We start from the raw sequence: 55,059 nt of genomic DNA on the forward strand, positions 1-55,059 counted from the left end.
TTTTTAAATTGTTCATAATAGGAAATCCTAATTTTTTTTTTCTCTTTAAATCTTTTGGATTTCACATGGTATCATGACAAAATTGATTTTTTAATAAGACTTTTGATTTATAATTTCATAGAAAAGAGTTTAATTAATCTCATACACTTGCAAACAAAGTTTATTCATATTCGTTTGATCGTGAAATTCTCTTTTGTCGTATTTAATCATGGGATATCATAATGGATGATCGCATCATTTTTTTTTCTTATTTGATCTATAATTGAAATAGCTTTTCTAGTTATATTTTCAACTACTCTGCCCATTTCATAAAATATTCTTCCTGCTTTAACTACGACTATCCACTATTTAGGAGATCCTTTCCTCGAACTCATACATCTTTCCATAGGTTGGATGGTGATTGTTGACTGATATATTATGATAAAATTCATTCATTCATTCATTCATTTTCTTTTAATTTCTATGAGGGGATGAAATATATTTAAACTCAAACTTATGTTTCATATATTATGCTTAATTTTTTTCCTTTTTCTTTATTTCTCATCTTTTCATTTTTTTTCATGTCTTTCAAGATCCCAAAAGCAACTGTGTATTAATCGTAAATCAGTGGATATATAGTAATATAATGGTTATAATATATTTACATTAATTATGAGAAACTTCAATGATGTTTGTTTTTTATTGAACAGGAAAAGTTAAAATATTTTATTTTTTTATTTAGTTAAAAGTAATTTGCTGATATCAATTAATATAATTAAAATGAACTTGTTATTCATAGGTCCAATCTAATTATATTGGACGATATCAATAGATTACTATTAACGAAAAAACCAAATACTTTGACTTTTTTTATTCAATCAAAAAACAAATATCACTTTCTAAATTATATTTGGGTTAGAAAGGTATTAAGAAAAGAAAAAATATTAAGAAAAATAATTTCTTCATGAATGGTTGTAAATGAAAAAAAAATCAAATATAATTAAAATTAATAAGAAATTTATATATTTTAAAATTATTTAATTTTATATAAAAATTTAAAATAACATATAAAAATAATTTATTGACTTTAAATTTATTTTTTATTTCCTTCACTTTTTCTTTTCCTCTATTTTTTCTACCTCTTTATTTATTTATTTATTTATTTGATATTTTCTCTCAATTTTTTCCAAAATAAAAAATAGTCATAATTTTTTGTTATCCCAAATTTGGTCAATTATGATCCAATACTGTGAAACCAAAATTTGCATATGGTGGGAGGATGACATATAAGCTTCACTAGTTACTTCATCCACATATAAAAATTATTAAAAAAATTAATTGAATATAACTTATCAATTTTTGTGGAAATGAATAGCTAAACCGACGATCCAACAAGGGTTTTAGAAGGATATGGAAATTTCTAATAAACATCCTTCATTTTTCATAATATTACGAGCATGCCACTAAAATTGTCAAGAAGTAAATTCAACATTAAATTCCAAAAAAAAAAAAAAAAAGAAGGTCAATCAGTATTGGAACTACAAGACCCAATGTTGATGGGATAAATACAAACAATACACAGCCAGGTTTTATCCCCTCTTATGAGAACCTAATAAGAATCAATCCAATAGAGAAGCAAGAATTCACTCAATCAACAAGCATATGAACACCAATAATTTTAGCATGGAAAACCTTCTCCAATATGAGAAGTAAAAACCACGGGACCCTTAGGCCACTTAAAAACTCCACTAATATAATTAATGGGTTACACAATTCTCTCTAGATAAAACTAGAGATATACATCAACCATATCTTAAGACAAATTGATCTTGACAATTTCAACAACTTTGCATAAAAACAATGGAGAGATCTCACCAAACACACCACTGTTCTTGAATTGAAAGATAACTTTTTCGAACTCCAAATCCAATCTCCACCATTAGAATGAAGATCAATGAGTCACGAATGTGTTCTTCAAAAATCGGCTCAATCGAACTACATATTAACCTTGATCGGAGTTCATGATCAAAACTGTTCGGATAGAAAACGCATCAAAATGGAGGCTCTGTTCTCGGACTGAAAGACGACTGGCCGAATCTCCAAATCCAATCTCCATCGTTCAGAATGAAAATCAATGAGTCATGAACCTCTCCTCCAAATTTCAAGTCGATCGGCCCACAGACAAAGCGGGATCGGACCTTTGATGAAATCTTGGCAGTGAAGAAAAAGCCTGAATTTTTCTCTCTAACTTCAAAAATGGTGGTTATCTCTTTCTCTCTCTTTTCTCCTACCTCTGGTGGCTGCAAAAAATTAGAAGACGAAGAAGAAGAGGGATTCTTTTTCTAGCCCTTTTATATAAAGGCCTAAGAGGCCTTAAATTTTGGGCTCTTAATTTGGGCCTTCCACATGAGGAAAAAAACCCAGCAAATCTCCCTCTTTCTGATTATGTGGAGGGACTCGCCATCCTGGCGATTGAACAACAAACTTCAAGCTTCTCCCTTGGTAAGGACTTCGTTAACATATCTGAGCCATTGTGATCGGTATGTATCTTCTCAAGTTCAAACAAGTTGTCATTGAGAGCATCTCTCATCCAATGATACCTCACATCAATGTGCTTCGATCTTGCATGAAAAGTAGAATTCTTACTAAGGTGAATGGCGCTCTGGTTATCATAGTATACGACATAACGCTGTTGCTTAAACTCGAGCTCATGTATGAAACGCTTCATCCACAACAACTCTTTACATGCTTCTGCTGCTGCAATGTACTCTGCCTCTCTTGTAGAAAGTGCAACACATTTCTGTAGTCTTGATTGCCAAGATATAGCACCTCCTAAGAATGTCATCAAATAGCCTGAAGTAGACCTTCTATTATCTACATCCATTGCCATATGTGAATTAGTGTAGCCAACAAGTACTAGTTTCCCACTTCCAAAAGTGAGTTTCAACTTGGAAGTGCCTCGCAAATATCTCATAATCCACTTGACTGCCTCCCACTGTAGTCTTCCTGGATTAGATAGAAAGCGGCTAACAACACCAATTGCATAAGCTATGTCTGGTCTAGTACATACCATGACATACATCAAACTTCCTATTGCTGAGGCATACAGAACTCTTCTCATGTCTTTCTTCTCATGTCTTCCTTCTCTTTATCTGTAGAAGGGTTATGTCTGTTGCTTAGCTTAAAGTGACTAGCTAGAGGAGAACTAACCACTTTAGCTTTGCTCATGTTAAATCTTCCAAGCACTTTTTCAATATATTGCTCCTGTGACATATACAGCTTCTTGAATGCTCTATCTCGCTCAATTCTAATATCAAGAATTTTCTTTACTGGCCCCAAATCCTTCATGGAAAAGGATTTGCTTAACTGCTTCTTCAGCTTATCAATTCTTAAAACATTTCTGCCAACAATCAAGATATCATCAACATAGAGCAACAATATAACAAAATCATCATTAGAGAATTTCTGCACAAATACACAATGGTCAGAAGTAGTTTTTCTGTAGGCTTGCTCTCCCATAACTGATTCAAACTTCTTATACCACTGCTTTGGTGCCTACTTTAAGCCATAAATACTTTTCTTTAATTTACACACATAATCCTCTTTTTCTTTTATTATGAAACTGTAGACCCCCATTTTGGGAGTCATTCTTGCAGCTGATGCTTGACAAGTGTCACCATCTTGCATAGCCATGTGTCACTACCCCCAGCGAGCCACGTGTCGCACCCTCAGTGGCCACAGGTGAATCAGCCTTGCTTTTTGAAGTGCCAATGGAAGGATGACACGTGGAGGGATATTCTAAAAGGTTCCTGCAGGCTGTTAGCAGGAGCGGATGAGAGAGAAAGGGATGCTACAGAGTGGGGTTGCTTTTGAAGGCAGGCAGCTGCAGGGGGAGGAAAAAGGTGCTGTCGTTAGAGATATTTTGAGAACCAGAGGGAGAAAAGGATGAGGGTTGAGAGCTGTTATTGGGATAGAGAGAAGGGGATTCACAGGAAGCTATAGGCTGGCAGCTAGAGAAAAGGAGGAGCGTATGAGAGAGAAAGAGGGGGTTGCTTTTTGGAGGTGGCTGCAGAAATCTTTAGTGAGGGAGAGCTTTTGTTTGTTGGTTTTAAGAGAGGGGGGGACGAGAAAAAGAAGAGGAAGAGGAAAGGAGCAGAGAGCTTGAGGGAGAAGGCTTAGAGGAGATTAGCTAGAGAAGGTCTGGCAGCTGGAGGGTCTCTAGGCTGGTGACAGGGAGAGGGAGTTGCTAGAGGTGAAATATTTTTCTGGGCAAGGTGCCAAGAAGTGCGTAAGGAATCAACTGGTTTTTCTTGGTGAAGGGAGCTCGGTAGTCGTCAGAGCAGGACAGATATTTTCAGGTTATTGTCATTTATAGTTCTCCATATATTCTCTCATATTCGATATTTCTCTAGTTCTTATTCTCTGTGAGTTCAACTTTGCTTGTTGGGGTTACTGTGTTTTGATGATTTTCAGTTTAATATTTGAAGAACTTGTATTTTAATGTTTTACCCCAGTAAGCATCTTCCATTTTAACCCACTGAGTGCTAGATCCATGGAGGAAATAGTGAAATGGGTTTAGCATACTTGTTAAATGTTCCTTGCTCTGTTCCCCTTTCTATTTTCTTGCTCCTCTGTCTTCCTTTGAAAGAGGCCGTCAGGCTTTAAGGCTGGGAATCTGGAGAGGTTGATTGACGGGGGATGATGGTGGTATGAAGAGGATATTGGCAGCTATGGAGTCTGAGTCAGAAAATGTCCGCATGAGGCTGATCATAGCTTCTGCATGAGCCCGAGGCAGTGACAATGTCAATGTTCTTCTTGGACGCAGAGCTGGTTCTTATTATTCTGGAGGGTATGAGCTACATTTGAATCCTACTCATATAGTGATGTAGTTCCGACTGTCAATGGAATACTTCAGCACTAGTGATGACAACCCACGCTCGGAAAATGTCGTTAAGGACAAGACATGACTCATCTACAAGCAGGTTTGGATGGCCAAAACGAAGAGGGAGAGCAATTCTGTATTGAGTCTGGTATCATGTGAAGCTGTTATACATCAGTGATGGTAAAGAGGACTCAATGTAGTTTTGGTATATTGGAAATCGATGTTTCTTCAGCAAACTGCGTCTTCTGCTGAGGGGGAAGCTTGAGAGTGAGGGGCTTGAGGGAGAGGATAACGGCTCTCACTCTTCATTAGGTGATTTAGTGCTGGACATCGCAGGTATAGAGATTGAAAAGACAGATAAGGAAGCTCCAAAAGAGAAAGCTGGAGCTTCGGAGGACCCTGAGTCCAAGAAGGTGGAGATGGATGATTGGCTCTTTGGGTTTACGCAACTGTTGAGGACCCATGTTGGTATTGATCCAGATGCTCACATTGACCTACATGAGCTTGGGATGGAGCTCTGTTCTGCACTTTTGAGGAGGCACGACCAAAGAGATAGCTGACTGGCGGGGAGTGGGAGTGTCCTCAGTGTGATTTCTTAAATTATGGGAAGAATGCAATCAGGCGAAGGTGAAAACTGAATGTAGCAAATGCAAATCTTATAAGAAAGCCAAAAAGAAGTTGTCCTCAAACGACGCCGCCGGCAGCGAAACGCCTCCGCCATCACCACCTCACTGCCAACTCAGTCCAGTTGGGTATCATACTCGGCTGCGGCATCCACTTCATTGCCGACTCAGTCCAGCTGGGTATAAAACTCAGCTACGACATCCACTACTGCCAACGCAGTCCAGATGGGTACCAAATTCAGCCGCAATGTCTATCTCTCAATGCCTTGCATAGCGTCATCGATGGGCATCATCACCGAATCTGCCATGGTCGTGGCCTTGGCCACTGTTGACGCCAAGGGAAGCTTTTACCTGAAGGTGATCGACACGAATGCAGGGGTTTACTGTCAACCTAAGGGATCATCCTCTGGTTTGAAAATGCAAAGTCATGATACCTTTGATCCAGCCTCACTAGATGGACAAATCAGACTTCTAGAAAATGGTTTTCCACGCAATTCACCACAGAAGCAAACTGGATGTAGTTAATCTTGTATTACTTGGGATGAAAAGACAGAAAAATTGGAACCTAAGGGTCAGGAGCCTGATGGGGATGATGTTTCAGAGATGCTCTCAACAACCTATAATTTTGAAACACATGAGAGGGTCTCTATTAGCGTCAGAAACATTGACAAAGAGAGGATGATTGCCAGATGTGAACCCCTAGTCAACATGAGGCAGATTAGTAGAGTTAGTGCCCCCACGAATCTTGCCTTTGTTGTGGTTGCTGAACTTGATGATCTTATTGGTGGCCTCATCAATGGCTATGGATTTGAAGGAAGTTCTCATATTTATGGCCTATTCTCTGACACTGCTGTGGCTTATGAAATCATTTTGGCTGATGGGCAGCTAGTTAGAGCTACCAAAGACAATGAGTACGCTGATCTTTTTTATGCTATTCCATGGTCTCAGGGAACACTGGGGCTTCTTGTTGCCGCTGAGATCAAGCCTATACCCATTAAGGAATACATGAAGTTGACTTACAAACCAGTAATGGGAAATCTGAAAGGCCTTGCACAGGTTTATTTGGATTCTTTTGCTCCCAGAGACGGAGATCAGGATAATCCTGAGAATGTTTCAGACTTTGTAGGAACCATGATTTACAATCCTACTGAAGCTGTGTGTATGGCAGGGACCCTCCTTGAAGCTGCAGATCACCAACTTTCATAGCAGGGTACCATTTGCACCTCAAGTCCACGTGCATGGCCACCTTTAGCATGGCCACCTTTTTAGCCATGTGCCACCCCCCTTATACTCTTTCCCTTTGATTTCAAAATAATAATCTCCAACCCGTTTTGAAATGATTTTCCAATTTCTGTTTTTTTTTTAAATGATTTCAAGTCATCAAATTTTCCATCCTTAGGGTTTTCAGATACCAACATCTCATTTTTAATAAAATTTGGTCGCCATTTTCTTTTTGGCGAGCCACTTTCGAATTTTCTTTGATTTTCAAAATGTTTTAAAATAAGTGTGAATTTATTTTTCGTAATTCTTGGTGATAGAATTTACGAAATTAATTCATACAAAAATAAACGGGCTTTGGTGGGGGCCCCACATCAAATAAATTTTTATCAAAATAAAAGTGAATTTGAAATAATACCATGTATGATATTGGTGTTTCTTTATCTGATTGGGTGATATGGGTGATACACTTTATGTTCATTACTATGCACTAACCCCATTTTGTGATAGTGCATTGCCGTTTGCTGATCAGGTACGCGTCCACTTCCACTTTGATTATTCTCTATGCATATCCTGATTCTTATATGTGCGTGATCATTCAAGATATTCATTCATTTACTCATCAATTGCCATGTCAGCTTCATTTTATTAGTAGAGACCCGACTTTAGGGACTTAGAGGGGTGCTACGGTCTTTACCGTACCTTCCCGATAAGTAACCTGACCCTCGAACCCGATCCGGATTTTCGTAGATCACCTTTTCCAAAATAAGGAGTCACACTTAGGGTTTTTCTTTCTTATTTTGTTTACCCTTTAAAAATAAAACAAAAATAAGTGGCGACTCCAAGTCATTTTTTTTAATCAATAAAATCATTTTTTCAAATAAAAATCGAGCTCGCCATCGAGTGGGGAAACGCATGAGCCGAAATGCGGGGTCCACAGAAACCCTCTGCCTGTTCCATATAAATTTCTTTGTCTAAATCACCATGGAGAAATGCATTCTTAACATCCATCTGCTCAATCTCCAAATCAAGACTATCTGCCAAGCCCAAAACTACACGAATAGACAACATCTTAACAACAGGAGAAAAAATCTCATCAAGCTTACCTGTGGAGATTAAATTCATGCGGATATCTGGAATGTGTTTGACATTCTTCAAAATCAACATAGTACCATTTCTAGTCTCCAAACACACATCTCCCATACCAATGGCTTTAGCTGAGCCATCATTACCCATCATAACACTTCCAAAGTCACTAGATGTGTAGGATGTAAAGAAATCTTTCCGAGGTGTAGCATGGATTGAGGCACCTCTATCAATCACCCAACTAGTCTCCTGGCAAGCAAAATTAACAACATCACTATCATAAACAATAAGGAAATCTGAAGTGGTAGTGACAACTCGATCATCTTCATCATCATTGTCATTCTTCTTGTCCTTCACTTTCCCTTGTTTCATATCTCTCTTCAATTGGCAACGATACTTTCTTATATGCCCTTTCAAATGGCAATAATGACACTCAACATTGGCAAACTTGTTAGTCTTGCTTTTGCTACTGTTTCTATTCTTCAAACCTCTACTTTTACTCCTCCCCCTTTTTCAGTAACTAGGACATCTGACTGTGAAGAAGAACCCTATGACTTTCTTCTCATCTCTTCATTCAGAACACAACTCTTAACCAAATCCATATTCGTAGTACCATCTGGGGCTGAGTTAGATAAGGAAGTTCTAAATGTCTCCCACAAGTCCGACAATGTACCAAGAAGCCACAACCCTTGCACTTCTTCCTCAAACTTGATATTCATTCCAGCCAACTGATTAATAATACCTTGAAATGTATTCAAGTGATCTGTCATAGGAGTTCCATCTTGATACTTCAAGCTAATCATCTTCTTGATAAAAAACAACTTATTATTACTAGTCTTTCGAGCATATAACTGTTCGAGCTTGTTCCATAAACTCTGTGCATTTTTCTCTTCACTAACATGATTGAGAACATTATCATCTATCTATTGTTTGATATAACCACAAACTTGCCGATGAAGTAAATTCCATTCTGCATCAGTTTTATTTTCTGGCTTTTCAGAAGCAAACACAGGCAAATAATAATCCTTCACATACAATAAGTCTTCCATCTTTCCTTTCCAAACATGATAATTAGAGCCATTCAGGGTAATCATTCTACTTATATTGCTTTCCATTGTTCTACACAAGGCACAAATTATATTGAACTTGGCTTTGATACCACTTTGATGGGATAAATACAAACAATACACAACTAGGTTTTATCCCCTCTTGTGAGAACCTAATAGGAATTAATCAAGTAGAGAAGCAAAAATTCACTCAATCAACAAGCATATGAACACTAATAATTTTAGCGTGGAAAACCTTCTCCAATATGAGAAGTAAAAACCACGAGACCCTTAAGCCACTTAAAAACTCCACTAATATAATTAATGGGTTACACAATTCTCTCTAGATAAAACTAGAGGCATACATAACCATATCTCAAGACAAATTGATCTTGGCAATTTCAACAACTTTGCATAAAAACAATGGAGAGATCTCACCAAACATACCACTGTTCTTGGACTGAAAGATAACTTTTTCGAACTCCAAATCCAATCTTCACCGTTTAGAATGAAGATTAATGAGTTACAAATGTGTTCTCCAAAAATCGACTCAATCGAACCACAGATTAACCTTAATCGGAGTTCATGATCAAAACTGTCCGGATAGAAAACGCATCAAAATGGAGGCTCTGTTCTTGGACTGAAAGACGACTGTCTGGATCTCCAAATCCGATCTCCACCGTTCAGAATGAAGATCAATGAGTCACGAACCTCTCCTCCAAATTTCAGGTCGATCGGCCCACAGATGAAGCAGGATCAGGCCTTTGATGAAATATGGGCAGTGAAGAAAAAAACTGAATTTTTCTCTCTAACTTAAAAAATGGTGGTTCTCTCTTTCTCTCTCTTTTCTCCTACCTCTAGTGGCTGCAAAAAATTAGAAGAAGAAGAAGAAGAGGGATTTTTTTTTTCTAGCCCTTTTATATAAAGGCCTAAGAGGCCTTAAATTTTGGGCTCTTAATTTGGGCCTTCCACATGAGGAAAAAAAACCCAACAAATGCCTGTCCCAAAATTAAGAACAACTAAGCCTAACCTTGGACTGAAGGTAGCAATGCTCTTTCTTTTACTTTGAATTGCTCCCATCAAGTGCTGGAAGAGACCCGGAAAGAACCTCAGCTGCCAACTCCAACTCCTCCTCTGTTATGATCAATGGAGGCACTAGCCTCACAACATTCCCCTTTCCAGTGGTGAGCACCAGGAAGCCGGCTTCTCGACAGGCATCCACTAGCGGCGAGGCCTGGACGTCAAGCTCAATCCCAACAATGAGCCCAAGCCCACGTACTTCTTTCACATGTGGGTTATGTCCCAACTTCTGGGTTAAAATTTGCTTCAAGTGTTGGCCCTTCTTGGCGGCGCTAGCCAAGAAGTTGGGTTCTAAGAATTTTTCAAAGACAGCAAGAGCAGCGTTGCAGACAAGGGGGCTGCCGAAAAAAGTGCTTCCATGGTCATCGAAGCTTATGGCAGAAGCAACTCGTTCGGTGACCAGAACAACACCGATAGGTAAGCCTCCAGCAAGAGGCTTGGCAGGTGTCATTATGTCAGGAATACACCATAGGACTCATGAGCCCAGAGGTGCCTAGTTCGGCCTAGACCACATTGAACCTATAGAACAGGATCATAACATGATCAAGATAGGAAAATTGAACAAATAATTAGAGGACAAGAAGTATGAATTGATGGGATAAACACAAACAATGCACAACCAAGTTTTATCCCCTATTGTGATAACCTAATAGGAATTAATCAAATAGAGTAACAAGAATTCACCAAATCAACAAGTATATGAACACCAACAATTTTTAGTGTGGACAACCTTCTCCAATGTGAGAAGTAAAAACCATAGGATCCTTAGGCCACTTAAAAACTCCACTAATATAATCGATGAGTGACACAATTCTCTCTAGATAAAACTAGAGGCATACATAAACCATATTTCAAGACAAATTAATCTTGGCAATTTCAACAACTTGACATAAAGACAATGGAGAAATCTCACCAAACATAGTCATTGTTCTTGGACTGAAATATAATTGTTCCGAACTCCAAATCCAATCTCTACCGTTCAGAATGAAGATCAATGAGTTTTGAACGTGCTCACCAAAAATCAACTCAATCGAACCATGAATTAACCTTGATCGGAGCTCATGATAAAAAACATCCGGATAGAAAACTCACCAAAATAGAGGCTCTATTCTCGAATTGAAAGAAGACTGTTCGGAACTCCAAATCCGATCTCCACTATTCAAATTGAAGATCAATGAGTCACGAACCTCTCCAAATTTCAAGTTGATCAGCCCTCAGACAAAGTGGGATTGGACCTTTGATGAAATTTGGACAATGAAGAAAAACTGAGTTTTTCTCTCTAACTTCAAAAATGATGGTTCTCCCCTTCTCTCTCTTTTCTCCTTCTACTTTTTTTTTTCTTTTTACCTCCGATGGCTGCAAAAAATTGGAAGAAGAAGAAGAAGAAGAAGAAGAGGGATTCTTCTTCTAACCCTTTTATATAAAGGCCGAAGAGGCCTTAAATTTTAGGTTCTTAATTTGGGCCTTCCACATGAGGAAAAACCCAACATGAATTTGGTTTAAAACTGAAGGCTGTTGGAGCGACAAACAAAATGAAATAGATTATTCACACAGAATAAATCTCAAATGCAGTCTCATCACCTTTGGACACTTCTGCTTTTCAGAGACAGAATCCTCTACCGTTTTTCATTCTAGTTGGGATTCAGCAAACAATGCAGTGTGCTTTTATGTATTAATTCCCTAACTGCATAACAAATGGAAACTGGATTCTGACATCAACTTGTTTTTTTATTTCAATTCATATTTGGTTTGGGAATTGGAGTTAGGAAGAAAAAAACACCTTCACCTCACTCATTTAAACATAAAAGCAATAATGGCGATTTAGGGATCCATCTATAGAATTCCTATCTTTTTTGTATCTTTTCATGCAGCAAGGATTTTAATTTTTCTGTTTTCCTTTTTAATTTCTTATGGGGTTGGGAGTGCAAACAATTCTTCCTAGTCTAGACATCATCCCAATATCTTCTGGAAAACATTATTCATTAACGAAGTAGTGAAGCAGAAAGTTTCTACCTGAAATGAGTTGAGGCGGACATCTAAAGAAGGTAAACCAAGAGACACCAGATTGAGGCAAATACCCAATATGCGCACCAAACGTAAAAGCTATGAAATCAAATATAAGGGGATTGAAAAATGACTTTCACAGATATTATTTTCTGATATAATACAGTAGGTTTTAGGAAAATCCGACCATAGAATAAAATCCTTGCATACATGTACTGAAAAAATTATCTGCAATTTGGCTGTTTCCTATCAAGCAATATAGGCAACATGAAATATGACTCGCTACACTCACTCGATGCCAGAAAGGTCTTAGTATGAGGGAAATATGGTGGTTCCTTAAGTTTCTTCAATGCTGGTATCCCACAATGGTATCCTCTGCGTCTCTTTCCATTCTTCAACTTCATGAGCTGTGTGTATCAGGGAAATATGTGAAATCATTCTCCATCTTCAACTGCTGCATCAACGGCAGAAGGAAATGTAGAAGGAAGAAGTTGATTCCAATTATTCTCCTTTGTTTTGTGGTTTTGCATTAAAGAAACACATCCCAACAGCCTGGCAGACAATGCTTATGAAAAATAAAATAAAGAGACATGATGAAGTGAAAAGAGGATTATCCCAATGAATGAAGCAAAGGTATTCTCTTGATTTTCAGTTGATGCTTTGTTTGCCCTGTTTTAGCTCCTTAAAACTCTTTCTTTCAGCTGCACTCTAAAATCCTCTGAATTTTCACCTTCTTTCCCCCAGTGCTCCCTAGGATTTACAGTAGGCAACCTGCCAATATTTGATTTTGGGTATCGATTTCATAGTTCTGAGATTTAAAATTCCAATTTATTTTCTTTTTCTTTACATTAATTTTCTCAACAAATAAGCAGTTTATCATCTTCTAATTTTATGAAATCAACCAAATCTCAAACAGAGCACCCACAAAACCACAAAAAAAAAAGGATCGAAAAAGTGAAAAATTGCCAATTCAACCTTCCTTTCAATACAAAAGCGTTGAATCTATATTTATCATCATCTTCAAGTTTTATGGCATAGGCTGACGGGAGAATAATGAAAGTAAAACAGAAGCTCTGACAAGATAATCAGAACTTGGAGCTCAAGTTTGTAGACATGGAAGCTCATGTGCAGTGGAAAAGATGAAAATGCCTGGTGATGATCCAACAATGCACTAATCGAGGCTTGTGGGAATTGGAGAAGATTGCCGTGTCTTCCTTTGAACTTTTGCATTTTGATTTTGAATTTCATGGAGATTAAGGGATTGTTTCCTGGAGAAGGAGGTGGGAGAAAAATAAATGATGATGTTGCCAAACAATCTTTACAAATAACATCTATTTTTGCATTTTTCTACAAGAATTTTACCTGATAGTTGTGCATTATCTAATGGCTCCACCACTCCCAAGTGCCAAACAATCTAATGAAGTGTGTAGAGTGAGAAACTAGAGATAAATTAAATATAATCAAAATACATGAAAAGTTAACATAATATTTCAAATAGAAAATAAAATAATATCTTGAGAGGCAGACTCAAACAATCACAATGCACATTTGGACTTGGCCATTTTTATATTATGAAAATTTTTAAATGCAATTATATATATATATATATATATATAAAGGGAAGAAAAAGGGATTTTACCTGTAATAAGACGAATGCAATGGGTGCTCAAATCTTGCCTCAAATTTTTGAGGGTTGAAAATATGGAGTGAGGTTGTGCATAATGGTTTGATCCTCCCAATCCAAACCATCCCACCATTCTTGGTCTCCCATGATTTTCTCTAATTTCTTGCTCACTCCAGTATTGGAATCAAATGGCAACTTCCTCAAACTTGAACATCCAAGCATAAGAATGTGTCTTAAAGATGGAAAAGGTAGGGCACGTCCATGTATACTTCTTAGCTTTGGTAGATAAATTAAAGTGAGAGATACGAGTCTTGAGAATACACCCAAATGATCTACTTCAACAATTTCTAAAACTTTACTCCTTTCATCATCTATCACTTTTTCCATTGATTCACAGAATTCAACACTTAGAAATTGAAGGTTTGGAGCACAAATAAGCCATGTCAAATTCAACAATTTATGACATCCAAATATTTCGACATCACAAAGGTTGTTCAAGCATTGGTGCCTTAGGAATTTTGAGGAGACCACCACTTCCTTTTCAAAATTGATTTTCACATCTTGCAATTCAACACAATTTGTAATACGGAGTGTCTCTATATAAAGGGATAGTTGGACCAGGTTCATACGCTTACAAACTAATTGTAGCCATCTTGTGGATCTTTGCAACTTGAGGGAGTTAAATAATGTTTGGATGGTTGATACACTTGTAAGGTTGATGGATATATCATCAATGTGTTCCAATTGCTCTAACTCTTCTAATAACCTTCTTTCATCATCTCCCGTAAAGTCTGACCTTACAATCGTGCTATACATGCTGAACAATTGCAAAGAGGAAAGACTCGATACCATTTGAGATGGAAGTGACTTGAGCAAATACATATCATTCAATATCAAGCACCTTAATTTTTTCAAATTCTTGAGCTCCACAGGTAAGTATTTTATACTTAGACCTGACAAATTAAGATATTGCAAAGTAACTAAGTTTCCAATCTCCGCAGGTAACTTTGTAAGTTCAAAATTGTTTGACAAGTCCAAAACTCTTATAATAGGCATGTTTGTAAAGAATCTATTTGGAAATGATCGAATAAACTTACGTGGTGCCAAAAAGGTCTCCATATTAGGGAAATATGGTGGTTCCCTAAGTTCTTCAATGTCGGTATCCCACAATGATATCCTCTGTGTCTCTTTCCATTTTTCAACTTCCTGAGCTCTAATCGATTCAACTCCATTTTTTACCACAAATTTGTTCTTCTTCCCATTTTTGCGAGCCAACCACAAAGCCATATCACGAATAACATCATGCATCTTCAAATATTTGTCTTTTTTATCTAATTGAGATTTGCCATTCTCTAATAGACATGCAAGCTGTAAACTTTTAATAACTTCTTCTCCTTGATTTCTTGCTTCTTGTACGTTGTCATATTCATCCAGAAAACCCTCCCCGATCCAAAGTTGTATAAGTTTTCGATGAGAGATTTCATAATCCTCCGGAAATAAAGAGCAATATAGGAAACACGATTTGATGGCTTCATCGGGTAGGCTATCATAACTGAATGCCAAGCGTGAAAACAGACGATTCTCCATGCCTGGAAACTTTGCCGGATAATTCTTCAACATTTGTATTTTTTTCTCCCATTCTTCGGGTGTTTTTGTTCCCGCCATTGCTCGCCCTATGGTGATGAGGGCAAGTGGTAAGCCGCAACACTCTTTGGCAACCATCTCCGCCAGCTTTGGTATATCTGGATGAAAATTTATGGTGTCTGCTCCCACCTTGGTCTGAAACAGAGCAAATGCATCCTCCCATGGGAGACAATTCACTTCAATGCTCTCCGTAACTTCCATATCTTGGCACACATCTTTAGATCGCGTTGTAAATACCATCTTCAACTTATCTTGATGATTCAGAGGAGGAATACCAACTTTGGATAGATCCAGCCGCTCCCATATGTCATCTAACAAAAGCACAAATTTCTTTGTCTTCAGGACATTGAATATTTCTTCTGCCCTTTCATCCTCACTCCTATCTTCCCATTTAACTTTGCCAATCTCCAATTTATTGAAAAGAACTTGCTGAACTTTTTCCACATTAGCTGGTCTGGACACAGTCACCCAAATCACTGCTTCAAATTCAAGCCTGGTTTTGAGGAGCTCATTGTTGATCCTGGTCAAGAGGGTGGTTTTGCCCACACCCCCCATTCCATATAATCCGATACTGCTTACCTGCTCTCCATCATCTTGGAGCCATTTCCAGACCTTCCCAAACAACAAATCTTGGCCCACAGTCTTGTCCAGAGGCCTCTCGATCACGGGAGGACCAGGCAAAGGTTCAGCAACTACACTGAAATTTGAGCCCTCCGTCTTCTTTACCGTCACAGCATCCATCTTTTCAAGTACCATCTTGCCAAGCTTGTAGCTAGCGCCACAGTTTTTAGTACAACAGGTTCCGAGACATTTCTTCTGGATTTCTTCATCACCTTTGGCCAATATTTCCTTCACTTGTTCTTCCATGGCTTCTACATTGTGGAGCCAGCCATCGACTACATGAGTACACTTCTTCTGAAGTTTCTCTTCACGTTCCACCCATTCCTTCACATCTTCGTATAGGTTCTTGAGTTCCTCCATTGCAGTTCTCAAAGAGTTGAGATTTTGTGGGAGATGACGGATGTAAACAGCACGCTTGGCAGTGCAATACCACAAGCGAGTAGTGACATCCAGGATTGGGCTCACACAATCCATGAAGAAAACAAGGACTGGGATTCAAAGCCAAGAAGAACTTAATCAGAATAGGAAAACAGGTGCTGGATTGAAGTTGGAGAGGAAAAGAGAAGAATTCTGGATTTATGTTTGTTGTGTACAAAACCCAGCAAAGTTGAAGATGACTAAGGAGAAAAGTAATAATGAAATATCACCTTTTTTTTTTTTCTTCAAGTAAAAGACTCAGCAATCAGCATAAGGGTCCACCACTAGTGATATTTTCCCATTCTTTTCTTCCTTTTCTGTTTCCATCGATCAAGCTTAGTAATTTAGATATAAAGTTTGTGTGTACTGCATATAATTCTTCACCACTGTTTTTGAAATATAATTCTTTTCTCTTGGTAGGTTGAGATCCATTTTATTAGTAATTTAGGAATTTAGTAGGTTTCTTTCATCATTCCGAATACGAATTTATTAGGAATTTAGGAATTTTTTTGTAATCCCATTCCAAGTTTGTGAATTCATTGGTTTTTGAATTTTTGATAATATAAATAAACAAAATTTGTGTATTTATTTTTGAGAAAATAATTTTTATTTATTTGAGAAACCAATACATTCAAATTGCTCATTATAACCTACCTTGACTATTGTGGATTAGGGTAGACATTTTAACCTGCTATAATAACAATCAAGAACATAAGAGGAAAGTGACAAACTAATAGAGAGAGAAGTCATGCAAATAAATCACTTAAACTCAATAAGTCCACCATGCTAGAATTCCCATTTCTCAGTTAGGAAAACAAATAAAGAAAAAAAAAAAAAATCAAATGCACAACTAATTAAATACCAAATTTTTCCTTAACTCAAGTTCCAGTTTGAACCTCTTACTATCCCAACAAAATCGTTATTTTGTCTATCGGTATATTTTATTTGCAACCCTGCTTGATGACTAAATTATCTTATATTAGAAAAACTCTTTTTAAAGGTTAATTATGTATGTTTTCTCTTTCGTTTATAATTTTTTTTTACTAGTATTAATGATTAATTCTCTTTTATTCACGGATATAAATATAATTAGTTGAACTCACTTTTTTTATGTTTACATTTACTTTTGTCTGTATGTTATTACACTAATATGTACTTGATATTGATTTTTTTTTTTAACATAACAAATATATATACACTCAAATTACATATCCAAAATCGAAATGAGTTCATATTTGGGTTGTGGAAGAAAAAAAATGACCAAAGGCATTGTGGACTCTTTACAAAGTTTGGTGGTTCATAAAGGAAGAAAATAAGTAAGATATACTCAAATTACATATCCAAAATTCAAAATGAGTTCAAATTTTGGTTATGGAAGAATTTTTTTTTTAAAAAAAAAATGAGCAAAGACATTGTGTACCCATTATAAATTTTGGTGGTTCATAAACGAAGAAAAGAAGTAAAGATATACTCAAATTATGCATCCAAAATTCAAAATGAGTTCACATTTGGGTTATGGAAGAAAAAAAATTCTAAAAAGATGAGCAAAGACATTGTGGACCCTTTACAAAGTTTGGTAGTTCATAAAGAAATAAAAGAAGTAAAGATATGCTCAAATTAAATATCCAAAATTCAAAATGAGTTCACGTTTGGGTTATGGAAAAAGTAAAAATTCTAAACAAAATTAGCAAAGTCATTGTGTACCCCTTACAAAGTTTGGTGTTTCATAAAGGAAGAAAAGAAGTAAAACACCGAAAGTGTAGATTCTTTGGTAACATTTTTCAAGACATTCATTCGCATCATATATCATTTGTGTCTTTTAGTCATTATTAAATGTTGGGCATCATTCATGACTCGTGACCTATATGAAGAGTGCTTTTTTTATTTTTTATTTTTATAAATATAATGTTCTAAATAATAAATATTACTAATATTTTACAAAAAGAATATTTACTTGTTCATTTGTAATTAATTTTTATTTTTTACTTTCGTTAATTTTTTGTGAGAGAATATTTTGATATCCTCAACAACTCAAATTAGTGAAACAGGTGATGGACAGGAGTTGGAGAGGTGAAGAGAAGAATATTGGGTTTATGTTTTTGTGTTCAAAACCCAGAAAAGATGATAATGAATAAAGAGTAAAGTAATAGTGACATTGTCTTCCATACAGACTGTCAAGCTCTCTTTTCCTTTAACGGGAATCCTTTTCTTCCAACACAAATATGAATTCATTTACATATGAAGTTTGTGTGTACTGGCTTGTAACTTTAAAACTGTAAGTAGCAGTGCAGATAATTCTTCATCCGTTCTACTGTTTAGAAATATAATTCTTTTTTCTTGATAGGTTGAGATCAATTTTATTAGTAATTATTTAGGAATTTTTTAGGTTTCTTTCATCATTCCGAACACGAATTTATTAGGAATTTAGGGATTTTTCCGTAATCCCATTCCAAGTTTTGGATTATCAAACATGGGTACATGACCAGAGGAGAATTAATTGGTTTTTGATTTTTTTTTTTTTATGATATACATAAACAAAATTTTGTTTATTTATTTTTGGAGAAGTAATTTTTATTTATTGAAAATTTGATTTTTATTTATTGAAAATTTGATTTTTATTTATTTGAAAAATGAGGATATTTAAATTGTTGATTGTTAGGAAGTGTCCCAAATTCCTAATTAGTATATATATATATATATATATATATTTTTTTTTTTGTAAAGAATATTATATATAATATTTCTAGGTTGATATATTATTGTAATATTAGACTTCCTTATAGAATAAGGAAAGTTGTTGGAAATATCTCTATAAATATTCTAGGTCATGAGGGGAAAAAGTTATGAGATGGAGATGGAGCTGTAGAGACTATACGAGGTGGATAGAGATATGAGGAAGAACGGGAGGTACTTTGTGGAGCGAGAGGGCTCGTAGTAGGGTATGGATACAAGGAGTGGGGAAACATGTGATGTTTTGGGAACCCAATAGTTATATTTGGTTCTGTCCTCTGTAATATTCTTTATTGTATAGTGGAATCATTCTCTCTCATCCGTGGACGTAGGCATGGTTGGCCGAACCACGTTAAAACCTCGTGTACCGTTCTTGAACTAACATTGCTGACATCAAAGCTTTCGCTGGCCCTACATTGATTTTAACCAAATATCTAATTACAAGAAAAAAAGAGAGATTAATATAAAGATAAAATTGCAACCTCTCTCTCAATTAAGATGAAAGAATATAAAATCTTACAAAATGATGAAAGAAATCTTTTTTTTAATGAATAGTAAGGGGTGGAGACCTCCTTTTATAGCATAGGAAAACTCCTCCCCCCTTTTGTCTTCTAAACGAGATGGGATGACTTCAACTTTGACACGATACACTTAGAAATGTAAGGTTGGAATAATTATTTATTAATATTTCAATGTTAAGTAACAATAAAAATGAGAATAAAAAAATAAGTTGACAATAATATTCATACGCATAGTTTAAAATAATTTTTTATTTTTAGGACATCTAATAGTGGTTTAAAATCATATTTCTTTTTTGCTATATTTTGTTATGATAATAGTAATTAACTCCAAAAACAATGTAAGTTCATTTGTATATTTGTATATAGGTTTATTTGAGCACCTAAAAATGGTTAATTTGGATATATTTTTATGATAGAGAATTCTCTAACTAAGAAGTCTTCTCTTATGCAGGGAGGAAAATGTCGCGATATTTCGGCGATATAATGTCGTGATATTTCGGTGAAATATCGTGTATCGGAGCATCTCGACACGATATATCTTAGAGAAATATCGGTTCCACGATATTTTATCAATTTATCGTGAATTTCACCTTTTTCTCGTGACTTATTGGCATTTTATCATTTTATCTTCAATATATCACGATAATTTGGGCGGTCAAATGAGGATCAGCGGTCAAACTTTTAAAAATGCCTTAGGATTTCCGCCGCCCTTTGGTTGGCAGCAAGCTGATCGCTGGGGCAAGTTGGCCCCTTGATATATAAAGTGCACCAAATATATATAAAGTCAAATTCATCATATAAACATAATTTTAAAAAAATGTTTTAAAGAACAAATTAATTATAATTATTTTATAATTAAATAAATTTTTTTCATCTATTTGAATACCAAAAATATAAAAATTATCATGATAATTTTCTTCATAGTGTTTTTAATATTATTAATATATTAATTAAGTATTAAAAATTATACATATACCATCATTTATTTTATATCATTTAATACAATTAAATTAAATTAATTATAATTTTAATATTAAATATATTTTAAAATCAGACATATTATAATCAAATATCACAAATATTATTATGAATAATATTTGATATAATTTAATAATAAATATATACTTATGAAATTTATAGTTTTTTTTATTAACACATATAATATTATTATCAAATATGATAAATCATATTATACATATATCAAATTATTTAATAAAACAATTTAAAAATATCATTATACTTCTAATTACATTTTTTATGAAGTTTTTCTTATATTTTTATAAATTTTGATCAATTTTAGGTTTATCAATATTTTTTTCCAAATATTCGCCGATATATCCGATATATCCCCGATATATCCGATATATTCATAAAATCGAAGTACTGATATATCCGTGATTACCGATATTTTCATCCTTGCTCTTATGTACTTGTTTGTACATTTATAATTATTTTTTTTAGAGGAAAGAAAATAGTGAGAAAATTATCAGGAAAAAAATTTATAAAAATATTCTCTATTTTGATGTCCATTAAAAAATTGAAGGAAATAAAGTTAGATTATTTAGAAATACACTTTACTCACCTTTATATAAGGAAAATGATGATAGCATTTTCCAACTCTTTTGCCTAATATATATTTTTTCATTGCCTTTTTTCTTAATATTTTTATTTCCTTTTTTAGTACTTTTTAAGAACTAAATATGATCTTAATTATCATAATTTTTATATTTAAAAGGTATATGCATTTATGGTATAGTGTCATCTATGCAAAACCTTAGTTGTATTACAAAAAGGATTTGTATGCATTAATATCACAACAAGAAAAGTGAGATATGGTCGCATAGTTTTTTTAAGAGGGGTCAACAAAATTCACAATGGAAGAGTATATATAACCTTACTACTATTTGAGCCACAATAGTAGGAGTTCTCCCACCAAGCTTATAGTTCCAGGATTAATTAGATACAACCATAAAACCTTCTATTGTTAGGGGATAAAATTGGTCGCTATAATATATGGCCCAATGAATGCAAGTTGGTCGCTACAATAAAACCAATATATAAATTGCCTACCATTTCTCTTTTGCTCACCCTTGATTGCTGAACTCATTTCTTCTTCATCTTTGCTAGTCCAATGTGAGATTAATCTTTAATCATGAACTTTGTTTTTTGCTCAATGATCACTCATCATGGGGACGTAGCTTGATGTTTTTTTATTCACACATTCCCCTCTCACTATTGTCATTTTATTTTATTATGATTTCACTCTCTCATTTTCTACTGTCTAATTTTCTAGGGTTTTGACTTGCTAGGTTTCTGAGTTATCACAAGATTTGAAGGCTTTTCAAGCATGACTTCTCCATCTTTTTTTTTTTTTCTTTTTTCTAGGGTTTTCTAGTTGATTTCTCCTTTTTCCATTTTTGGGTTTTATTTCTCTTCACGTTTTGTGATTTTCTAGCTTTCTATATTTTAAAAAAAAATTTTATATTAAAATGTGAGAGGTGATTGATGCATAAGGAGATCTAGATTTCATAAAATTGTGAAAAAGTATATAACTCTATTTCCCAAACAAAAACTCCTTTGTTAATTGCCAAAAAGATGAGGTGAAAGTTGAAGTAGATAAGAAGTATAGGGAAAGGAGGGGAGGAGGAGGGGGCCATCAACCATGTATAGAATGAGAAAACTTGAGAAGAGTGGGTTGTGTATTTGAGGGGCGAGGGGTTAGTATTCTCTAGGCTTACTTTGTCCATATGTTTTTTCTTTGTCCTATTTGGTTCTAGAAATTTTTTTTTACCATGAATTACATGTTGAATTCAAACATTACAATGACGATGAGAATGTGGAATGATAGGTGAGATAAGTAGCTATTATAACAACAAATAAACCTATGGTGTGCTTGAAACGTGGTAGACTTGTCAGCTCAAATGATATAATTCATTGAAAAAGGAAAACACTAGAAAAAAACACATGAAAAACTTGATAATTTTGAAAAGGCTACAAAATGACTAATCAATTCAAAATCGAGGAACTCATTGCTTTTGGAGAGGTACAATTGAAACAAATAGCTACTAAAGATCTACAAATTGAATTAATAACCCCTAAAAGACACATTAAAATAACCCTTAAGGAGGTACAATTTGAACAAATAGCCCTTTACTTCACTAAGGTTTTTTTCAATGAGTGTTTTATAGTTCCAAAATATATTTTTATGACCATCCAAGAGAAAGTGTTAATAAAATATGAGAATTTGTCGTATTATGGAAACTTAAGAATAATCACCTATGTTGATGTAAATCTCTTCATAACTCTCTATAAAAAGGAAGACCTAATATTGAAAGGATATTAATTCTCTAAGAGCATTTTAGTTTTTTCTTCTTGTAATTCTTCCATTCTATACCAAAAGTTATTTATTTATTTATTTATATATTACACCTAATTTTCTTTTTTTTCTTTTTTTTTTTTATTCCTTAACCTTTAATTTTCCCACATATCTTAAAATAGCCTTGCATCAAGCATAGATCAACTAAATAGTAAAATAATAGGTATAATATATTTTGTTTATTTATTTTTATGATATACATAAACAAAATTTTGTTTATTTATTTTTGGAGAAGTACTTTTTATTTATTGAAAATTTGACTTTTTTTTATTTGAAAAACGAGGATATTCAAATTGTTGATTATAACCAAATATCTAATTACAAGAAAAAAAGAGAGACTAATATAAAGATAAAATTGTAACCTCTCTCTCAATTAAGATGAGAGAATATAAAATCTTACAAAATGATGAAAGAAAGCCCCTTTTTTTTTTTTTTTTTTTCTTTTATTGAATAGTAAGGGGTGGAGACCTTTTATAGCATAGGGAAACTCCCCCTTTTGTCTTCTAAACGAGATGGGATGACTTCAACTTTGACATGATGGACTTAGAAATGTAAGGTTGGAATGATTATTTATTTATATTTCAATGTTAAGTAACAATAAAAATGAGAATGAAAAAGAAATAAGTTGACAATAATATCCATATGCATAGTTTAAAATAATTTTTTATTTTAAGGACATCTAATAGTGGCCTAAAAATCATATTTCTTTTTTACTATATTTTGTTATGATAATAGTAATTAACTCCAAAAACAATGAAAGTCCAAGAAGAATGAAAGTTCATTTGTATATTTGTATATAGGTTTATTTGAGCACTTAAAAATGGTTAACTTGGATATATATTTATGATAGAGAATTCTCTAGCTAAGAAGTCTTCTCTTATGTACTTGTTTGTACATTTATAATTATTTTCTTTAGGTTATATGTGGTTCATGATTTTTTTTAGAGGAAAGAAAATAGTGAGAAAATTATAAGGAAAAAAATTTATAAAAATATTCTCTATTTTGATGTCCATTAAAAAATTGAAGGAAATAAAATTAAGTTATTTAGAAATACACTTTACTCACCTTTATATAAGGAAAATGATGAGGACAACCATTTAGCATTTTCCAACTCTTTTGCTTAATATATATTTTTTCATCGCCTTTTTTCTTAATATTTTTATTTCATTTTTTTAGTACTTTTTAAGAACTAAATATGATCTTAATTATCATAATTTTTATATTTAAAAGGTCTACCATTTTTGGTATAGCGTGTCATGTATGCAAAACCTTAGTTGTATTACAAAAGGGATTTGTATGCATTAATATCACAAGAAGAAAAGTGAGATATGGTCACATAGTTTTTATAAGAGGGGTCAACAAAATTCACAATGAAAGAGTATATATAACCTTACTACTATTTGAGCCACAATAGTAGGAATTCTCCCACCAAGCTTATAGTTCTAGGATTAATCGGATACAACCATAAAACCTCCTATTGTTGAGGGACAAAATTGGTCGCTATAATATATGGCCCAATGAATGCAAGTTGGTCGCTACAATAAAACCAATATATAAATTCCCTACCATTTCTCTTTTGCTCACCCTTGATTGCTAAACTCATTTCTTCTTTCATCATTGCTAGTCCAATGTGAGATTAATCTTTAATCATGAATTTTTTTTTTCTCAATGATCACTCATTGTGGGACGTAACTTGATGTTTTTTTATTCACACATTGCCCTCTCATTATTGTCATTTTATTTTATTATGATTTCACTCTCTCATTTTCTACTGTCTAATTTTCTAGGGTTTTGAATTGCTAGGTTTCGAGTTATCACAAGATTTGAAGGCTTTTCAAGCATGACTTCTCCATCTTTTTTCTCCTTTCTAGGGTTTTCTAGTTGATTTCTCCTTTTTCCATTTTTGGGTTTTATTTCTCTTCATGTTTTGTGATTTTCTAGCTTTCTAAATTTTTTTTTTAAATTTTATATTAAAATGTGAGAGGTGATTGATGCATAGGGAAATCTAGATTTCATAAAATTGTGGAAAAGTATATGACTCTATTTCCCAAACAAAAACTCCTTTGTTTGCCAAAAAGATGAGGTGAAAGTTGAAGTAGATAAGAAGTATAGGGAATGGAGGGGAGAAGGAGGGACCATCAACCATGTATAGAATGAGAAAACTTGAGAAGAGTGGGTTGTGTATTTGAGGGGTGAGGGGTTAGTATTCTCTATACTTACTTTGGCCTTATGTTTTTTCTTTCTCCTATTTGGTTCTAGATATTTTTTTTTACTATGAATTACTTCTAACATAGTAAAAATATTTGTACCTAGCTTAACTAGTTGTGTTGAATTCAAACATTACAATGACTATGAGAATGTGGAGTGATAGGTAAGATAAGTAGCTATTATAACAACAAATGAACTAAGGTGCACTTGAAGTGTAGTAGAGTACTTATTAGCTTAAAAACACATAAAAAAACTTGATAATTTTGAAAAGGCTACAAATGACTAATCAGTTCAAAATTGAGAAACTAATTACTTTTGGAGAGGTACAACTGAAACAAATAGCTACTAAGGATGTACAAATTGAATAAATAACCCTGAAAGACACATATAGAAATAGCCTCTAAAGAGATACAATTTGAACAAATAGCCCTTTACTTCACTAGGGTTTTTCTTAATGGGTGTTTTGTAGTTCTGAGATATATTTTTATGATCATCCAAGATGGAGTGTTAATAAAATATGAGAATATGGAAACTTATGAATGATCATCTATATTGATGTAAATCTCTTCATAACTCTCTATAAAAAGGAAGACTTAATATTGAGAGGATATTTAATTCTATAAGAGAATTTCAATTTCTTCTTCTTGTAATTCTTCTATTATATAACAAAACTTATTTTTTTTTTTTGTATGTTACACCTAATTTTCTTTTTTATTTATTTATTCCTTAACCTTTAATTTTCCCACATATCTTAAAATGGCCTTGCATCAAGCATAAATTAGCTAAATAGTAAAATAATAGGTATAATATATTTATATCACTATGGTATAAACTTATAGTTTATGTTTGGTTTTACATTAAAAAATATAAAAAAATATAATTAAAATTAGTTAAAAGTGATGTCTTTTAAAATTATTTCATCTTTATATAAAAGATTTAAAATACATAAAAAAAAAAAAGACTGAGTTTGAAATAACATATAAAAATATATATCCAAATTGATTCCATTCATTCTTCTTTCCTTTTGTGATTTTGCATTAAAGAAACTCATCCCAACAACCTCACAAATAATGCTTATGAAAAAATAAAATAAAATTAAAGGCATGATGAAGTGAAAAGAGGAACATCCCAATGAATGAAGCAGAGAACAAAGTTCTTGTCTTGATTTCCAGTTGATGCTTTTTCCCTATTTTAGCTCCTTAAACTCTTTTCCTTTCAACTCTACAGCAAAATCCTCTAAATTTTCACCTTCTCTCCCCCAATGCTCTCTTGGATTTATGAAAATACTCCCATTAGTTTCCTAAGAGTCAAGCCTTTTCGCTATTTTTTTTTCTCCCATGGATTTTAATAATTTTCCAACCTATACTTTTAGTCAAATAATAAAGAGAAAAATAAATATTGAATTTAAAATAATAAAAAGGCTACAAATTCATTAAATGTATTTTAAAAATATTTTTAATTTAAATTTAACTACTTTTTACCATCAAAGTTTTAATGAGAAAGTGTTTTTAAGCTATACCATTGCTTTCATACTCTATCTTTCTCTATTTTCATCCGTCAACCTTGGAAAAAGACCTGATTTTGGATATTGTCTTTGCTTCCTTATCTCTTAATCTATGTTAATTACATAATTGTGTAAATAATTAATTTAAGAAGAAAGTTTTTTTCATTACTCATGACATGAAATGATAAAAATAAAAATAAAAAAGTAAAAAAGTAATTATATGAATAGCATGTGAAAGGTTAATCTCTTCTTATGAAGGTATATGATCATAATGAATGTGAAATCCATTCCATCTTCAACCTGCATGAGATTGTATTATTACATGCCAAAACCTATTTATAGCCAAAGAGAAAAACAATCTAAGCTACTTCTCGGGACGTACCCATGGGAGCACTTTTTTTTTTTTGTTGTTGTTTCTTTATGTTGGGACCAAACACGGGTTCAAATCTTCCTGCACAGAGGTTGGAAATCTTGCCAAGAAGCCTACAATTTTGAAGGTTGGGCTTAGGATTTTGGATCAAAACTTTCATATATCTTCAATGGTATCACGGGGTATGGTGCTTAAGCCAAAATCATTTCTGGATCAACTTCTACTTTTGACAATCCTTTCAAATTAGAGACAGAATAGTCTTGTGCACTAGAGCAACTTATACACATGGCCCCATTCAATCAATTTCATAGTTCTATGATTTAAAAATTTTAATTTATTTTCTTTTTCTTTACATTAATTTTCTCAACAAATAAGCAGTTTATCATCTTCTACTTTTATGAAATCAACCAAAATCTCAAACAGAGCACCTACAAAACCACAAAAAGGGAAAGGGATCGAAAAAGTGAAAAACTACCAATTCGAGCTTTCTTTCAATACAAAAACGTTGAATCCATATTTATCATCATCTTCAAGTTTATAGCACAGGCTGACAAGAGACTAATGAAAGTAAAAAAAAAAAAAAAGCTTTGACAAGATAATCAGAGCTTGGAGTGCAAGTTTGTAGACATGGAAGCTCATGTGCAGTGGAAAAGAAGAAAATGGCTGGTCATGATCCAGCGATGCACTAATCGAGGCATGTGGGGATTGGAGAAGATTGTTGTGTCTTCCTTTGAGCTTTTGCATTTTGGTTGTTGAATTTCGTGGAGATTAAGGGATAGTTTCCTGGAAAAGGAGGTTGGAGAGAAATAATTGATGATGTTGCCAAAAAATCTTTACAAATAACATCTAATTTTGCATTTTTCTATAAGAATTTTACCTAGTGGTTGTGCATAATCTCATGGCTTCAGGACTCCCAAGTCCCAAACAATCTAATGAAGTATGTAGAGTGAGAAACTAGAAAGAAATTAAATATAATCAAAATACATGAAAAGTTAACATAATATTTCAAATAGAAACAAAATAATATCTTCAGAGGTCGACTCAAACAATCACAATGCACATTTGGACCTGGCCATGTTTATAACATTAAAATTTTTAAATACAATTATATATATAAAAAAAGGAAGAAAAAAGGATTTTACCCGTAATAAGACGAATGCCATAGGAGCTCAAATCTCGTCTTGAATTTGTGTGGGTTGAAAATATGGAGTGAGGTTGTGCATAATCGCTTGATCCTCCCAATCCAAACCATCCCACCATTCTTTTTGTCCACGGATTTGCTCTAATTTCTTGCTTATTCCAGTGTTGGAATCAAATGGCAGCTTCCTCAAACTTGGACATTGAAGCACACGGATGTATCTTAAAGATGGAAAAGGTAAGGCACGTCCATATATACTTCTTAGCTTTGGTAGCCATGTTAAAGTGAGAGATATGAGTCTCGAGAATACACCCAAATGATCTACTTCAATTTCTAAAACTTCACTCCTTTCATCATCTATCACTTTTTCCATTGATTCACAGAATTCAACACTTAGAAATTGAAGGCTTGGAGCACAAATAAGCCATGTCAAATTCAACAATTTATGACATCGAAATATTTTGACATCACAAAGGTTGTTCAAGCATTGGTGCCTTGGGAATTTTGAGTAGACCACCACTTCCTTTTCAAAATTGATTTTCACATCTTGCAATTCAAAACAATTTTTAATATGGAGGGTCTCTATATAAAGGGATAGTTGGACTAGGTTCATACGCTCACAAACTAATTGTAGCCATCTTGTGGATCTTTGCAACTTGTGGGAGTTAAATAATGTTTGGATGGATGATACACTTGTAAGGTCGATGGATATATCATCAATGTGTTCCAACTGCTCTAACTCTTCTAATAACCTTCTTTCATCATATCCCTTAAAGGCTGACCCTTCCGTGCTATACATACTGAACAATTGCAAAGAGGAAAGACTCGATACCATTTGAGATGGAAGTGACTCAAGAAAATACATATCATTCAATATCAAGCACCTTAAATTTTTCAAGTTCTTGAGCTCCACAGGTAAGTATTCAATACTTGTACATGACAAATTAAGATATTGCAAGGTAACTAAGTTTCTAATCTCCACAGGTAACTTCATAAGTTTAAAATTGTTTGACAAGTCCAAAACTCTTATAATAGGCATGTTTGTAAAGAATCTATTTGAAAATGACTCAATAAACACACTTGATGCCAAAAAGGTCTCAATATTAGGGAAATATGGTGGTTTTCTATGTTCTTCAATCTCGGTATTCCATAATGATATCCTCTGTGTCTCTTTCCATTTTTCAACTTCCTGAGCTCTAATCGATTCAACTCCATCTTTTACCACAAATTTGTTCTTCTTCTTCCCATTTTCGCGAGCCAACCACAATGCCATATCACGAATAACATCATGCATCTTCAAATATTCGTCTTTTTCATCTAATGGAGATATGCCATTCTCCAATAGACATGCAAGCTGTAAACTTTTAATAACTTCTTCTCCTTGATTTCTTGCTTTTTGTATGTTGTCATATTCATCCAGAAAACCCTCCCCAATCCAAAGTTGTATAATATTTCGATGAGAGATTTCATAATCCTCCGGAAATAAAGAGCAATATAGGAAACACGATTTGATGGTTTCATCGGGTAGGCTATCATAACTGAATGCCAAGCGTGAAAACAGACAATTCTCCATACCTGGAAACTTTGCTGGATAATTCTTCAACATTTGTATTTTTTTCTCCCATTCTTCGGGTGTTTTTGTTCCCGCCATTGCTCGCCCTATGGTGATGAGGGCAAGTGGTAAGCCGCAACACTCTTTGGCAACCATCTCCGCCAGCTTTGGTATATCTGGATGAGAATTTATGGTGTCTGCTCCCACCTTGGTCTGAAACAGAGCAAAAGCATCCTCCCATGGGAGACAATTCACTTCAATGCTCTCTGTAACTTCCATATCTTGGCACACATCTTTAGATCGCGTTGTAAGTACCATCTTCAACTTATCTTGAGGATTCAGAGGAGGAATACCAACTTTGGATAGATCCAGCCGCTCCCATATGTCATCTAACAAGAGCACAAATTTCTTTTTCTTCAGGACATTGAATATTTCTTCTGCCCTTTCATCCTCACTCCTACCTTCCCATTTATCTTGGGGAATCTCCACTTTATTGAAAAGAACTCGCTGAACCTTTTCCACATTGGCTGGTCTGGACACAGTCACCCAAATCACTGCATCAAATTCAAGCCTGGTTTTGAGGAGCTCATTGTTGATCCTGGTCAAGAGGGTGGTTTTGCCCACACCCCCCATTCCATATAATCCGATACTGCTTACCTGCTCTCCACCATCTTGGAGCCATTTCCAGACCTTCCCAAACAACAAATCTTGGCCCACAGTCTTTTCAAGCTGCCTCTCCATCACGGGAGGACTAGGCAAAGGTTCAGCAACTACACTGAAATTTGAGCCCTCCGTCTTCTTGACCGTCACAGCACCCATCTTTTCAAGTACCATCTTGCCAAGATTGTAGCTAGCGCCACAGTTTTTAGGACAACAGGTTCCGAGACATTTCTTCTGGATTTCTTCATCTCCTTTCGCCAATATTTCCTCCACTTCTTTTTCCATGGCTTCTACTCCGCGAAGCCAGTCATCAACTACACGAAGACGCTTCTTCTGACGTTCCTCTTCACGTTCCACCCTTTCCTTCACATCTTCGTACAGGTTCTTGAGTTCCTCCATTTCAGTTCTCAAAGAGTTGAGATTTTGTGGGAGATGACGGATGTAAACAGGACGCTTAGCAGCGCTATCCCATAAGCGATTGGCGACATCCAGGATGGGTCTCACACAATCCATGGAGAAAACAAGGATTGGGATTCAAAGCCAAGAAAAGTAGAAGATAAGTAAGGAGAAAAGTCGTAATGAAATATCACCTCTCTTTTTTCAAGTAAAGACTAAGAAATCAGTGTGTGATCAATAATTATAATGTCCAATGGGTGAGATTTGGTTGGAAGATTGAATGGTATAAAGTGCTGAATTCATAATGCCGACACTGTCAGTGTCCTCTAGACAGACTGTCAAGTTCTGTAAAGATTAATTTGAGGCCCCACCACATCTGATATGTACCCTTCTTTGAACATGTAAATTTGAGAGGGTGCTCCAATATGATATTTGTTTGGATAAGAGGACTATTTTACCCCCAAAAATAAGTAAAATGCACTTCACTCTCATTTATGTTGGTAGGGTGAGATCCATTGTCAAGCCTTTCATCTATTCATATTGGTTTCTCTTCTCCTTTCGTATCAGTAGAAGATCATGAGAAAGAAAGTCCTCTCTTTATAGCCTTTTCTGAAATAAATTATCAACAAGTAATTGACTTGTCAACTCTAGCTGCCAATAAGTTAATTGGATAGCTATCACTTTATTTATGAAGAAGAGACCACCTGCATTTATTTGTTTACCTACTTATTATTTCCCTAAAAGCTCTCATTCTTTTCTTGATGCATTAAATTTTTATTTGCATATTTTTTAGTGCACCTTTGTGATTCGTCCTGACCTTGAGTTGTATTTGAGTCATTGTTGAGCTAGGTTGAGAGATTCAAACTTATTATTTGAGTATTAAAATCTTCAATTGAGTAAAGACTTGAAGAGATTATGTAGGAATCCATTGGAGTCGGAATTCAAGTGTAAAAGTGATTAGATGCTTGATTGAAATTTCAAGTTCAGTGGAACCCTCACTCGATTAGGAGCTTGAGGAGAGTGGATGTAGGTAAGGAAGTGCTGAACCACTATAAAATTTGAGTTTGCTTTCTCTAATCTTATTCTTTATATTTGTACTTCTTGTGCTTAAATTTATTGTGTTTGAATTTATTTTTTTTAAACTCCAATTCACCCCCCTTCCCCCTCTTGGGTGTTTTTCTATTAAGGTTAGCCTTTATTTTCTCAATTGGTATAGAGTTAAGCCTCTTGTTTAGGACTTAATTGTCTAAGAAGAAATGGTAAATCCATCAAGCTCATCTCACATTAAAAGTTTTGCAACCAATAAACCTCTATTTTTTACGGGAACCAATTATCCCTATTAGAAAACTAAAATGACTTGGTTTTTACAATCAATCAATTTAGACGTATGGGATGTCATTGAAGATGACCCAAATTTTCCTTCAAAACTAGTTGATGGAGTCTGGTTCCAAAACCCAAGTAAAAATGAGATGAGTGTGATAGAAGAAACTTCCAATTAAATGCTAAGACCGTTTATACTTTGCAATTTTCTATGGATAGAAATGAATATGATAGTTATGTTTTATATATTATGCTTATTTTTCTTTATTTCTTGTTCTTTTAATTTTCTCACGTCTTTCAAGATTGAAAAACAGCCTTGTATTAAACACTAAATAGTTAAGGAAAAAATGTTTGGTTTTATATTAAAAAAAAAAATATCAAATATAATTAAAATTACTTAAAAATTTATATATTTTAAAATTATTTTATCTTTATATAACATATTTGAAATATATAAAATAGGTTTAAAATATGATAAAAAATAATTTATTGAATTTAAATATTTTAATTTCTTCTATTTTGTCTTTCTATTTTCTTGTATTGCATTTTCCCTTGAATATTTTGAAAACCAATCATTGTTTGGAATTACAAAATTAGTCAAGATCAAATATTGTCAAAAGCAAAATGTGTGGATTGTGGTGGATGACATAAAGCTTATATGATTAATTGATTAAATCCATAAATTTTACAAATTATTAAAAAATTTATTAAATATGACTTATCAATTTTTGTGGAAATGAATAACTTAACTAAAAATCCAACAAAATGGTAAACTGATGACATGTGTTAAATATATATATAAATAACTTATATACTGTCAATTTGATGAAAAAATAGTTTTTTTTTTTGGTAAAATTAAAAGATATAGTTGAAATATTTCTACTACAAGAGAAAAAAGTTATGAAATACAAGGGAGATTTGGACTGATGGAGAAAAAATCATCATTCATGATATAGGTATTGAGGGGAAGGAAGAGAATTATATAACCATATATGGGTTTCTTTTTTGTTTGTTTTTTTTTCTCATATTACACCAGCACTTTATGTTGAATTTTTCTTTTTTTAATATAGCCAGTGAATAAATTAGAATTTTTATTAAAACAAAAGTCTCTTTCTCTCTCTACATATATATATATAAGATATAAACTTTGTTGGGTGTAATGATGCTACTCTTAAATCGGAAGATAGGTTATTCAAATAATAGTTTTTAGGACAAATAGTATTTGACTAATCTTCATTAATTGGTCTTTAGATGAAATAGTCAAAACACCTACAATAAACTTCATATTGAAAATTTCAAATTCAAGATTCATCAAAATGAGTTCATATTTAAGTTATTGAAGACAAAAAATCATAATGAAATATCATCTCTTTTTTCAATTAGAAGACTGAGAAATCAGTGTATATATCCAATGGGTGAGACATTGAATGTTATAAAAAATTCATATATTGAATATATAATGCCGGCCAATAATATCATTGTCTTCTATACGGACTGTCAAGCACTATAAAGATTAATATTTTCCTTTTTTCTTCCTGTGTTTCCATCAATCAAGCTCAATAAGCTTTTCTCATTTCCTTTTTCTCTTCAATGGGAATCTTTTAATATATATATATATATATATATATATAGATATATATTGTCTTATACAGAGACTATCAAGCTCTATAATGATTAATATAAGGCTCCACCACTTTTGACGTTTTCCTTTTTTCTCCCTTTGTGTTTCCATGAATCAAGCTCAGTAAGCTTTTCTCATTTCCTTTTTCTCTTTAGTGGCAATCTTACAAATATAAAGATAAATATAAGGCTCCACGTTGATACTTTCCTTTCTTTTCTTTCTTTGTGTTTCCTTCAATCAAGCTGTAACTTTCTCATTTCCTCTTTCCCTCAGTCGGAATCTTTTTCTTCCATAATATATTTATATCTATATATATTTTCAATTTAATTTCTGCCAAAGTGGCGTTTTATTTGGCCAAATAATATCGATTGTGGGTTCCATTTAGACCCTTTTGTCCAGGTGGATGCCATGACTTTTTATTTTGTACTTTTAATTTTCAAGTGAAACAACATTTTTGAAGTATAGTTTTATATTTTTGCATTTTAAAAGACATTTCATTTCATTTCTAAATCAAAATTGTATTTTCAAAATAAGATTGTGGTGTTGTAAAACCAATATTATTCGTTCATCTTAGTTTTGATGATCATAAAAAAAACAAGTCTTAAAACTAATGGTTTGTCTTAAATGTCTTTCGATAAAAAGATTTTTAAAGTGACAATCATAAAGATAAATGAAAACAAAGGGAAATCAAGAAAAAAAGACCTTAAAGAGAAGGTCAATCAAAATCATATGTCTAGAGTCTCTTTGTAACGTCATTGATACGTTAGGTTCATATTGCATTACATTTTTATTAAAAAACCTAAAATTATGTAAGTGTCTAAATTGATTTATTCTTTTATAAATTGGATGAAAAGTATTTTAAATGAAAACCACCTTTGTTTACTACTATTCATAGTTAAAAAGGTTCTCAAAATGACAAGGTGTTTATCTAGCCAAGTTCCCTTAAATATTTTATGGTAAAGATACAAAAACTATGGAGTTTATTTCTACATCTTATAGCATTTTTATAAAAAGTAAGATTGATTGTTTCAAGGATAAAAAGTAATATTTTGACATATATTTCATCATTAAAAGGGTTTTCAATCTTAAGTTTTCATATTGAAATAATCTAGGTCATTAAAGATCATTTGTGTATTGATTTTCTACATTTTGTGTATGTTTGACTAGGGTATGACCAAAGTGGCTCAACTAATTACTATTCAACCGACTCAACTGGTTATCATTCACTCAACCAATTAAGACTATTCACTCAATCGGTTGAGGATTGATTGAATTGGTAACCGATTGATTGAACTCTTGTAACCTAATAGTCACTTTTTGTGCCTTCTGCCACCCAACTGCTAGTAGACTTTTTGATTGGTTAGTTGACCTATTGACCCCAAACCATGCCTAACGACTAGTTTGAATTTTGAACTCCTATTTAAATGCTCCAAACTTATTGTTTTGAAAAAAAAGAAGAGTTCCAAATTATTATTCAATCATCTTTTGAGTCGTATGAAAATCTTTTGAGTGCATTAAGCTTAGCTTGCATTCCATTCTTAGTGCATATCTCAATCCAAGTTTCCTTGTATTCATTGAGCAAAAAATTGTAAACTAGGAAATTGTATTGAAAAATTCATTTTTGTAAACCTTGTGAGGTGAGCTCAAGTATGGGGTATTGCTTGAGAGGAAAATCTAAATGTGAGATATTACTTGGGATTTGCCAAGTGTGAGGTATCACTTGTGGAGTTCAAAAGTGAGGCATCTCTTGGGGAATATTGCAAATCCTTGTGCTAGTGGAAGCTTTAATGAAACCAATATTAGTTGAAAAACACAAAAATAAAATAATCCACACAACTACATGAGGTTTTAATATGGTTTGACCAACCATGCCTATATCCACGAATAAGAGAGAATCATTTCACTATATCATAAAGAGTATTACAAAGGATAGAAACCAGATACAATTATTAAATTCCCAAAACATCCCATATTTTCCCATTCCTTGTATCTACACCTTGAATCACGAGCCCCTCACTTCTTCTCGTATCTCTATCCACCTTGTATATATTTAGTCTTTACGAGCATATCTCCATCTCATAACTTTTACCTTTCATGAATTAACATATTTATAGAGATATTACTAATAATTTTCCTCAAACTTTATAAGGAAAAAATTTATAAAAATATTCTCTATTTTAATGTCCATTAAAAAATTGAAGGAAATAAAATAAAATAATACAAAAATACACTTTCCTCAAACTTTACTCATCTTTATATAAGGAAAATGGTGAGGATAACCATTTAGCATTTTCCTACTCTTTTGCTTAATATTTTTTCATCACCTTTTTTGTTAATATTTTTATTTCAATTTTTAGTACTTTCTAAGAACTAAATATAATCTTAGTTATCATAATTTTTATATTTAAAAGGTCTATGCATTTCTGGTATAGTGTAATGCATGTAAAACCTTAGTTATATTACAAAAAGGACTTGCATGCATTAATCACAACAAGAAAAGCAAGATATGGTCACATAATTTTATGAGGGGCCAACAAAATCCACAATGAAAGAGTATATATAACCTCACAATTATTTGAGCCACAACAGTAGGAATGCTCTCGCCAAGCTTATAGTTTTGGGATTAAAATGGGATAAAATTGATTGCTATCATATATGGCCAATGAATGCAAGTTGGTTGCTACCATAAAACCAATATGTAAATTGCCTACCATTTCTCTCCTACTCATCCTTGATTGCTGAACTCATTTCTTTTTTCACCATTGTCGATGCCAATGTGAGATTAATCTTTAAACATGAACATTTTTTTTTCTTAGTCATCACTCATTGTGGGATGCAACTTGGTATTTTTTTTATTCACACATTGTCCTTTTATTATTGTCATTTTATTTTATTACGATTTTACTCTCACATTTTCTACCATCGGGTTTTTTTAGGGTTTTGAATTGCTAGGGTTTCGAGTTATTAGAGGATTTGAAGGCTTTTCAAGTATGACTTCTCCATTTTTTTTTCTCTTTGCTAGAGTTTTCTAGTTGATTTCTCCTTTTTCCATCTTTTGGTTTTATTCCTCCTCACATTCTCTGATATTATAGCTTTCTAGAATTTTTTTATTTAATTTACTATTAAAATGTGAGAGGTGATTGATGCATTGGGAGATATAGATTTCATAAAACTGTGGAAAAATATATAGCTCTATTTCCCAAATGACACCTCCCTTATTTCCCTAAAGAAGGTTGTGAAAGTTGAAGCAGATAAGAAGAATAGAGAGGGAAGGGTCCGATGAGGGGGCCATCAACCATGCATGGAATGATAAAACTTGAGAAGAGCAAGTCGTGTAGTTGAGGGGTGAGGGGTTAGTATTCTCCATCCTTGCTTTGGCCATATGTTTTTTCTTTGTCCTATTTGGTTCTAGATATTATTTTTACTACGAAATACCTCTAACGTAGTAGAAATATTCCTACTTAGCTTAACTAGTTGCATTAAATTCAAACATCACAATGACTTTGAGAATGTGGAGTCATAGTTAGGTGGTGGAGTTGTTAGCTTAAATGATGTAATTCATTGAAAAAGGAAAATAGAAGAAAAAAAAACACATAAAAAACTTGATACTTTTGAAAAGGCTACAAAATAACTAATCAGTCCAACATTGAGGAATTCATAACTTTTGAAGAGGTGCAACTAAAATAAATAGGTAGTAAAGATGTACAAATTGAACAAATAACCCTTAAAAGACACATTGAACAAATAATCCCTAAAGAGGTACAATTTGAGAAAATAGCCCTCTACTTCACTAGGGTTTTCCCCAGGGGTATTTCCTAATTCTGATATAAGTGTTAATAAAATATGAGAATTTATTATATTATGAAAACTTGTAAATAATCATTTATATTGATATACATCTCTTTATAACTTGTAAATAATTCTTTAAGAGCATTTCCGTTTCTTCTTCTTGTAATTCTTTTATTCCATAACAAAAGTTATGCTTTATATATTATTCTATAAAAAAAAATATTTTTTTTATTTGTTCTTTTGATAAGACCAATCACTTTCCCACATATCTTAAAATAGCCTTGCATCAAGCATAGATTAGCTAAAATAGTAAAATAATAGGTATAATATATTCATATCACTATGGTAAAATGCTTGGTTTTACATTACAAAAATATAAAAAAAATCAAATATAATTAAAAAGTGATGTATTTTTTCAACTATTGCAACTGTGTTTTCCTAGGAAATTTTTCCACATGTACCAACACCTTTAGACGCCAGTGGAGCAAGTGGGTAGCTGTATATTTTTTTTTACTAAAACTACATGATGATATCTCTCTTTTCTTATAGTGAGTGGTTTGAATTAATGGTGAAGAGGATGATATGTCGAGCCTCTGCATAAGGAGATCAGTGGAAATGAGGCCCGCAAGCTGAAGATTAAATGATTAAAGTGAGACATGGGAGAAAGAAAAAAATAATAATAATGGTTGCCAAACAATCTTTACAGTGGGCGAGAATAAAATAGTGTCTATTTTTGCATTTTTCTCTAAGAATTTTTCCATGAGTTCCAAGCGCTGAACAATCTAATTATATTAATGAAGTATGTATGTGGAGCGAGAAACTAAATATAATTAAAATACTTGAAAAGTTAAAAATAATATTTCAAATAGAAAATAAAATAATATCTTGAGAGGTCGACTCAAATAATCACAATGCACATTTGGACTTTGGCTATATTAATAATATGATAAATTTAAAATACAATTATATATAAAAGAAAAGGAAAGAAAAGGAATTACCTATAATGGGGCGAATGGGGGCTCAAGCCCTTGATATGAGCTTTGTATAAGGGTTGGAAAATATGGGAGTGAGGTTGTGCACAATGGTTTGATCCTCCCACTCCAAACCAGCCCACCATTTTTGTTCTCCCTCGATTTTCTCTAATTTCTTGCTCATTCCAGTGTTGGAATCAAATGACAGCTTCTTCAAATTTGGACAGGAAACCACACTGATATATCTTAAAGATGGAAAAGGTAGGGGGCATCCACATATACTCCTTAGATTTGGCAGACCAGATAAAGTGAGAGATATGAGCCTTGAGAATACACTTGAATCTTGTTCAATTTCTGAAACTTCACTCTTTTCATCTTCTATCACTTTTTCCATTATACAGTCTTCAACATTTAGAAATTGAAGTTTTGAAGCATGAATAAGCCAATTCAAGTTCAACAATTTTCGATATTCACATATATGGACACTATGAAGGTGGTTCAAGTGTTGTTGCCATGGGAATTTTGAAGGGGCCACTTCCTTTTCAAAAATGATTTCCACATCTTCCAATTCAAGACAAAAATTCAGCTCAAGATTCTATACACAAGGGGATAGTTGGACCAGGTTCATACCTTTGTAGCCACATAACATTAGCCATCTTGTGGACCTTTGCAACTTGTGGGAGTTGAATAATATTTTGGTGGACAAGACTCTTGTAAGGAAGATGGAGATATCATTGATGTGTTCCAACTGCTCTAACTCCTTTAACAGTGCTATCTGATCTCCCTCAGGCAGTGAGAATTGCATGCTGAACAATTGCAAAGAGGAAAGATTCAATACCATTTGAGATGGAAGTGACTTGAGTGAATACATATAATTTAGTATCAAACACCTCAATTTTTTCAAATTCTTGAGCTCCACTGGTAAGTATTCTGTACTTGTATTTGACAAATTAAGATATTGCAAGGTAACTAAGTTGCCAATCTCCGCAGGTAACTCCATGAGTCGATTATTGTTTGACAAGTCCAAAACTCTTATGATAGGCATGTTTGTAAAGAATCCATTTGGAAATGACTCAATAGACTGATGTGAAGCCAAAAAGGTCTCAGTATTTGGGAAATATGGTGGTTCCCTAAGTTCTTCAATGCTACTATCCCACAAGGATATCCTTTGTGTGTTTCTCCATTCTTTAACTTCATGAGCTCTGATCAATTCAACTCTATATTCTACCACGAATTTGTTCTTCTTCTTCCCCTTTTCACAAGCTAACCACAGAGCCATATCATGAATCACATCATGCATCTTCAAATATTCTTCTTCTGAATGGAGGTGTGCCATTCTCCAATACACATGCATCTTTTAAGCTTTCAATAATTTCTTGTCCTTGGATCCTGTCACATTCATCCAAAAACCCCTCCCCGATCCAAAGTCCTATAAGATGTCGAGAAGGGATTTCATAATCCTCCGGAAGTAAAGAGCAATACAGGAAACACGATTTGATGACTTCATCGGGTAGGCTATCACAACTAAATGCTAATACTCGAAACAAATCATTCTCCATACCTAGAACCTTGTCCGGAGATTCCCTCAACCTTTGCATTTTTCTCTCCCATTCTTCTGGTGTTTTTGCCCAAGCCATTGCTCGGGCTATGACAACGAGGGCGAGCGGCAGGCCTTTGCATTCTTTGGCAACGATTTCGGACAGCTTTGGTATATCTGGATGAGAATTTAAAGTGTCTTCTCCTACCTTGGCCTGGAACAGAGATAAGGCTTCCGCCTCTTCCAAGCACTCCACTTTAATGCTCTTCTGTGCTTCCATATAGCCACACACATCTGCAGATTGTGTTGTGAACACTATCTTGGACTTTTTAATTCGATCACTCAAAGGAGGAATTCCCACTTGCAAGAGATTAAAGGGCTCCCATATATCACCTAACAAGAGCACAAATTTCTTGGTTTTCAAGACCCTGTATATTTCTGCAGCCATCTCATCCTCACTCCTATTTTTCCATCTGGCATCGGGAATCTACAGTCTACTCAGAAGTGTTTCCTGGATCTTCCGCAAGTTTGTTGGTTTGGAGATGACAACCCATATCACAATATCAAAGTTATTATTGGGTGTGAGGAACTTGTTATTGATTTTCTTCAAAAGGGTGGTTTTCCCCACACCCCCCATTCCGTAAATTCCAATAGTCCCCACTTGTTCGTCTTGGAGCAATCTCCAGACCTCATGAAAAGGTGAATCTAAGCCTACAGGCTTCTCCAATGGCATCTCAATCACCTGAGAACAACGCAAAGGACAGCCACTTCTTGAAAATTATTTCCTTCGGTTTGTAGTGCAGCCACAGCATCCATCTTCTCCTGTACGATTTTCGTAAGCTTGTAGGTGGCGCGACAGTTTCTGGGACAACAGGTTCCGAGACATTTCTTCTGGATTTCTTCATCACATTTTGCCAGTAATTCGTTCACTTCTTTTTCCATGGCTTCTGGTCTCTGAATCCACCCATCCACAACATGTGTACGCTTCTTCTCAAGACTCTCTTCACGTTCCACCCTTTCCTTCACATCTTCATAGAGGTTCTTGAGTTCCTCCATTGCACTTCTCAAAGAGTTGAGATTTTGTGGGAGACGACGGACTTTAACTGCGCGATGGCCAACGCAATTGCAGATGAGAGCGGCAACATCCAAGACTGGGCTCACAAAATCCATGGCAAAATTCAGGGGTTGAATTCAAAGCAAAGAAGAAATTAATCAAAGTAATAAGAGAGGTGATGGATTGGAGTTGCAGAGGTGGAGAGAAGAATTCTGGATTTATGTTTGTTGTGTACAAAACCCAGAAAAGTTGCGGATGAATAAGGAGAAAAGTAATAATGAAAGATTACCTCTCTTTTCTCAAGTAAAAGACTGAGAAATCAGTGTATAATTTATAATATCCGATGTGTGAGATTGTGGTTGGAAGATTGAATGGTTTAAAAATGTGATGTACTAACCACGTAAGGGTTCACCACTGGTCATATTTTCCTATTCTTTTCTTCCTTTTGTGTTTCCAATTTCCATCAATCAAGCTTAGCAAAGGGTCCACAGCTCTTTTGCTTTCCTCTTTTCCTTTCATGGGAATCTTTTTCTTCCAACACAAATATGAATTCATTTAGATATACAGTTGGTGTGTACTGCTTTGTAACTTTAAAACTGTATGTAGTCGTGTTCTTCATCTGTTTTACAGTTTTTGAAATATAATTCTCTTCTCTTGGCGGGTTGAGATCCATTTTATTAGTAATTTAGGAATTTATTAGTGTTTTTTTTTCATGTCTAGAGTACAAATTTGTTAGGAAATTGTAAAATTTTCCCAAAAAAAAAAAAAAAAAAAAAACAAATTCCCTTACATGTAAATTTTTTTTAGCAAAATTAATACCAAAATAGAAGATTTTCCCCTCTAAAAAAATATAAATTTAATTGTAAAATTTTAAAAAATAAAAAATAATGATAACTAAATATTATTACCAAAAAATTAATATTTACCATTAATTACTAATAATATATTAAGATTGAACTAAAATTAAAAAATAAAATAAAATCTTATTTAATATTATTCGTACTTATTTTTTCTTATTCATTCAATCTTTTTCCTACTTCATTTTTTTATGGTTGGTTTAACTAAATTATAAAAAATAATACTTGTTAAGTTCTTATTAACTACTTATATTTTTACTTGGAAGTAAGAATATAATGTGAGTCCATCAAAATCTAACCTTACTAGTGTTTTATTGATTTATTATATGAAACATAAATTTTAAGTAAAAGACTTTACTTTCAACTATCTTATATTTAATTATTTAAAAGATGAGAAAAATTAAGGTATTGATTTGGCATCTATGATAATCTTAATCTCCATTTTTGATATTACATAGAAAAATCTAGACCTTCACATGTAAGTACAACAAATAAGACCAAGGTATAAATAAAGGAGATAAAGTTGTCACACAATGAGATCTAAAGTTATACACCTCTTCTATTTGAAAAATATCAAAATTTATAACAAAAATTATTAAATTCTTTAAAATAATATTAAAGGTTCTTGATACAAAATGATTATAATTATTGAAAATTTTTAGTGAGTTTCCTTTCTATTTTTTTTTAAAAAATTCTTTTGAAAATTTCCTTTAAATGTTTTTGATGATTTTTTATATAAAATCTAAAACTTTTTTTAAGTGTTATTAGTACCATGTGAACATTAATAAGTTCACCATACTAGAATTCTCATTTCTTAGGAAAATAAATAAAGAAATAAAAAAAATCAAATGCACAACCAATTAAATATCAACTTTATCCTTAACTCAGGTTTGGGTTTGAACCTCTCACTATCCCAACAAAATTGTTATTTTGTACACCCGTATATTTTATTTGCAACCCTGCTTGATGACTAAATTATCATCTATTAGGAAAACACTTTTTAATGGTATATTATATGTGTTTTCTCTTTTCGTTATAAAATTTTTTATTAGTATTAATGGTTAATTATCTTAGTTGAACATGCTTTTTTTTATATTCACATTTATTTTTGTTTGTATGTTATTACACCAATACTTGATATTGAAATTTTTTTAATATAAAAAATATATATACTCAAATTACATATCCAAAATTCAAAATGAGTTCACATCTGGGTTATGGAAGAAAAAAAATTCTAAAAAAAAAATGAGCAAAGAAACTGTGGACCTTTTACAAAGTTTGATGGTTCATAAAAGAAGAAAAGAAGTAAAGATATACTCAAATTATATATTTAAAATACAAAATGAGTTCACATTTGGGTTATGGAAGAAAAAAAAATTCTAAAAAAAATGAGCAAAGACATCCCTTTACAAAGTTTGGTAGTTCATAAAGGAAGAAAAAAAGAACCAAAAGTGTGGAATCTCAGGTAACATTGTTCTAGACATTGGATTTGAAGTTGCCACTTATTTTTATTTTATTTTTAAAGAGTAAACAAAATAAGAAAAAAAACTCTAAGTGTGACTCCTTATTTATAAAAAGATGATTCATAAAAAACCAAATATAGGCTCGGGGGTCAGGTTACTTATCGGGAAGGTACGTTTAAAACTGTAACACCCTTCTAAGTCCCTAAAAATGGTCTAAGTCCATAAAAATGGTCTCTAATGATAAAATGAAGCAATCATGACAATTGGTAGGGAAATCAATGGATACACAAAACGATCATGTACATATGAGAATCAAATCATGTATAAAGAATGGCCAAACTGAGAGAGGATGCGTACCTTAGCCACAATCGATAAAGCGCTAACATGAAATATGATTAGTGCACAATAAAGATCATGAAATATGCCACACATGTCACTAAATAGAGCAAAAGATCATCAAATGTCACAGTGCACTTCACTCAATTTTATTTTTAAATCTTCTCTGATGTTGGACCCTCACCAAAGTCCAATTTATTTTTGCATGAATTAATTCCATAAATTCCATCTCTTAGAATTATGAAATTTAATTCTTGCTTATTTTAAAACATTTTAAAAAATCATAGAAGATGTGAAAAAGGCTTGCCGAAGAGAAAATGATAACCAATTTTATTGAAAATGAGATTTTGGAATCTAAAAACTCTAAGGATGAAAAATTTGGAAGCTTAAAATTATGTGAAAATCAGAATTTGGAGGATTGTTTACAAAATGGGATTTGGAAAATTATTTTCGAAGTCAAAGATTATGAAATGGGAGATGGCACGTGGCCCCAAAGGTGGCCATGCAAGAGTATTTTCTTCTGGGTCCATTCTGGCTGGCGAGAGTAACTGTTGTCCTTCTGAATCCCAACTAGCGCACTTGAAGTTCTTGTTATACTTGGTTGACTTGCAATTTTCCGGATGAATTTCTCTTCAGATTTAGTATCACCAACCCTTCTAGTGCTTTGGCGCAAACATTTAGAACCTTGGTGCCAAACCCATTTGCCTATATCTGCTGTGTTATTCCCCAAGAGTTGAATGCATTTTTCTGCAAGCACCCGTGATGTATCGTCCCGCTCCGACTGCAAATTAAGTCAAACAAGACCTTTCATGGAAGCAATTCCAACACCCAAATGAGACTCTGCTAAACCTTGAATTATCTGGAGTTTGTCAAGTGCGTCATCAAAAGCTCCTCATTCAGAATATCCAACTCAGCAATGGCTTCATCAAAAGCCTGTTTAGCAAGATTACAAGCACGATCCGGGGAATTCAGAATCTCATAGTAAAAGACGGAGAAGTTAAGTGCAAGTCCCAGGCGGATAGGATGGGTTGGAGCCAATTCCACTGCTGCAATATCCTGCGCCGATCACGTTCTTGTAGGCAATAGAGAGGATATTGCGCTCCTCCACAGGCAGCTCCTCGGCTTCGGCGATCACTTTTTCCATGAATTGAACCATCTCCTTGTAGCGCTTGGCTTGCTCAGCCAGCTTCGCCATGTGAACATTCTCGTCGCGGGTAGCATATAGATCTAGGGGAAAGTCACAGTAAATATCCCCAACAATAACTCGCTCACAAGCACCTTCGAAAACAGCATTTGCAAATTGATTGAGAGGACGAAATACACCGAAGAGCTTTCGGCCATCTCGTAACAAGACAAACAGTTTTTCTTCAAGGAACTTCAGTATATCTAAATCCGCAAGTTAAGATCTGCAGGAAAAACGAGTGACGCCTCCACGAGAAGTGGTGATTATGATGTGCAGCAGCGCAACAATCAAGCATGACAACAACTGTGGGTGCGTTTGAGACTGATTAGATGCCAATGGGACAGGAAGCTGTTACCCTTACTTGCGCATTTGAAATAAACCTCAGGTATTTGAGCACTGAGATCACTAGATGCCAGCTGGTGATTGATCTAACTATGAAGACTTGAGAGCGAGTGAGCGAGGGATTATTCCAGTGAGATTGTCCTGATTCAAAGTCAAAAACTGTAGCGGCTTAAGATTATCAAGGCAAAATGGCATTTCGTCTGTTAACCTGTCACTTCCCGAATGTAAGGTGGTCTGGCTCTCCATCATGAACAGTCCAAGCCCTCGGATACAAAGCATGATGTGTAGATTTGTTCCCACTCAGATTCCAATCCTAAGATCCAATCCCTGATGGTGGACATTCGTTGGGTGCCTTGAAATTCTTCTCGTCTCCCATGCAAGTCACCAAGTTTGAAACCAACTAACATTACTGTTGATTGTTGGCCTTCTTCACAATGCCATGAGATGCCATTTGATGATGGTGACGGGAGATCTTACAACCAGTAGCCATTACAGCCACATCACGGAACACTAGAGACTGATCAGCACTGCAACTAAGAATCTTACCGCCATTGGAACTGAGTTTTACAGCTTTCGCTCCCTGGATTTGCACTTCCAGATGAAAATGCACCAACCGAAGCACACCACAGACAGAAACCAAAAAAAAAAAAAAAAAGTATAGGGAAGAAAATTGATAAAACAGAGCAGGAATAGGTGAAATGAGAGTTTATTAAGCGAGGCCTGGTCTCACGAATTATCAACAGACTTACCAGCTAGTGGGAGAGAGAATGGATTTAAGGTGAAATGATAGGAGAATGACCTTCAGACATCACACCAGATTCATATTATTTCTCTCAACACAAACACAGAAACAATAGATGGATATACAATCATAGCGAGTCCAGTGGAGGCACCGAAATCAACAAGAGTAGCCATAGGACATCCACACGCAAATAGATAAACAATACCCAGCAAGAAACAGAGGAGAGCGATAGCAAGAGAATAATGGAGATAGATAAGAAGCATACCTAGAAACACTCCTCTACAGCAACCAGAAAAACAACTACTCTCTCTCACGACTTCCCTTTCCTTGTAATCAGCCTACAACTCCCAGAAAAACTTGCTCCCCAAGCCACCCTGCACTCCTCTGCTCCCAAAACTTCCCAACCAGCTTCTCTCTCAGTCTCACCCTCTCTGTAACCTCTCAAAAAAAAAAAAAAAAAACTTCAGAAAAAAAAACTCCTCTCCCCCCCCCCCCCCCCCCCCCACACCAAGCTTTCTCTCCAAGAAATCCTCGCAAACAAAAAAACTCCTCTCCCCCCCCCCCCCCCCCCCCCCCCCACACCAAGCTTTCTCTCCAAGAAATCCTCGCAAACAACAGCTCTCTCCTCTCAAAAATGTCTCTCCTACTCTCTCTGTTACCAAAAACTTCTTCTCCAAGCTACAGGATGCGCTCACCTGTAACTCCTCCTCCAGCTTGCTCCCCAAGCCACCCTCCAAAATATCTCTCTGCCTCTAGCAACAAAATCACCGGCCTGTAGCTTTTCTCAGAATACTCCTTGATAGGTGTCATCCTCCCATTGCCTCTTAAAACCACTATTGTGATTCTCCAACAGCTAACCACAAGGCGACATGTGGCTGTCTCCAATCCTAGCACCCTGCAAAAACGAGCCGCACAAAAGTGAGAAAAATGAGCCCCCAAAATGGGGGTCTACAATAGGGCATCATTCATGACTCATGACCTATATAAAGAGCGGTTTTTCTTTTCTTTTTTTTTTTTATTGTAAAATATAATATTCTAAATAATAATTATTAATAATATTTTACAAAAAAAATATTTAGATGATCATTTGTACTTAAATTTTTTTTTTTTAATTTTTTTAAGAGGGTGTTTGGATATTCTTAGCAACTCAAATTAGTGAAACAGGTGATGGATAGGAGTTGGAGAGGTGAATAGAAGAATATTGGGTTTATGTTTTTGTGTTCAAAACCCAGAAAATATGATAATGAATAAAGAGTGAAGTAATAGTGACATTGTCTTCCAGACCGACTGTTAAACTCTGTAAAGATGAATATGAGGCTGCCCCACCACTTCTGATATGATATTTTCCCATTCTTCCCTTCCATTGTGTTTCCATCAATCAAGCATAGTAAAGGGTCACAGCTTTTCTGGGTTTCTCTTTTCCTTTAATGGGAATGCTTTTCTTCCAACACAAATATGAATTCATTTACATATGAAGTTTGTGTGTACTGGCTTGTAACTTTAAAACTGTAAGTAGTAGTAGTACATATAATTCTTTATCCGTTCTACTGTTTAGAAATATAATTCTTTTCTCTTGATAGGTTGAGATCCATTTTATTAGTAATTATTTAGGAATTTATTAGGCTTCTTTCATCATTCTGAACACGAATTTATTAGGAATTTAGGGATTTTTCCGTAATCCCATTCCAAGTTTTGGATTATCAAACATGGGTACATGAGCGGAGGAGAATTAATTGGTTTTTGAATTTTTTTTTTTATGATATACATAAACAAAATTTTGTTTATTTATTTTTGGAGAAGTAATTTTTATTTATTGAAAATTTGATTTTTATTTATTTGAAAAACGAGGATATTCAAATTGTTGATTATAACCAAATATCTAATTACAAGAAAAAAAAAGAGACTAATATAAAGATAAAATTGCAACATATCTCTCAATTATGATTAGGGAATATAAAATCTTACAAAATGATGAAAAAAAGCCTTTTTTTTTAATGAATAGTAAGTGGTGGAGACCTCCTTTTATAGCGGAGGGAAACTCCTCCCCTTGTTTTCTAAACGAGATGAGATGACTTCAACTTTGACATGATGTACTTAGAAATATAAGGTTGGAATGATTATTTATTTATCTTTCAATGTTAAGTAACAATAATATTCATATGCATAGTGTAAAATAATTCTTTTATTTTTAGGACATCTAATAGTGGTTTAAATATCATATTTCTTTTTTACTATCTTTTGTTATGATAATAGTAATTAACTCCAAAAACAATGAAAGTCCAAGAAGAATGAAAGTTCATTTGTATATTTGCATATAGGTTTATTTGAGCACTTAAAAATGGTTAACTTGGATATATTTTTATGACAGAGAATTCTCTAGCTAAGAAGTCTTCTCTTATGTATTTAATTGCACATTTGTAATTATTTTCTCAACATTATTGTAGACCCCCATTTTGGGGTGCGTTTTGTGCCGTTTTGTTTTGACAGGTGGAGGGCTCTTTGAGAGCCACGCCCCGAGATTGGTCTCAATGAATTAGGTAGTGGATTGGAGAGGCAATGGGGAAGAGACACCTATCAAGGAATATTCAGGAGGGGCGTGTCTGTTATGGAGGAGTGAGGAGGCCGTTAAGCAAGGAGGTGATTTGGTGGTTGGTTTTATAGAGATTTTTTTAGCTAGCTTGGAGAGCAAGCTGGAGGGGAGAGCTGGTTACAGAGGGGGAAGCGTATTCTGTTACCTGCAGAAAGGAGATATTATTGAGAGGGTTCTTTAACTTGGGGAGGAATACATCCAAAGGAGGGGTAGTTTTTTTAGAGCAAGAAAAGAAACCAACGGAGGATGAGAAGAGAGGTGATTTGGTTGCTGGTTACAGAGATATTTTAGAGAGAGCTTGAGAGAGAGGAAAAAACGAGAGAGCTTAGGAATGGGGATATTTTGGTTGTTGGGTTACAAAGAGAAGATGGTGGCTTGAGATAGCTTGAGGGGCAGGAGGGTTTTTGAGCAGAAAGGAAAAACTAGAGAAGGAGATTACCAGAGGGGAGATTGAGTTGCAGGAGAAGAAAAATAGAGTATGAAATAGATATTTTTAAGCAAAGAGGAAAGCTTGATGGGAAACGAGGGAAGACCGTTTTGGAGTCAGTGAGCTGAGAAAATGTGCGAAATAGGAAGAGCGAGCCAGTAGAGAGGGGTTTCAACTGAGTTTTTGAGAGAGCAAGGGAGCAAGGATTCTCTGGTGTGGCCGCTTTAAGAAAGGTGCAGGAATATGCTTGGTGGGCAAGAAACTGAGTGAAGGAGAAGATCATTCTCAGGTATGAATGAAACAGATTTATTGTTTGATTTGGATTCATATTATTCCTCTAAGCTTCCTGTTGATATTTGAATGTTTATTGGTTTGCTTGGGGTGGATAATAAAGGCCACTTGCTGCTTGTTGAGATATAATCTTGAACTCATGTTTGCCATTATTAATATGAGTATGCCATGCCTCTATCGTGAAATGCCCCAGAATCATGCCAATAGTTGTATTTAATATGGCTTATCTCACCTAACCAGAGGGCTCACTGATGACCCATGAAGTGAAGCCTCATTTGAGGATGTTTTTATTTGGTTTTTTTTTTTTTTTTGAATGCTCTATTTCCATGCTTCGTTCTTCACTGTGGCTACTTTTTTTGTTTCTAAACCTTGTTCAATGTATGCCATATGGGCTGTGAGAGAAGGGATCAGGGTGTGGCTGTGAACTTCTATAAGGATACTAATGGGATAAATACAAATACTGCACAACCAGGTTTTATCCCCTATTGTGAGAACCTAATAGGAATCAATCAGATATAACAACAAGAATTCACCCAATCAACAAGTATATGAACACCAATAATTTTAGTGTGGAAAACCTTCTCCAATATGAGAAGTAAAAACCACGGGACACTTAGGCCACTTAAAAACTCCATTAATATAATTAATGGGTTACACAATTCTCTTTAGATAAAACTAGAGGCATACATCAACCATATCTTAAGACAAATTGATCTTGGCAATTTCAACAACTTTGCATAAAAACAATGGAGAGATCTCACCAAACACACCATTGTTCTCGGACTAAAATATAACTTTCCAAACTCCAAATCCAATCTCCACCGTTCAGAATGAAGATCAATGAGTTATGAACATGTTCTTCAAAAATCAGCTCAATCGAACCACGAATTAACTTTGATCGGAGTTCATGATCAAAATTGTCCGGATAGAAAACGCATCAAAACAGAGGCTTTGTTCTCGGATTGAAAGACGACCGTCTGGATCTCCAAATCCGATTTCCACCGCTTAGATTGAAGATCAATGAGTCATGAACCTCTCCTCCAAATTTCAGATTAATAAGCCCACAAACGAAGCGGGATCGAACTTTGATGAAATCTGGGCAGTGAAAAAAAAAACTGAACTTTTTTCTTTAACTTAAAAAATGATGGTTCTCCCTTTCTCTCTCTTTTCTCCTACTTCTGGTGGGTGCAAAAAATTAGAAGAAGAAGAAGAAGAGGGATTTTTCTAGCCCTTTTATATAAAGGCCTAAGAGGCCTTAAATTTTTGGCTCTTAATTTGGGCCTTCCACATGAGGAAAAACCCAACAAATCTCTCCCTTTTCGATTATGTGGAGGGACTCGCCATCTCGGCAATTGAACAACAAACTTCAAGCTTCTCCCTTGGTAAGGACTTCGTTAACATATCTGAGCCATTGTGATCGGTATGTATCTTCTCAAGTTCAAACAAATTATCATTGAGAGCATCTCTCATCCAATGATACCTCACATCAATGTGCTTTTGATATTGCATGAAAAGTAGAATTCTTACTATGGTGAATGGTGCTCTGGTTATCACAGTATACCACATAGCGCTGCTGCTTAAACTCGAGCTCATGTATGAAACGTTTCATCCACAACAACTCTTTATATGCTTATGTTGCTGCAATGTACTCTTCCTCTGTTGTAGAAAGTGCAACACATTTCTGTAGTCTTGATTGCCAAGACACAGCACCTCCTGAGAATGTTATCAAATAGCCTGAAGTAGACCTTCTATTATCTACATCCTTTGCCATATTTGAATCAATGTAGCCAACAAATACTGGTTTCCCACTTCCAAAAGTGAGTTTCAACTTGGAAGTGCCTCGCAAATATCTCATAATCCACTCAATTGCCTCCCAATGTAGTCTTCCTGGATTAGATAGAAAGCGGCTAACAACACCAACTGCATAACCTATGTCTGGTCTAGTACATACCATGGCATACATCAAACTTCCTACGGCTGAGGCATACAAAAATCTTCTCATGTCTTCCTTCTCCTTATCTATAGAAGGGCTATGTCTATTGCTTAGCTTAAAGTGACTAGCTAGATGAGAACTAACCACTGTAGCTTTGCTCATGTTAAATCTTTCAAGCACCTTTTCAATATATTGCTCCTGTGACATATACAACTTTTTGGATGCTCTATCTCGCTCAATTCTAATACCAAGAATTTTCTTTACTGACCCCAAATCCTTCATGGAAAAGGATTTGCTTAACTGCTTCTTCAGCTTATCAATTCTTGAAACATTTCTGTCAACAATCAAGATATCATCAACATAGAGCAACAATATAACAAAATCATCATCAGAGAATTTCTGCACATATACACAATGGTTAGAAGTAGTTTTTCGGTAGCCTTGCTCCTCCATAACTGATTCAAACTTCTTATACCACTGCCCCGGTGCCTGCTTTAAGCCATAAAGCTTTTCTTCAACTTACACACATAATCCTCTTTTCCTTTTATTATGAAACCCTCTAGCTATTCCATATAAATTTCTTTGTCTAAATGAACATGGAGAAATGCAGTCTTAACATCCATCTACTCAATCTCCAAATCAAGACTAGCTGCCAAGCCCAAAACTACATGAATAGATGACATCTTAACAACAAGAGAAAAAATCTCATCAAAATCAATACCTTTGTTTTGATTGAACCCTTTGACAACTAATCTAGCTTTGTAACGTGGCTGTGAAGTGTGTTCTTCTTGCTTCACTCTGTAAACCCACCTATTCTTCAAAGCTCTTTTTCTCTTTGGCAACTTGACAAGCTTATAAGAATGATTCTCATGCAATGACTTCATCTCATCTTGCATAGCATCAACCCACTTCATCTTATTCTCATCTCCCATGGCTTCCTCATAACTTTCAGGTTCTCTCCCGTCAGTTAGTAATACATAATCATCAACAGAATACCGTGTGGAAGGATGTCGGTCTCTAGTAGACCTCCTGAGTGGAATATCTAGTGGAGCCTCTGCTACTGGTGACTGCTCATGAACATCATCATCCATCTCAACTTGTGTGGGAGTTTCAATATCACCAATGTCAGGTTGGTCATCATGTGCTTCATCTTCAACCTGTGTAGGAAAATGTGTTAAAGGAACTGGATTTAAGTCAATCAGATTATCACTATACTAAAATTTTGTTGCATCAGTCTTTTCAATGTCCTATATGCATGGTATGATCTTCCATAAACATAGCATCTCGACTTCTTACAAGCTTTTTCTGCACCGGATCATAAAACCTGTAACCAAGCTCATCTTGACCATAGCCAATGAATACACAAGGTCTTGTCTTAGCATCAAACTTAGACCTCTCATCTTTCGAAATGTGCACAAAAGCCTTGCATCCAAAGACACGCAAGTGATCATAAGAGATTTCATTATATGACCAAATTCTATCCGGAACATCAAATTCTAAAGGAACACATGGTGTAAGATTGAGAACATGTACAGCAGTATTCAAAGCCTCACCCCAAAAGAATCTTGGCAACTGTGACTGTGAAAGTAAACATCTCACCCTTTCAACCAGTGTCATATTCATTCTCTCAGCCAACCCATTCAACTAAGGAGTCTTAGGAGGTGTCTTTTGATGTCGAATACCATGTTGTCTACAATACTCATCAAAAGGACCAGAATACTCACTCCCATTATCAATCCGGATGCATTTCAATTTTTCACCAAATTGTCTCTCAACAAGAGCATGAAACTGCTTAAACACTTCTAACACTTGGTCTTTTGTTTTCAAGTTATACACCTAAATCTTTCTTGAATGATCATCTATAAAAGTCACAAAATATAGAGATCCACCAAGTGTTTTTGTTTTCATAGGACCACATATATTAGAATACACTAAATCAAGCATACCTGGCTTCCTTGTATGGTGGTGTGTTTTGAATGCAACTCTGGTTTGCTTTCCTGCTAAGCAATGAGCACACCTTTTCAAAGATCACTTCTTCATACCAGAAAGAAGATTCTTCTTAGCCAAAATCATCAAGTCTTTCTCACTCATGTGACTGAGTCTGTTGTGCCAAAGCTCAATTGTGCTATCATCATCCACTGCATTGATACTGGAATCAATTACCACTGCCTACATCAAATACAATGAGGAACACTGCTTTCCTTTTGCTACCACCATAGAACCTCTGGTGAGCTTCCATTAACTATCACGAAAGGTGTTGCAGAACCCTTCATCATCAAGCTTACCTATGGAGATTAAATTCATGCGGATATCTGGAATGTGTTTGACATTCTTCAAAATCAACATAGTACCATTACTAGTCTCCAAACGCACATTACCCATACCAATGGCTTTAGCTGAGCCATCATTACCCATCCTAACACTTCCAAAATCACCAGATGTGTAGGATGTAAAGAAATCTTTCCGAGGTGTAGCATGGATTGAGGCACCGCTATCAATCACCCAACTAGTCTCCTGGCAAGCAAAATTAACAACATCACTATCATAAACAATAAGGAAATCTGAAGTGGTAGTGGCAACTCGATCATCTTCACCATAATTGTCATTCTTCTTATCCTTCACTTTCCTTTGTTTCATATCTCTCTTCAATTGGTGACAATACTTCCTTATATGCCCTTTCAAATGGCAATAATGACACTCAACATTGGCAAACTTGTTAGTCTTGCTTTTGCTTCTATCTCTATTCTTCGGACCTCTACTCTTACTCCTTACCCTCTTTTCAGTAACTAAGACATCTGACTGTGAAGAAGAACCCTGTGACTTTTTTCTCATCTCTTCATTCAGAACACAACTCTTAACCAAATCCATATTCATAGTACCATGTGAGGCTGAGTTTGACAAAGAAGTTCTAAATGTCTCCCACGAGTCCGACAATGTACCAATAAGCCACAACCCTTGCACTTCTTCCTCAAACTTGATATTCATTCCAGCCAACTGATTAATAATACCTTGGAATGTATTCAAGTGATATGTCATAGGAGTTCCATCTTGATACTTCAAGCTAATCATCTTCTTAATCATAAACAATTTATTGCTACTAGTCTTTCGAGTATATAACTGTTCGAGCTTGTTCCATAGACTCTGTGCATTTTTCTCTTCACTAACATAATTGAGAACATTATCATCTACCCACTGTTTGATATAACCACAAACCTGTCGATGAAGTAAATTCCATTTTGCATCAGTTTTATTTTCTGGCTTTTCAAAAGCAAACACAGGCAAATAATAATCCTTCACATACAATAAGTCTTCCATCTTTCCTTTCCAAACATGATAATTGGAGCCATTAAGAGTAATCATTCTACTTGTATTGCTTTCCATTATTCTACACAAGGCACTGATTATCTTGAACCAATGCTCTGATACCACTTTGATGGGATAAATACAAATAATGCACAACTAGGTTTTATCCCCTCTTGTGAGAACCTAATAGGAATCAATCAAATAGAGCAACAAGAATTCACCCAATCAACAAGTATATGAACACCAATAATTTTAGCATGGAAAACCTTCTCCAATATGAGAAGTAAAAATCATGGGACCCTTAGGCCACTTAAAAACTCCACTAATATAATTAATGGGTTACAAAATTCTCTCTAGATAAAACTAGAGATATACATCAACCATATCTCAAGACAAATTGATCTTGACAATTTCAACAACTTTGCATAAAAAGAATGGAGAGATCTCACCAAATATACCACTGTTCTCGGACTGAAATATAACTTTCCGAACTCCAAATCCAATCTCCACCGTTCTGAATGAAGATCAATGAGTTTTGAACGTGCTCTCCAAAAATCGGCTCAATCGAACCATGGATTAACCTTGATCAGAGTTTATGATCAAAACTGTTCGGATAGAAAA

The 55,059-nt window shown here is 34.4% G+C and overlaps 3 protein-coding genes and 1 pseudogene across 4 annotated transcripts; all 4 read right to left on the reverse strand.

Moving 5' to 3' along the window:
- Positions 1–9,835: 9,835 nt before the first annotated feature.
- LOC117910617 (acetylornithine aminotransferase, mitochondrial-like) lies at positions 9,836–10,365 on the reverse strand. Its single transcript, XM_034824713.1, has one exon. The coding sequence runs from the start codon at positions 10,363–10,365 to the stop codon at positions 9,895–9,897; it is 471 nt and encodes a 156-aa protein (XP_034680604.1). The 3' UTR covers positions 9,836–9,894.
- Positions 10,366–13,581: 3,216 nt separating this feature from the next.
- On the reverse strand, positions 13,582–16,281 carry LOC117910620 (probable disease resistance protein At5g63020). The gene has a single exon (XM_034824716.1). It carries the CDS (start codon positions 16,279–16,281, stop codon positions 13,597–13,599), a length of 2,685 nt encoding a protein of 894 aa, XP_034680607.1. The 3' UTR covers positions 13,582–13,596.
- An 11,105-nt stretch (positions 16,282–27,386) lies between these two features.
- Positions 27,387–30,880, reverse strand: LOC117910619 (disease resistance protein SUMM2-like). Of its 2 annotated transcripts, XR_004650714.1 has the most exons (3): positions 28,076–30,880; positions 27,811–27,887; positions 27,387–27,716 (listed from the first exon to the last, which is right to left on the reverse strand). XR_004650714.1 is itself a non-coding variant. In XM_034824715.1 (2 exons), the coding sequence occupies exon 1, from the start codon at positions 30,794–30,796 to the stop codon at positions 28,103–28,105; it is 2,694 nt and encodes an 897-aa protein (XP_034680606.1). In that variant the 5' UTR covers positions 30,797–30,880; the 3' UTR covers positions 27,387–27,716; positions 28,076–28,102. The 2 variants fall into 2 exon arrangements, 1 of the variants encoding a protein (XP_034680606.1); XM_034824715.1 differs by lacking the exon at positions 27,811–27,887.
- Positions 30,881–38,429: 7,549 nt separating this feature from the next.
- Positions 38,430–41,087, reverse strand: LOC117910622 (annotated as a pseudogene).
- Positions 41,088–55,059: the final 13,972 nt, after the last annotated feature.

The sequence above is a fragment of the Vitis riparia genome, unplaced genomic scaffold (assembly GCF_004353265.1).
Source record: "Vitis riparia cultivar Riparia Gloire de Montpellier isolate 1030 unplaced genomic scaffold, EGFV_Vit.rip_1.0 scaffold788_pilon_pilon, whole genome shotgun sequence".
Lineage (NCBI taxonomy): Eukaryota > Viridiplantae > Streptophyta > Magnoliopsida > Vitales > Vitaceae > Vitis > Vitis riparia.

Coding starts and splice junctions, on each gene's coding strand:
- LOC117910617 (XM_034824713.1), bottom strand. CDS start 10,365: ATGACACCTGCCAAGCCTCTTGCTGGAGGCTTACCTATCGGTGTTGTT.
- LOC117910620 (XM_034824716.1), bottom strand. CDS start 16,281: ATGGATTGTGTGAGCCCAATCCTGGATGTCACTACTCGCTTGTGGTAT.
- LOC117910619 (XM_034824715.1), bottom strand. CDS start 30,796: ATGGATTGTGTGAGACCCATCCTGGATGTCGCCAATCGCTTATGGGAT.